At 42.9% G+C, this 72,089-nt stretch overlaps 1 protein-coding gene across 1 annotated transcript; it reads right to left on the reverse strand.

The window, feature by feature from the left end:
- Positions 1-18,682: 18,682 nt before the first annotated feature.
- Positions 18,683-39,099, reverse strand: GCM1 (glial cells missing transcription factor 1). Its single transcript, XM_040473773.1, has 6 exons — positions 38,999-39,099; positions 35,563-35,777; positions 23,722-23,974; positions 22,568-22,680; positions 21,463-21,591; positions 18,683-19,702 (listed from the first exon to the last, which is right to left on the reverse strand). Exons 2-6 carry the CDS (start codon positions 35,635-35,637, stop codon positions 18,965-18,967), a joined length of 1,308 nt encoding a protein of 435 aa, XP_040329707.1. The 5' UTR covers positions 35,638-35,777; positions 38,999-39,099; the 3' UTR covers positions 18,683-18,964.
- Positions 39,100-72,089: the final 32,990 nt, after the last annotated feature.

Here is a 72,089-nt window from a genome sequence, read left to right on the forward strand (position 1 = left end):
CATCTCAAAGTCCTTCATTTAATCACATTAGCACCGTTGATTGGCCATGTAACGTTTTGTCACAGGTCCTGGCTATCAGGGCATCGTTCTGCCTACCACAGCTGTGCAAACTGCCTGGCCTACGTCAGCATCATTCAGACTTGGTGATCCATTCTGAGGGGTCTGCGTGCAGATGATGAGCTCAGTGTTTTCAGAAGGCAGTGTCACCAGGCCACTATCACCCTCAGCACAGTACCAGCTGTTTAGCGCCCACGATTATTACACGACAGCATGTAGTCTACCGAAGACTCCAGCCCTGATCTCCTAGGAGGAGGGTCTAAAGCTAGATCAAGTCCCATCTTCTCCTTCCTCTCTAGTCTCCTGTTGGCAAACACCAGGCAGAGAGGGTGTGCCAGTGCTCTAGCCACATCCACCCAGGTCTCCCCGACCCCCCCCCCCCCCCCCGCCGCTGTTCTCTGCTCAGCACAAGACACCCAGGGCTGTGAACAGGCTTAGGAAAATGTGGGTAACAGTGAGCAAACACACAGTAGCTCACTGAACCCTCACAACCACCTTGCCGCCTCCCTTTCCTACGGGTGAGGAACCGGAGGCAGCGATGTTTAGTCACTTGCCAGTAAGTGGGAGCAATGGGATTCACAGCTAGGCAGTCTGGCTCCGAATCTATGCCTGGGCCCCTAGGCTATGGTGCGGCCCCCATCAGGAGACCATCATGCTCTGTGGGGAACAAGAGGGCTTTCACACCTAGATGTGATTTGCACTTTTAAAAAGCACAGTGGGGGACACCTGGATGGCTCTGTCTGTCATGCATCTGACTTCAGCTCAGGTTACAATCTCACTGTTTATGAGTTTGAGCCCTGTGCTGACAGCTCAGAGCCCGGAGCCTGTTTCAGAGTCTGTGTCTCCCTCTCTCACTGCCCCTCCCTTAGCTCGCACTCGGTCTCTCTCTCTTTCTCTCTCTCTCAAAAACAAACATTAAAAAATTTTTTAAAAAGCACTCTTTAAAAAAGAGGGGTACCTGGGTGGCTCAGTCAGTTAAGCCTCCAACTTCGGCTCACATCAAAATCTCATGGTTTGTGAGTTCAAGCCCCACATCAGGCTCTGTGCTGACAGCCTGGAACCTGTTTTGGATTCTCTTCCTCCCTCTCTCTCTAACCCACCCCAGTTCACGCACATTCTCTCTCTCTCAAAAATAAACATTTTTTAAAAAGCAGAGGATGGGGCGCCTGGGTGGCGCAGTCGGTTAAGCGTCCGACTTCAACCAGGTCACGATCTCAGGGTCCGGGAGTTCGAGCCCCGCGTCAGGCTCTGGGCTGATGGCTGATGGCTCAGAGCCTGGAGCCTGTTTCTGATTCTGTGTCTCCCTCTCTCTCTCTGCCCCTCCCCCGTTCATGCTCTGTCTCTGTCCCAAAAATAAATAAACGTTGAAAAAAAAAATTAAAAAGGAAAAAAAAAGCAGAGGAGCGCCTGGGTGGCACAGTCGGTTGAGCATCTGACTCTTGATTTCAGCTCAGGTAATGATCTCACAGTTCGTGGGTTTGAGCCCCGTGTCAAACCTCAGTGCCGACAGCTCAGAGCCTGGAGCCGGCTTCGGATTCTGTGTCTCCTTCTCTCTCTGCCCCTCCCCCTTCCCCCCCTCTCAAAAATGAATAAACGTTAAAAATAAAAAAATTTTTTAAGCTAAAAACAGAGAGGAGCACCCTGTGCAACACGGAGGCACGCACCCGACCAACGGGGGTGGATTCAGGCTGGGAGTCGGAAGGTAAAGTATGTTCAGGTTCTTCTGTTTACTGGCTGAGTGGCTTTAGGCAAACAACCAACCGTCTCTGAGACTCAACCTCCTCACCCACAGAATGGAGGTGACACAGGGGTGTGGCAGAGATGAGGGATGTGAAATGAGCTGGAAGACGTTATTACAGTTTGAGCGTGGGCTTCACACTTGTTGGCAATGGATTTGGGACAGAGACTTTGCCAGCTGTCACATCACACCAGGCAGCACCTATTCTTGTGCCATAGAAAGCCAGGTCTTTCTTTTCATTCATGGCTACTGCCTAGGTTCTTGCTTGGACCTCTGCAGCTATCTCTAGTGGACACCCTGCCTCCCTTTCTTCCCCATCTAAATGCCACCCCGATTAGTCTCACTGAGGCTACACCCCTGTTGTTAACTCCCTTCTATGAAGGCAACCTTCTATGGCCTGGGTCTGGGGGTACCACAGATGAGCCGAGCCGGGTGGACCGGGTGTGCAGACACGCTAGCTGGACCCTAGGCAGCTTGTTAAAAAGGGACTTGGCTACTCAGCTCCTGTGGATTATCTCCATGAGGCCACATCTTCCTGTGTTTAATGAGAAGCTGGCAATCCCGGTATTATGTGAAATGGAGGTCTGTATTTTTAAAAGTTGGCCCAAATACACAAAGACACACACACACACACACACACACACACACGCTATGCAGTCCAAACAAAAGCCACCTGCAGGATAAATGGAATCAGCCAGGTTTTGACTTTGGTGTACAGGCTAAATCCAAAATAATGAACTTTGCATTCTAGGCTTAGAAAGATTCAACAATGACCTACTTTTCCAATCTTCTCTCCTGCTCTCCTGGGCCCTTGGCTAACCAAGAGCAGTTCTGGATCCCAGGACACCTGAGGCACCTTCCTGCACCACGCACCTTTGCTCTGCTGGCTCTGCAATGCCTTTCTCCCACTTCCTCCAGCTCTACTTCAAGAGTTCTACTCCTCCGGAGGCCTTCCCTGAATTACCCCCAGCCAAAGAATAATTGAGTAATCATATACAATCTACTTCCCCTGGGCCTTCAGGGCATTCTCAAAGTTTCCCTTCTGTTGTACTTTTCTCCCATATTGTGGCATGCACCACACATCAGAAGGCTTCAGAGAAAAGTTGTGATATTAAATTGTAAGCAATTTATGGGGTGCCTGGGTGACTCAGTCAGTTGAGCGTCTGACTCTTGGTTTCGGCTCAGGTCATGATCTCACAGTTTCGTGGGTTTGAGCCCCACATTGGGCTCTGCGAGCCTGCTTGGGATTCTCTCTCTCTCTCTCTCTCTCTCTCTGCCCCTCCCCCACTTGTGCTGTATCTGTTTCTCTCAAAATAAATAGATAAACTTTAAGAAAAAGAACTGTAAGCAACTCCTGTGCAGAGTCCCTTCCCCAGTCCCAGCCTGCCCCCACTAAGCCCTGGGATATTCCTTGTAGGTACTGGATGACTGTCAAGGCTTCTTGAAAGCTCCAGCTTTAAGGGATTAAGCTGAGTTTATCCTGGCCTAGCTCAACTCAGACCTGGAAGACTGCCTGATTGACTCACCAGTTTTACGCTGAATCCTTGGACGTGCTGCCCGTGTTGCAAAACTCCCCCTTCTCCTTGTAGCCCCTCCACAGGGCTCCACTCTTCCCCTGGCATGCCCTGCATCTCTTAGCTGCATCCTTGGTCACTTGAGATCTTGGGCCAGGGACTCTTAATGAGCAAAGCAGCCTCCCGCACCCTGGAGGAGCTGACCCAGGTGCTAGCCCTGCTGACTTGCATCAGGGGATGCATCACCTGGGAATGGGAGGAGATGCCCTGAAGGAGCAGCGCCTGGATTTGACTAATCCAAATTAGTACTGATATTACCTGCCTAAAAACTCTGGAGCCCAGAGGGGCCTTATAGACTTGAAGAGGAGGAGGACACCTGAGTGGCTCAGTAGGTTGAGCATCTGACTCTTGATTTCGGCTCAGGTCATGATCTCACTGTCCATGGGTTTGAGCCTCATGTTGGGCTCTGCACTGACAGTGCAGAGTCTGCTTGGGATTCTCTCTCTCTCTCTCCCCCTTCCCCAGTCTCTCTCTCTCTCTCTCTCTCTCTCTCTCTCTCAAAAAAAAAAAAAAAAGTTAAAAGATCAAAGGATGTAACTGAGCCCCAGAGAAGTGTGGCTTGCCCAAGGCCAAGACAGAGTGTGCCCTGGATAGGATCAAAGACGCCCAACTCCAACCTTAAGGACTTTTCTCCACTGAGCCATAGATTTGCCACTATCATTCTTCTGATAAAAACGCAGGGGAGAGATTGCAGGGCCACATTTTTCAAAAACCCCATTTTGCAGCCAAGCAAAGATGGGTTTCTGATTTGCCTTATCCTTCCTGCCTTTGTGAATGTATCACTTGGGAAATCAGCACTTGCTGCCCCTGCAGGATCCCGACTTTGGTGCAATTTCCTTACCAGAAGGAATAGGAGAGGTGTGCATCCACACATGTCAACCTCCTGCGAAATGTGTCACGGGGGCGGGGGGGGGGGGCCCGGGGGGCAGGGAGACAAATGAGAAAACTGTCACAGGCACTTTGCTGTGATGTGTCTTGATCTGCTTTCCATCGTACCTTTTCCCACATTTCCCTTGGAGCATTCAAATGCGGAGGAGCTACCATTTAAATGACAAAAAGGTTTTTACACTTGACGCCATTTTTTTTCAAAATAAGAGATTATACTGTTTTGTTCTCATGCCCGCCCCAGAAACCTCTGCATCAATGTACAGAGATCTATCTAGTGATGTTAAGACAAGATTATTGTCTTTTCTTTACAGGCAAGGATATTGAGGCCCAAAGTAGCTCAAAATCAGTCACCTAGGATTTTGTAGTCAAATCAGTGGGCCAGGTGCTGTGCTGGGTTCTCGAAATACAATGGTGGGCAAGACGGATACGGTCCTCACCCTCAGATTGCTTTCAGCCTAGCAGGAGAGAGAACTGTCAATAATTTATATGAAACTGAATGTGAACAGAATACACCACCTCCAAATATTCCACTTTGGCATAAGAATTGTTTTGAGCTGAAGACTACGGAGAAACAGACTGCAGAAAAAGTTCTCTCCCCTCCCCCACTTGCCTAAAAGCAGGGAATGGATTTCCCATTGTGAAGGTAACCTCTTCCCTCTCTTGTACTGGGAAGGGCAGAAGCACTGAATCACTGGAGAGGACTCTAGACTCCTCAGCTTCAAGATGGCCCAGGGAGGAAATGACATAACAAAACTTACTGAACCCTCATCAGCCATTAGTTTCCTCATACATGTATCTTCCCACAGTTTACCAGCCCCAGAAGCTCAAAATCCATTTTTAAAATGTCTTGTCACTTCTCTACACATTTATTGTCCTTTGTAGAAGCCTCTGGGTCTGACCACGTCTTTGGGGTTTCGTTTCATGTCTAAGAGGCCCTCCACATGCATGTGAAATAAACCTTTTAATCCTGTTCATCTGTCCTCTGACAGTTTAATTTCCAGGGCCTCAGTCACAGCCCAAGAGGATAGAGGAGAAGGTGTCCCTCACTCCAACATATTCGGACACTTAGTCCCGTGTCCATGATGTGGACCCCACAGTCCCAAGTCAGCAGTGAAGATCTCCCGGGTCAGCTCAATCCTCAATCTTTATCTGCTCCTTTCACCTGACCTTGTCACTGCCGTGGCTGCTTCCCTAAAACACATGCTGTATTTTGAGGTGAGTCTGGAGATCTTAATCTTCATGGCCGGTATTTCATGAGTTCCCCAGAGGTATCTTTCAGGGTCGGTAGCCCAGAGCCAGCTGCCTATGGCTCATCTCTGTTGTGATGATGTGGCTTAGCCAAAACCAGAAGCCAAAGAGAAAGCATCAAGGAGTTTCTTTGCTTATAATACACTTAGGCATCCAAACCACGGCAGGCTTTGATGGTTTCTGAGAAATGTCCAGCATTTCTAAGGAAGCTGTCATTTAAAGTCAGCCTCATGACCTCTGCTCATCCAAGCACATTTCCACATCCAAAGCCCAGAATTCTTTACGTCTCTATCCCACGGTTAAGCTGTGACAGCTTTCACTACCATGAAACCAGTAAAATCCAGCAGAAGCCAACTACTCTGAGACAGGCTGATGGATGCGGAATAACAACTGATATACAAAGGTGTGCATGTGTGTATGTGTATGTGTGTGTTGTTGGGGTGTGGGGACACCCCAATTTGGAATAAGTATTGCATAGGGGGCTATGCCAGTAAGTGTCACTGGATGTTGTGAGTGCCTAGCCACAGCCCGAGTCCCTAAGCACTGTGTGACAGGCATAAACCAGGAATACTTTAGGGTCACCTGCTTGGGTGTCAGAGGTGGGTGGTCACTTTAACAGTCTGTCCTGAAGTCTGCCCCCTCTGCTACGTGGCAGTCCATCTTCCTCCTGCTTCTTGAGCCAAGGAACTCTTGGGGTAGGTCAGCTCAGTGAGAATGAACTTGGACCCTTCCATGACAGGGATGCTGGTATGTTCAGATACAGCCGAGAGGCTTGAAGAAGGTGGGGAGGGAGGCTTATTAGACGCAAGGCTGCAGGGAAGAAGGGTGGGGGTCCTTGGGGACAAATCACGACTGCTAACGATTAGGGGGGATTAGGGCAGTAAGGCCAGACTCAGCACCAAGTCCTGGGTCCTGGGGAAACTATGGTCAGAGGGCAGCACCCACCACCTACCATCCTTGCCACCGACTGGCCTTCCAGCCCAGCATGCACGACCCCAGTGGGATGCCCCTGGGAGTTGCGCGTGAGGAGAGAGTTGCGCGTGAGGAGAGAAAGCCAGAGTGGGCGTGAGGCTGGTGAATCGATGCTCCGCACCGTGAAGGGGTCAGAGGTTGAGGGCAGGTTGCATCCTGGTGCTGCTGCCAGGCACTCACAGGCCGGCGAAGGATGGCAGAGATGCGGACAAAGGCCCTGGTGGCAGAGCAGCCTGGGAAACGGGTCAGCGTGAACGGGCCAAGAAGCACGGAGCAGACCAGAAGCCAGAAGAAGGTGCCGGGAGCTGCCAACCGTGGCCAGCCTGTCCTGCAGGTGCCCCCCAGCCCCCCACCTTAGCAGGTGGGGCGGACTTCAGGACAGACTGCCACCCGCGGTGAGCAGAAGGCCTACCTGGGTTATGCCTGTCACACAGTGTTAGGGACTCCCAGAACACGTGAAGAAAGGAATTTCACCCTGGATTGCACTTCCGGTGGGAACCCATACAGACTGCAAGCTGTAGAGAATGGAGTTTGCCCAGACTCTTAATGCCTAGGTGCTATTATTGCAAAAAGAGCCACTGCTTTAATGACAGGTTTTCTGGGAGATTAAAAAAAAAAAAAGATAACAAGAAACGCTATTATGTAACATATCTACATAATTAGATGCATCCCGATTTCATAAATATTAGAATATGGTAAAAAAACAAACAAACCACACAACTCTTTATAGAATTGAGGTGACTCTGTCATATTAACATGGTGACATTTATACTCACAGGCCAGAGAAGGGCATGTGTTCAGGTGACTGATACAAGGGTGTCAGGCAAGCCAGAACCCTGATGTGTTGTTTGTGGAACCGCATTCACAATTTGGGAAGGGCTGGTTTGTTCAGGGCCTTGTGACCACCTCTCCCATGGACCTTCAGCAAAGCTCCTTGGCTCTCTGAGCCTGAACAATCCAGTTGAGGAGTATCAGGAACCTCTAGGAATATTACCCACATGCCTCTCTTTTCTTGGGAAAGTTTCATTTAAGCTACATTTATAGTGAATCTGAGCTCATTAGTTAAAGGCATCATGTGGCATAGTCTTTTCTGAGTTTGAAAAAGTCTTCAAGGAAGTAAACATTCATAATTTCTGTTTCACTGAGACGATTTTTTTGGTCAGAATTAGGTTGGCTCATCTTTTTCTCTTTCAAATGAGTTACTTGGGGCTTGTTGAACATGTAGACTTTTCCTGGTGTGGCGTTTCCTGAAGGATGGGGAGTGAATTTTCCCTTCTTAAGCCTTCCCCTGCAAGCCCTCTGCTCAGTGGCAACTGCTGGGAGTGCCCTCTCCCTTACCCCATTAGCCATTTCCCCTCCTTCCCCAGGTTTTGAGCACTGCAGAGCTTTGTGAGACCAAGGCAAACACTGTGGGTGGTTGAGAGCACAGGTTCAGGAGCAGAACTGCCTGGGTTCAAATCCTGACTCCCCCAAGTGATAAACTAAGTGCCCCTGGAAAAGTTACTGCTCTCAGAGCCAGGGCTTGTCACTTCCGAGAGTCATGGTGATAGCACCCACATCATAGTGTGGCTGTGTATCTTAAATGGGTAAATGAATATGTAGCACTTCAAACAGAAGCTGGCACAGAGAAGGTGCTCAGTAAATGTGAACCACTAACTATAAAACAAGCAGGGCCAAAATGATCGAATATAGATTAAGGTGGACTCACACAGCACCCACCAGTCCTAGAGTGTTTTCCCATCATCCCGCCAAAGTACACTTCCCACCATTCAAGTCAGGCCTGGGCCAAATCATTGTCTCACAAAGGCCCTGCTAGAATGTAGACATTAAATCGTATGAGGGTAACTTATTCAGATCCTTTAGCAGAAAGAGTGGTTTCCACAGAGGTGAAGCTTTGTGAGAAGGTTCTTGTTTCTTCTTTTTTTAAAGTAGGCTCTATGCCCAGCATGGAGCCCAATGCAGGGCTTGAACTCACGAACCTGAGAGCAAGACCTGGGTTGAGACCAAGAGTCAGGCGCTCAACCAACTGAACCACCCAGGTGCCCCCAAAATATGAGGCTTGCTTCCTTTTGTTTTTTTTTTAAGATACATGATTTTTTTTTTTTCCTGCGAGGCTTCACGCCCAACATGGAGCCCGGTGCAGGGTTGAACTCACAACTCTGAGATCAAGACCTGAGGTGAGATCAAGAGTTGGATGCTTAACTGACTAAGCCACCCAGGCACCACGAAAAGGTGCTTGAACACTAGAAGACATACTCAGATTGGATCCAAAGGAATGGATGAAAGTTTGGTGCTTATGAAAAGGGGACTTGGAAGTGAATGTAAAAATAATACACTCACATGGTTCAAAACACCCAGAGGAATAAAGGTACACAGGAAAAAGGCTACCTCCCATCAAAGTGTTGATTTCACATTTATATACTGCAATACAATTACCACCAACACCTCCATCATGTCACATACTTATTCCTTTTTTGTGATGAAAACATTTATGATCTAGTCTCTTAGCAACTTTCAAGTATATGATGCAGTACATAAGATCCCCAAACTGATTCACGTTTTTTGTTTTTTCATTTTTGTTTTTGTTTGTTTGTTTGGAACTTACCTTCTAACTGCAAATTTGTCCCCTTTGACCAACCTCTTCCCAATCCACCCCCACCCCCCAAGGCTCATGCTCTTAACTAACCCTTACTCTGTACTATAAGTTACTTAACATCTTGGAGCTCAGTTTTCTTCCTTGTGAAATGAAGACAGTTAACCACTTTCTACGTCATCGTTTTGAGGATTAAGGTAATGTGTAGAAAGCATTTGGCACAGTGAGTATTTGACCTCCTTTCTCCAGGCTTTATGAAAAATTTCCACATCTCAGAATGGAGTTTCAACAGCTCATGCACTTCTGTTCCTCCAGGGGATGTTCTCCATCTCCCTTATAACCAGAGCAAAACCAAATAGGTCCCAAGAGGTGAGAAAAGGACAGTCCCGGGAAGATCTGCTGAGTGTGGAAGAGCCCCAGCTAGATATAGGAAGCTAGATATGAGCTATGTGCTCTGCTCCTGCTGTGTGCACAAGAGAACCTGCTACCATGAAATTACACAGGAGCGTGAAGAAGCACGGGCTCCCAGACCTTTATATCTCACCCTGCACCAGCGCAAAGAACCCTGGGTCTCCTGCTTACTGTGCAATTATTGTTTTGTATTTTATAACAAAAGAAACATGAGGTCTCTGTGTCAGATTAAAAAAGAAGAGAAAGCCTCTCTAAGGCTTAGCTGAGGATGCTTTGATTTCCAAAATACTGTTTTCTTAGCAGGGCAAAAAATAGCTAAGGAAAGAAACATGTAGGATATATTTCTTCTCTCTTGGCCAAGGCAAAACCGTCGTGGACAGGGCCTCCATGTAAATATTTGCAGGAGAGAAGAGACCACTGAAATCACCCAGGGCCAGAGGCTTTCTCCTCTTCTCAGAAAACACCACCTCAATTCTGAGGGAGGGATTCTGGTCAGAAGCAACACAATTATTCTGTTTTGAACATCATAATGAAGTGTGGGAGTTGGTTCTGGTTTTAAAATTCATCCTATCTTTTTTTCCTCAGTCACCACACGTGATTATTCATCTCCCCCAACCATCCCCTCACCCCACTTTTAAAGGGTCTTCCTGTCTCACTCACCCTCATCCGTGAGTTTCAAAGGACCCACTTGGCCCCCAAGACAGTCACTTCCACCCTCCAATAAAGCCCTGATGTCCGGGGGCAGTTTAACTTTGACCCCTACTGGTACGGGCTCATTGACAAAAGAAAAGCAATGGCCTTTAAGGCACCTTCTGGAGTCAAGGCCACTTACAGGCTGCCCTTACTCCCATTCATTCCACTGATCAGCCCAGGGGTCTTCTCACCTGCCTCTCTGGGCTCACTACTCTCCATTGGTCTGGTTCCTGATTAAATCTTATGTATGAAGACCCAGGAAAGCACTCCCTAAATGGAGGGCCACTCAGAACCAGCTAGTATATTTGTCACTAGGAAGATGCAGAGTAGAAGCACAGCTGTTAGCGCTCATGTCATAAACACAAATATTATTAATCACACACAATGAATGGAACCCAATCAAAAGTATTTGTGACAGGGGCACCTGGGTGGCTCAGTTGATAAAGCTTCTGACTTCGGCTCAGGTCATGATCTCATGGCCCGTGAGTCCAAGACCCACATCGGGCTCTGCACTGACAGCTCGGAGCCTGGAGCCTGCTTTGGATCCTGTGTCTCCTTCTCTCTCTGCTGCTCTCCCCACTCACGCTTTGTCTCTCCCTCTCTCTCTCAAAGAGTAAATAAACATTTAAAAAAATTAAATCCTCTTCTTATTCTTCTGTTTCTTAGTTTACCTAGTCTGGATACCCATAGATTTCCCAGAATGAATTTAACTCAGGGGCATGGCCATTCCTCTTCTTCCCCTCTACCTTCCTTTTCATGATTTTTCTGTCATATGTTGTTATTGAATTATTCTTCAGTGCTTCTAGTAGATACTTGGAAGCTTTGAAATAACACATTAAACCATTATTTATTATCCCATCAATGTTGGTCAGCATCTGGTGACTCCCTTCCACACAAGGATATAAGGGACCCTATCTCAATTTCCTTCCACGTTTCCCCCTTTGCCATCTGTCAACTACACCTTTAACTCTGCAAAAGTTATGTTCTGTGCTGTAATTTTTATGAGGTCTTCTGTATTCTATCTGTGGTTGATTTTAAAAGTTATTTTGTTTTTAATCCCTAGGATACACGTTTGGATGAACACCCGCTAGGAGAAGGCCTGACAGGTAGCAGCTGATCTGTAGAAAGTCTTTCTAGTGTTGGTCCCATTTTTGGAGCTCCCACCTTCCCCATTCCTACTTTCCAGCTCTGTGACCTGAAGCCCGCAGCCTCTCCAGAGCCCCACCTCTATTCCACTGTTACACCTCCTCACTACATGGGTCTGTGTACCCTCCATCTACTTCCCATCTCCCAGAAATGTGTTGACCTTTCTTATACCCTTATGATCTCCCTTATGTTCTCTTGGCTTGTAAGTGTGCTCCTTTGTACTTCATTATGGACATTGAGGAACATCTCAAGAAGAGGTGACAAAGGCATAAATTTGGTCTGCCACCCTGAACTCAACGATAAATGACTTTGTTTTTATACAAAATAAAGGTGGTAGAATTAGTTCCTACTCTGGACACTTTGTTCTTATTATATGTTTATCAAAGTCAGAATTATAGTCTTGATCATTGGGTTTGATCAGCTGTTGACATTTCTTTATATTTGAGCCATTCTAAGTCATTGCTAGAAACCTGGTGTTACTCCAGGTGACAGGCTATTTATGAATAGATGAAGCATGACAAAGTAAATTTTAGTGCTAGAGTAATTGCTAATATCTGTTTCCACTTTATTTGCCGTTTATATTTTTCTATTTGTATTTTATCTTGACCTCAATAGATTTGGATTCCCTTGATCAAGTATTACATCTTCTAACTTTCTCTAGGCCCAAGTATGGTTCTTGCAAGTAGTCAATGCTTAGTAAACATAGGCGATGCGATGTTGCCTGGCAGAGTGGCCGGCATGAGTACCATGACCAGGGCAAGTAATGAGTAGGTGACAATGACAATCTGTTGGCTACAATACCCAACTAAAAGAAGTTTCAAAAAGAGAACCAGAAAAAGAAAGAAAATAAAATTATGATCCTTTTAAATATAAGAACATGACCCAGAACTGAATTCAGTAAGAACCTGGTGCTTATATAAAGACCCACATTGAAGCTCATTAGCATGAAATCTCAGATAATCAGAAATAACAAAAAATATCTTAAAAGCTTCTAAAAAGGGGGGCACCTGGGTGGCTCAGTCAGTTAAGCATCCAACTCTTGACTTTGCCTCAAGTCATGATGTCACAGTCATGAGATCGAGCCCCATATCAGGTTCCACACTAAGCATGAAGCCTACTTAAGATTCTCTCTCTCTCTCTCTCTCTCTCTCTCAAAAATAAAATAAAAAATTTTTAAAGCTTCTAAAAAGAAAAAGTAGGCCACATTCAAAGGACCAGAAATCAAACAACATCCCACTATTCTCAATAGCAAAACGGAAGGCTAGAAAATGATGGAATACTTTCAAATTGTTTAGTGAAAATACTTCCAACTTAGACTTCTTCTTCTTCTTCTTCTTCTTCTTCTTCTTCTTCTTCTTCTTCTTCTTCTTCTTCTCTTCTAATTTTGAGAGAGAGAGGGAGGGAGAGAATCCCAAGCAGGCTCCGTGCTGTCAGTGCAGAGCCTGACTCGGGGCTCGATCTCACAAAGTGCAAGATCATGACCTGAGCTAAAATCAAGAGTCAGATGCTTTATAGACTGAGCCATCCAGGTGCCCCACAACCTAGACTTCTATTCTCAGCTAAAGCCTCAGTCAAATATGTGAATAGAATTAAGACATTTTCAAATATCCAAGAGTTCAAAAACTATCTCTCATCCATCTTTTCATAGGAAACTAGTGGGGTGTGTGCTCCACCAAATGAGGAACTATACCAATGAGAAAGATGTGGAATCCCACAAAAAGGAGAAGAAAGTCCAAAGAAGATGGTGAAGAGAAACAGCAGGACAGGAGAGCATCAGGATTATTGCAGTCTGTCCACAGTTGAGGAGAGATGGAAGGTTCCAGGATTGCCTTTCAGAAAAATATGAGGGGGTGCCTGGGTGGCTCACTTGGTTGAGCATCTGACTCTCGATTTCAGCTCAAGTCAGGATCTCATAGTTGGTGAGTTCGAGCCCTGTGTCGGGCTTTGCAACCAATAGCGTGGAGCCTGCTTGGTATTCTGTCTCTCCCGCTCTCTGCTTCTTCCCCACTTGCACCTCTCTCTCTCAAGAATAAATGAACTTGAGGGGCGCCTGGGTGGCGCAGTCGGTTAAGCGTCCGACTTCAGCCAGGTCACGATCTCACGGTCCGTGAGTTTGAGCCCCGCGTCAGGCTCTGGGCTGATGGCTCGGAGCCTGGAGCCTGTTTCCGATTCTGTGTCTCCCTCTCTCTCTGCCCCTCCCCCGTTCATGCTCTGTCCCTGTCTGTCCCATAAATAAATAAAAAAAATTGAAAAAAAAATTAAAAAAAAAAAAAAAGAATAAATGAACTTGAAAAAAAAATTAAAAATATGAGTTACTATAAAGAGAAGGGCTTGGGGTGCCTGAGTGGCTTAGTTGTTTGAGTGTCCAACTCTTGATTTGGGTTCAGGTCATGATCTCACATTTCATGGGTTCAAGCCCAGCATCAGGCTCCATGCTGGCAGTGTGGAGCCTGCTTGTATTCTCTCTCTCTGCCCCTCCCCTGCTCACTCTCTCTCTCAAAATAAATAAATAAACTTAAAAAAAAAGAAAACAACTTGTATAGCTTGGACAGTGTTTGAGGATAAATTATTGCTATATAGAAAACTAAGCAATAAAAGGAGACAATTATTAACTCTGGGATAAACAATCTGTTGTCTAAGAAGGGAAAGGTAATTATAGTACACCAAATGGTCTACCTGTAACCATAGTCATAAATGCAGAAATTCTGAATATTCATTTAACCAAAGATAATAATTAAAATTTGATTCAACAAATGGTGCTGAAACCATTTTACATCCATGTGCAAAATAAAATGAAGCTCAGTGCTTACCTCATACCATATAACTAGAAATGGAGCAATGACCTAGATTTAAGAGCTGAAAAATAAAATTGCTAAGAGAAAATCTTGGTGGTCTTGTATTTGATAAGACACAATAACTGGAGAAAAAACATGCAAGACATATCCAATTATAGACTTTTATCGAAAAGATATAAAGGAAATATCTAGGGCACCTGGGTGGCTCAGTAGTTAAGCATCTGACTTCAACTCAGGTCATGATCTCACAGTTCGTGAGTTCGAGTTCCACATCAGGTAAGCTTGTGCCCCACTTTGGGTAAAACGCAAGCCCCACGTGAGCCCCACTTCTATCTCTTTCTCTGCCCCTCATGGGATTCTCCTTCTCTCTCTCCAAAAAAAAAAAAAAAATCAAACTTATATCTGATAAGAGACTTATAACCAGAATATATAACTCTTACAATTTTTTTATTGGGAAATCAACCCAATAAAAAAGTGGACAGGGGCACCTGGGTGGCTCAGTCAGTTAAGCGTCTGACTTCAGCTCAGGTCATGATCTCACGGTCCATGAGTTCCATCCCCATGTCAGGCTCTGTGCTGACAGCTTGGAGCCTGGAGTCTCTTCAGTTCTGTGTCTCCCTCTCTCTCTCTGCCCCTCCCCCCACTTGTTCCCACACTCTTTCTCTCTCTCAAAAATAAATAAACATTAAAAAAAAAGTGGACAAGGGGCGCCTGGGTGGCGCAGTCGGTTGGGCGGCCCACTTCAGCCAGGTCACCATCTCGCGGTCCGTGAGTTCAAGCCCCGCGTCAGGCTCTGGGCTGATGGCTCGGAGCCTGGAGCCTGTTTCCGATTCTGTGTCTCCCTCTCTCTCTGCCCCTCCCCCGTTCATGCTCTGTCTCTCTCTGTCCCAAAAATAAATAAACGTTGGAAAAAAAAAAAAAGTGGACAAAAGTTTTGAATAGACACTTTATCAAAGAGGATATACAAATGGCAAATAAGCATACAAAAAGAAGTTCAACATCATACATCATCAGGGAAAATGCAAATTAAGACCACACTGAAATAGCACTACCTACCTATTAGAATGGCTAAAATTTAAAAGACTGGGTCAAGAAGCAACGGGAACTCATGTACATTACTGGTGAGAATGCAAAATGATATAGTCATTTTATAAAAACAGTTTGGCAGTTTCTGCTAAAGTTAAACATGCACAGGAGATAAAATGAAACTATATATTTGCAAGTTGCTAAGAGAGTAGATCTTATAACTTCTTATCACAAGAAAAAAACTTGTAACCCTGTGTGATGATGGATGCTGACTTATGGTGGGGATCATTTCACAATATATACAAATACCAAATCATTATGTCGTGTAGCTAAAACTGATATGGTAGGGTCAATTATATCCCAGTTAAAAAAAAAAAAAGTTAAACCCACACACTAATCTACTCCATCCCTGCTCAGAGGTGGAACAATAAGAATACGAATTCTCCCTTTGAAAAACAAGGAAAATCAGAACATTCAAGGTACATTAAAGTGCATTTTAAGTCTATTGTTTTTATTTGGTGATTATGCTCTAAAGAAAAGAAACCCCCTTCTCTGCAAAGCAATGAAAACATGCTGGGTAAACTTTTGTTTGGCAAATAGTAAGAGAGATTCTTGTGTCTTCAGACACTTGTTGCACAAGTGACCTTTAAACTTAGCTCAAACTCTCAGATCCAGTGGTTGTATATACTCAAGGACCACGCAGGATGAAGAGATACAAAATCCTGGAAATCTCAGAGAGGAGCTGAATTTCATTCACACTACTTTCTCAAAGAATTTTGAGCCAAAATTTTTAGCAAGCAGACACCTTATTTTAGAGCATGGGAAAAAGACATTTGGGGTGAAATAAAAATAAATTGAGGAGCACCTGGCTGGCTTACCATGTGGCTCTTTATCTTAGGGTCAAGTTTGAGCCCCACGTTGGGTGTAGAGATTTCTTAAATAAAAAAACTTAAAATAAATGAGGGGCACCTGTGTGGTTCAGTCGGTTAAACGTCTGACTCTTGATCTCAACTCAGGTCATGATCTCGCAGTTCGTAGTTTCGAGACCCGCATCAGGCTTTGTGCTGATGGTGCAGAGCCTGTTTGGGATTCTGTCTCTCCTTTTCTCACCTGCTTGTGCCCCTCACCTGCTTGTGCTCTCTCTCTCTTTCTCAAAATAAATAAATAAAATAAAAAAAAAAACCTTTTAAAAAATAAAACTTCCAAAAAGAAAAAATAAATAAATGTAATGTAACAGTGAAGATAACCAGCTACAACTACACACAACAATCTGATTCTTACGGACACAATGTTGAGCAGAATATATGCTAACCAGGTGACGGCTAGATTTGTGTGTGCTTGTGATTTATTGAGCTGTAGACTATGATTTGTGCACTCTTCTGTACGTATGTTATATTTCAATACTTTTTTTTTACAGTCTCCCATATGATTCTATTTGTTAAGTTCCCCCCAAAAGACAAAACCAAACCGTTCTTTAATAGTCATGCAAAGGCAGTAAAAATATAAAAAGTCATTCCAGCAATTACCTTCAGGATGCAGGAAGGGGTTTAAGATCAGGAGTGGGTGAGATTGGGGCTGCAACCAGGGGACCTTGATTTACTGAACTAGCAGAAAGTTCTATTTCTTGACCTGGATAGTGCTTGTATAAGAATTTGCTTTAGAACTCTGCTAAACTGAACATGCAAGTTTTATGCACTTGGACAAAAAAATAAAGTAGATTCAACCCAATCTAAATGTCTACTAATAGGGGACTATTTAAATTAACTATAATACAGTCATGTAATGTATTCTGTACCATTAAAAATGAGGCAACTGTGGTCCTATGTGCTTATAAGGATCTGATGTCCAGATTGTGTCCCCAAATGACAAAAGACATGCTAGCAATGAACCTGGTATGATTCTCTCTGTCACTCTCTCTGTCTCTCTGTCTCTGTCTCTCTGTCTCTGTCTCTCTCTCTCTCTATATATATATATCTGGAAGAACAGACAAGAAATGAGTCAATATTCCCTTAAGGAGGAGACCGGGAACCAAATTTTGTATTATGTCCATTGGTTATCATTCAAATAGCAATGCAAATTAATTTTGGAAAATATTTGTTTATTGCACAGTTCTTTCCAGATTCTATGTCCAGGCTCATCTTTCACTATAAAATACTTTAGCAAAGAAGAGGAACTGGCATCCAGATACAGGGGGCCAACCATGGCCATGTTAATTACATAAGGACTTTTCTAAGAAAGCATTTCTCAAGCACGTATCATGAACTTGGCACTGGTTAGGCCCTATAAAAACAAAGGTAAATAAGACAAAATCTAAGCCTTCACGGAAGGGGAAGGCAGTGGGGAAAGAAGAGCAAGAGGCCATTTGGCCCCATGGGGATTTTTCTTCCTGTGGCTGTTTAGTCTTGCTGCTCATGGTCTTAGATGCAATTAGTTCATACTCCTTGTCTTGACAAGTCTTAGAAATCAACCAGAAAACACATATTTCATGAACGAATCCCACAATACTAGACAAAGCATTAAATACCTCAGTGGTAGAATCTTCATCTTTCTACACCTCCGAAGCTCTTTTACCCTTAATCTCTGTTGCTTCATCCTCAGTTTTCAAGAAGGCATATGTGAGTTCCTAGGTAGGTGGGCTTTTCACATCTCTGCTGTTTGATAGGATTCAAGGACAATGAAAATGTAACAGTTAAGGCAGCAGAGGTGCTGAGAACCCCACATAATGTGGGGGGAGAAAAAAAAGCAGAGGCCATTTCCTTCCACAGACGGGACGAGTTCCTCACTAAGCATGGGAAGACTGGAATGGAGGAGGACCCAAATTCCTTGTGTGAAGAAGGAAGTTGTGCCTTCTGCTTGTTGTCATAATTTCAATTTATGTGTGGTTATGTTTTTGAAAACTCTTTCCCAAATAAATTCTTTCAGCAATTTACTAAAACAGTTATTTTGAATGGTTGTAAAAAATCTGGGTCACCTTTTTCTTTTCTTCCAGTTTTATTGAGATACAATTAACATATAACATTGTATAGGTTTAAGATGTACAACATAATGACCCGATATATGTATTACCGCCAAATTTTCACCACAAGAAGCTTACTTAATATCCATTGCTTCACATAGTTACAAATATTGTTTCCCTTGTGATAAGAACATTTAAGATCCACTCTCTTAGCAGCTTTCCAATATACAACGATACGGTACTATTAACCAGAGTCATCATGTTGTACATTACATCCCCAGAACTTAGTTTATCTGAAAACTGGAAGTTTGTATCCTTTGATCTCCTTCACTGAATTTTACCCCCCACCTCTCATCCCCCACCTCTGGCAACCACCAATCTGATCTGTTTCTAGGAGTCTGCATTTATTTTTTTATATTCCACGTGTAAGTGAGACCATACAGTATTTGTCTTTTTCTGTCTGACTGATTTCACTTAGCATAATGCCCTCAAGGTCCATCCATGTCGTCCCAAATGGTAGGAGTTCCTCGCTTTTGTGTGGCTGAATAATAGTCCATTGAGTGTGTGTGTGTGTGTGTGTGTGTATACACCATATTTTCTTTATCCATTCATCTGTTGATGGACACTTAGGTTGTTTCTGTACTTTGGTTATTGTGAATAATGTTGCAGTGAACATGGGAGTGCAGGTGCCTCTTTGAGATAAGGAGATAAGGATTTCAGTTCCTGTGGATACACACCTACAAGGAAAATAGGTGGATCGCATGGTAGTTCTACTTTTAGTTTTCTGAGGAACCTCTGTAACTGTTTTCCACAGCGTCTGCACTAAATTACGTTCCTGCTAGTAGTGTCCAAGGATTTCTATTTGGATCATCTTAAAGGACAGAGGTTTAGAAGCATCTCATTGTTGTAGTGATCCAAACCCATGCCCCTCATTTCTTCATTAAAATCCCACTCGCTGCTCTTGCCTGTCAATGAATATTGATGGTGGGGGTGGGGGGTATAGGTGAGGAGAAAGGGGTCTTCCTGACGTGAGTGGCATGTGGTGGAAGGGTAGCAGCTGTTAAAATCCACATGCACCTTCTCTTCGTAAAGATCACCCCCTGGATTTGGCCATAGTGGGTGACAGCTACTTTCGGCTGCAGGTGGTTCCACGGGAATCTGCTGGGAAAAGGGTTCTGAAGAGTTCTGAGAAGGGGAGAAATCATAAGGCCAGCTGGTCAAAGCAAAAGGATAATTGGGACAACGATTGTCATTAAGAGAATTTCTCCCCAAAGCAGTGTTTTTATTCCACGTTTGCCGATCATCGTAGTCAGAGAAGACTCCAGAAACAGGATGAAGCAGGTCCCCACTATTATAAATCCAACTACTGGACAATTTGCATTTCTCATAGAGTTTAGTGGGGCCCAAGGTAGAAGCAGTGTCTACCAGATCAGTGGTTCCCCCCAAACAATAACTCTTGGAGAAGAATAAGGAATCATTCAGTGACTTCTGCTGGGGAGTGTTAGCTATTAAACGTCCACCGTAACTACCAGGCAATTGGATGCCTTCCTGGATAGACCAAGTTAAAGGTAAACTTCCCCAACTTTGTGTTTCACCTGGAAGAGACTAGAAAGGAAAGTGAAAAGCTCACATTAATAAGTTAAGCAAATTGACACAACTACCACAGGCACCCAGAGTTACTCCACACAAATCAGTGCTCCGTCCGATTTTCCTCATTCCTCACATACTTGAAGCACAAATGCACAGGGGAGTCTTACCACAACTACTTAAAGCCTGAAAGAAGCTTCTTCCATTTCCATTCTAAAGCCTACTAACCAGTAAGAGTCGAATTACTCTTACTCCTTTTACTCTGAGGAGAGTGAGTGTGTTTAAAATGTTTCATCCTCAGGGCGCCTGAGTGGCTCAGTTGGTTAAGTGTTCAACTTCAGCTCAGGTCATGATCTCACAGTTTGTGAGCTCGAACCCCATGTTGGTCTCTGTGCTGAGGGCTGAGAGGCTGGAGCCTGCTTGGGATTCTGTGTCTCCCTCTCTCTCTGCCCCTCCCCCGCTCACACTCTCTTCTCTTGCTCTCAAAAATAAACATTGAAAAAAAAATCATAAAAAAATAAAATGTTTCATCCTCAAGCACAAATCTGATATTCTAACTGCCTTTGTGAGGAACTTGCAAGAGACTATTTAAGAAGAATCAAGTCATGGCTTCAAAGATTTATATTATACTCAGTATAACTCTCAGGGGATCTCTCTCTCTCTCTCTGTCTCTCTCTCTCTCTCACACACACACACACACACACACACACACACACACACACACATCACTTCCCTCCTTGACTTCCCTGTATTTTAGTGCTGTTTCCAGTCTGAGAGACTAGGGTTATTTATTTTTTTCCTTCAAGATTTTTCTCTGAACTCATGGGAATTTTGTTGAATCATAAATAGGACCTGTAGAATATATAAGTAGTAAATTTATTTTTTATAAATGAAGGAAGTGTACTACCTTCCAGTAAGTCACAGGAAAAGAATCTAGTTGAGAATTAAGTTATCCTTTTGTTTATGTAACAAGAGGGTAGAGGTGGAGAGACCATGACCAGCCAGAGTGACTGGGAGGAAATGTCCTTCAACCTGTCCCATGGCTTGGAGAAGGGACGAGGGACCAGCCATTTGGTTTCAAGGACTCACATTTCCCTACAGACTCAAATGACAATTTTTCCTATGTGAGACACATTTACAACCTCTAGGGATGGACTGACTCCATCTCTGTTCTCATGAAAAGAAATGTAGAGCCCTGAGCAGTAGTAAAATACAGGAATTAGCACCACTGTGAGGCAGACATACCCACAAACCTATGGTATGATGCCCACAGACCCACAGACTTCACTTCACAGTTTGGCTTTCCCACCCCAACCCTCCAGATGGCCATTATTTTCAGAAAAGTGGGTTTTTCATCTTGAGACAATGTGCTGAGGAAATATTCTATTTAGGGGAAGAATGGAAATTTGGGGGAAAAATTCTAAACACAAGGCTAATTATTTTGTGGAGATCATTTTAGGTTCCTTTTTGATAGAACCAAAAGATAAAGTGCCGAATATAGGTTAAGTACTAATCCAAATCTCTTTTGTCAATTGTAGTGGGGACGATGATTCTAAAAATATATGGAATTTAATGAACATTTGAGAACATACCACAAAGATGGTAGAAATTAAGAGGAAACCCCCAGATTCCATTTGTTTGGTGGATGCTAGCTTGTAGATGAGCTGGATAGTATGATTTTGACTTCATTGGTAGGTGGGAAGGGACCAGGGACATCTATTGCTCCCACCACATGGGTGGTGAGTTGTACGTTTTGAACAAATAAGGGGACATGTTACCTTTGTCTCTGGGCTCCCCTTCAGCTTTAAGGAGACAGAGGAGGATGCCATCTGTGCCCTCTTCATTGCTCTTCTTGCCTCAGCTTCCAACTTGGTTTCTGGCTTGGGATGATCGTGTTCTCCCTTTGACTTAGAGGAGACAGGGAGGTAAAATAAATAACAAGACTGTACTTCACGGTATATAAAGGCTTATCCTGTGCCCTGCCACCTGACGGGGCGTTGTTGCCATTGATGACTGTCATGAGACTGATGAGACCTCTTAAACCCACCATGTGCTTTCCTGCCTGCCTTTGGTCATGGTGCCCCTTCCTCCCATGGTGCCTCTTGCACACCTGGCCAAGTCATATCCACAATGATCACAAGGGCCACTTTCTAAGTGCTTCCTATGGTACGTAGAGGATGCGGTCACAAACACATGATCTCATTTTACCTTCAAGCACATTAGTATTACCACCATTATTACTGTCCCCCGCTCACAGAGTAGGAAACTGAAGCATGGAGAAACTATACCAGCCAGGCAACCTCCTTAGCAAGTGGGGAGCCAGCTCTAGGACCTTCAGGAATTCTGTGAGCTGGCTGTTAAAAATGGCTGGTGACACCCTAGCAAATCAGGACATTCTCTTTCTGCAGGGACACTGATCCTGACACCCAGGCAGTCTGCCATCAGAGGCCACGCTCTATCCTGTTTACACCACCGCCCCCCGTAAAGTCCTTCTTAACATCCACATTTTATGTAAAACTGTGGGTTTAGGGGAGCAAAGTAACATGTTTAGGTTTACAGAGTCGGTTAGAGGTCAGAGCTGGTATTCGACCTCGGGTCTGTTGAAGCCGACTGCATGCCCCTGCACTGCGCTAGCCCAAGCGTGATAGGAGTACTGACAGCTGCCTCCCCCAAGAAGCCCGAGGCAGAGTCAGCTGGCTCCCTGGTACATGGTGCGTCTGCTGAGGTATGGGTACAGACATCTGCTTGCCCAGCGTGGGCCTCAGGCTTGGTACAGGCTCTCGTCCACCCATCCACCTCCTGTACGAAACTTCTCCCTGTGCTCTGTACACATTTCTTGAATGAAAGAGAAATGGCATCTCCTCACTCTAAATTCAGTCCAACCTGGAAAAATATGAAGCGTCCATCGTGCCTCCAGAAGTTGGTGACCGGGAAGCCCCCATGGCCTCGGCAAGGAATCAGCTTGAGAGGCCCATCACAGTTGGGACAGCGTTTCCCTGTAAGAGAGCAGAGGAGGAAGGCCATGTCAACTGACTCCTGAGTCTGTGCGACTCTAGCAGTGCAGGCCTGATTCCAGGATGGCAGAGAATATAGGTGGGCACAGCTTTATGAGCTTTCATCCCCTCCTGGGCATTACCCCTGACCCTAGGAGGCCTGGCCATTGAAGTGTCCCAGCCCAGGTCTCACACAGGGGGAAAAGGAAGCAGTTTCTTCCACAGCAGGGTATTTCACAGATCAGGGGAGAGCTCTTTGAGCAGAAAATCCCTCCCTACTTATTTACTGATACTTGAAATTCTTGGTAGAGAAGAGGAAAGAATTCTTTCACTTCATAATTAGAATTAAGGGTCAAGGAGCAAAGTCACAGGAGAGAAAGAGCACAGCCACGAAATTTTCATTAAAGTGTAAATGACTGATAGCAGATCCTTTCCTGAGAGCAAGTTTTAAAGACAAATTACAAGGACAGAACATGAGGTAACTTGGGGGCTGGAGTGGGCAAGACACAGGGAATGCTGAACGTATCTGCTTCAAAATCCCAGGAACACGATAAAGGAAAACCAAGCAAACGTGATTATGGCATGGATCTAAAGGACGTGGAATGGAGTCTCATCTCAAACTCAGCCCTGCCGCTCCCACTCCAGATCAAAGCATTCACTGAGTTCATCTTCGGCCCCTTTCCCCAAGACGGCAAGTGTGGCGAACAACTTTCACCTAAACTTTCTGTGGGTGCATGATGAACTCACGTCCGCCCCTGAAGTGACACGTCTGCTTTGTAACAGAGGCCTGGAGTCAGGTGCCTTGACCCAGGGGAGCAGTTTTACTGGTGGGTGCTCTGGGCACGGCAGATCCGTGGGGCAGATACTGGGGGTTGAGGAGGCTGGTCGGCTCTCCATAATGTGTTCTACATAAGGAACAACCTTGGTCTCCACACACTCCACACCCCTCGGGATGTGCTGGGATGTGCCGGGATGTGCTGGCCTCTGGGGAGGAGCCTCCTAGTGGACGTCAGCTTCCTCACTGTGCCAGGGGACCCTACTCACTCTGCTGCTTCTGCCGGGCTTTGTCGCAGATGGCCGGTCTCAGGTAGATCTTGCGCCCCTCCTCGGCGGAGCAGTCACGGCTGCACACCACCACGCCCAGGCAGGACTTCTTGAGGATGCGCGAGTTGTGGTTGTTGGTGTTGCGCATGGCCCAGCTGCTCAGGTGCCGCTGCGCATTCCTGTCCTCTGAGCTGTAGATGTGCTTCTCGTAGGAATCTGGCCACTCCTGGAACCAGTCGGTCTTTTTCACGTTCTGACAGAAACACAAACAATGTTGCTGTATTTTAAGCAAGAAAACACAACTGTTCATAGATGCGAAGATGGTTTGGCACCGAGAGCTGCCGAGAGACCTTTGGCAAAGACCAACCAGGGTTTCGTTCTGACGGCAGGATCTGGGCACAGCGCAGCGGCAGGAACAGAAGATGCTGTGTCTACAGAAGACTTGCTCCCCGGACCAAAATGAATTGTAATTTCGGAAGTGGGAAGTCTCCTGGCTTCCCCTGAATTCTACCCCACTGATGTTTCTCTAGAACTTGGTGATAAGACTTAACTGACCATTTCCCACTAAGAATTTTTGAGGGTGAGGGGTGTCTGGGTGGTTCAGTTGGCTAAGCATCTGACTCTGGCTCAGGTCATAATCTCATGGTTTGTGAGTTCGAGCCCTGTGTCGGGCTCTGTGCTGACAGCTCGGAGCCTGGAGCACAGAGCCTGCTTCAGATTCTGTGTCTCCTTCTCTCTCTGTCCCTCTCCTGCTTGTGCTCTCTCTCAAAAATAAATAAATAAACATTAAAAACAAAGAATTTTTGAGGGTGAAGTAATATTTTTGTGCTCTTACACAATCACAGTGGAAAACATCGTGGCAGGGTAGTGAGATAATGTCTCATACCACACTGTAGATACCTTATTGGGAATGCTAAGGGTTTAGGCAAAGGCACCAGAGATAAGCATTGGGAAAACTGAGGAGGCCTGGTTAGGGAGGGTTCTGAGAGCTGCTGTCTCTCCTGGGGAGATTTTCTTCCTTTTTCTCTACTAGCATATCCATGGGCCTCAAACAAGGCAGAGGAATAAGGAAGAGTTTACTTTGGCTGGAAACTTCTGTTTATTGCCCAGCCACTGGCAGTATTTCCGATACATGAACATCTAAGCTCTCCTCAAAAAGGTCAGAGAGACATTACAGTCAATCTTTATAGCATATGTTGTTGGGCTTTCTCTGCTTCTGTTTCTTCATCTGCAGAAGGATAATGAGACCTGCCTACCTCAAGAGTGGTTCCGAGAAGATGATAATATATAAAAATACTAAGCACAGCACCAACCATGGATTACACTCCAAATAAATGTGAGTCACTGATGCTGAGCCTCACATTCCTTTGGCCCTTTGGTGCATAGATCCTGCATTTGACAGATCCCTCCTAGTTCTTAAGAATGACAATCAAAACATAAAAGACTCTTAAAAACTGAGAATAAACTGAGGGTTGATGGGGGGTGGGAGGGAGGGGAGGGTAGGTGATGGGTATTGAGGAGGGCACCTGTTGGGATGAGCACTGGGTATTGTATGAAAACCAATTTGACAATAAATTTAATATTAAAAAAAAAGAATGACAATCATTAAGTAGTCTCTATACTCAAGCTTAGATTGTGTCCATCCCCATAGCCCTCAGAGACCTGGCATGATATAAGACTTTTCATCAAGAAGATTCTAAAAGCTCAGAGAGAAGATTCTATAAGGTTCACAAGAAGACAGGGTGCTTCTCCTTTGATTTCCCAACAAGACAGCACAAAATAGACTGAGAAAAAAGCATTTTAGAAGGAAAAAAGTGAACATCAACATTAGAATGGAAGGGCAGCATGGGAAAGTTGGTGTTTACTGAGTTAGATCTCAAGTTTAGAACATGCCAAAGAACTTCGTAACACAACACCCTGGGCAAGTGACTTTGTCTCTGAAGCCTCATTTTGCTCTTCTCTAAAATGGAGACAGTGAGGGGTGCCTGGGTGGCTCAGTTGGTTGAGTGTCCAACTCTTGATCTCGGCTCAGATCACGATCTCACGGTTCGTGCTGTCAGTGCAGAACCTGCTTGGGGCTTTCTCTCTGTCCCTCTCTCTCCCTGCTCCTCCCCCACTTGGTCTCTTTCAAAATAAATAAATAAATAAACTCTTTGGACAGTGATAAAACATTCTTCAAAAAATACTGCGAAGAGCAGATGTGTTGTAAACTGTAAGTTTCCTAAAATGACAGTTGCCATTTGAATGGAATGTCGTGGGAATGGACAGGAATCTGAGGAAACATAAATGAGAGGTTTCATGTACATGAGGTGTAGTGCTAGTTAACAGTTAAGAGCTGGGGTCTGCAACCTAGGGTCCATGGGTCAAATCCAGCCCACTATCTGTTTTTGTAAATAAAGTTTTATTAGAACACGGCCATGTTCATCCATTTAAGTGTTGTCTGTGGATACTTTCACACTACCACGGTAGAGTCAAGTAGTCATAGCCGAGACTGTCTGGCCCATTACAGGATGTTTCCTAATTCCTGGTTAAGACCTGTGAGGCAGGGGCGCCTGGGTGGCTCAGTCGGTTAAGTGTCCAACTTCAGCTCAGGTCATGATTTCACGGTTCGTGGGTTTGAGCCCTGAGTTGGGCTCTGTGCTGACAGCTTGGAGCCTGGAGCCTGTTATGGATTCTGTGTCTCCTTCTCTCTCTGCCCCTCCCCTGCTCACGCTGTCTCTGTCTCTCAAAAATAAATAAATGTAGAAAAAAAATTAAAAAAAAAAAAAAAGACCTGTGAGGCAGACAGCCTTGTGAAGTCTTAACAAAGTTCCTTGTCCTCTCCGTGCCTCCACGTCCTGCTCTGTAAAACAGAGGGAACAGGAGTACCCACCTCATAGGGATGTTATGAGATTGAATGAGTTACCATACACAAAGCATTTGAAACAGTGCCTGGAGCATAGCAAGTTCTGTATCAATTTTAGCTGTTACTTTACTAGATCTGAGGCCACAAGCAGTGTTGCTGTAAGAGCCACTGACTTTCAGGAGAGAGAAGACCCACAGAGATGTCACTTCATGCTTTCAACTTTGCCAAGCCAAATGCAAGATGGGCATCCAAGCCCCTATAAAGCAAAAGCTTTAGTGGCACAACTTCTTCCACAGCCTTCTTTCTCAGAACGGCACAGGTGAGCCCTTCCTGTGCCACACTGTACCTGTCGTGTGGGAACAGGAAGCTGTGCAAAGAGAAGGCAGTGTGGTGTTCAGAGAGTCCCCTCTGCTCCACAACAGAGCTTCCAGAAAACACTCATGCCCAGGCTAAGGTGCAGAATGGACTGTGGGCTTTTTCCAGGTCTTTCCTCCCCTCCCCCAATTCTCTGGTAATTCTGAGCTAAGTAAGTTTCACCTCAGGCAGCCCCACTCCAGCTTGTTCTACCCCCCACCCCTTCTCTTCCTTCTAACCCAAGGCTCTAAACAATGCCCTCTTGTTTTCTGTGGTCACAGTAATACCACAGAACACATAGTATTTATCTTCTGAAGTAATAAAAATTCTGGTTAAAACATTAAAATGTGAGGGCACCTGGGTGGCTCAGAGTGTTTGACTCTTGCTTTCAGCTCAGGTCATGATCTCACAGTTTGTGGGATGGAGCCCCAAGTTGGGCTCTGCACTATCAGCTCGGAACCTGCTTGGGATTCTTTCTCTCTCTCTCTCTCTCTCTCTCTCTCTCTCTCAGAAATGAACTTTTAAAAAAACATTCAGATGTGGATCTTTAACAATTTGGACTATAAAGATCTACTGGTGAATTTAAATTACTCAAACACAAAGCACAACAGTCAGGGTAGCAGAGAAAAGGGCAAAGCAAACTTGTAGAAAAATGGAGATTTTCATTTTAAAGGTGAGTGGCCCCTGCAGGCTGGTCAGCACCATAAACCCCACAAACCAGGAGGGGAACTTATACGTACAAGTGTCTCAGATGTTCAGAGGAAGAAATGATCTCCACTGTATTTCCCCCCAGGTCAGTTTAATGTATCTCTCTTGGAAGCTTCCTCTTTGACTTATGGATTATTTAGAAATATATTGCTTAGTTTCCATGTATTTGCAGATTTTCCTATTTCCTTTTGCTATTAATTTCTAGTTTGATTCCTTTGTAGCTGGAGAACACTGTGTGTTTTCAATTATTTTGACATTGTTGAGGTTTTAGAGCTTACGGTATTTTCTACATTTGACTGTCTTTTTTTTTTAACACTTTTTTTTAAGTTTATTTATTTTGAGAGAGAGAGAGAGAGAGAGAGAGCGAGAGCGCATGAGAGCAGGGGAGAAACAGAGAGAGATGGGGACAAAGAATCTCAAGCTGGCCCTGCGCTTGTCAGCTCAGGGGCCCAACACAGGGCTTAAACTTGAGAACTGGAAGATGATGACTTAAGCCAAAATCAAGAGTTGAACTCTCCACTGATTGAGCCACTCAGCGGCCCCATCTTTTCATTTTTTAAGGTTTTTTGTTTTGTTTTGTTTTTTGTAATCTCTACACTCAATGTGGTGCTCAAACCCATGACCTAGAGATCAAGAGTCACAGGCTCTTCTGACTGAGCCAGCCAGGTGCCTCTACATTTGACTATCTTTTAAGCTTTTTTTTTTCCCCCTGATAGCCTCTCCACTGACAGCCTACTTTTCCAGTTTCATCAGTAATGCAGTAATAATTCTGACAATGTATGGACTTGAAGAAATTACTAGGAGTAAATGTATTCGTATCAAGCTACTCTCTATGCCCAGTCTTTTGAGTCGGATGCTTAGTGGACGTGGAAATTAAGACAAAACCCAGATTCCAATAATTCAAAGGAACTCAGGTGTCAAATGAATGATAGTGATCTCTGAAAGCCTTGTAAATTTAAGGCACCAGACAGGTAAAATTTAAAAAGAAAGAATAATCATTTCTTAATCTTGTTTAGCAAATCTCCATAAAATATTTTCTTCTTTTCAAGAGATCTGTTTATTTTAATTTGTAACTTTTCATGAGTAACTCTTTGTTTTTCCTCTTGGTTAAGAAGTTTATAATTTAAAGGGAATACTCTTAAGGTTTCCAACATGTAAATCTAAGTAATTTATATTTTATAATCTCATGGGTAACATCACTGGGGGTTTAACTAACATTTCTATGACTTCTCTAATTTTTTTACTAAGAGATCTAATCCTCTCACTAAAAATCTTTGCAACTCCATGGAATTCTGGAGCACCCATCCTTCCTCTTTCTGCTTAGTTTAACTACTTAAAGTTCTAAGAGGGTCCCTTAAGAATTAAATATATACTATGATCTAAAACTAATAAAATGAAAACCAAAATTCTGAAATAAGGCATCAAGACACCTACATTATCATGTTGTTATTTACATTAAAATAGATTTCACTTAGAATATAATCCACTCTCGGGGCGCCTGGGTGGCGCAGTCGGTTAAGCGTCCGACTTCAGCCAGGTCACGATCTCGCGGTCCGTGAGTTCGAGCCCCGCGTCGGGCTCTGGGCTGATGGCTCAGAGCCTGGAGCCTGTTTCCGATTCTGTGTCTCCCTCTCTCTCTGCCCCTCCCCCGTTCATGCTCTGTCTCTCTCTGTCCCAAAAATAATAAACGTTGAAAAAAAAAAAAAAGAATATAATCCACTCTCATATAAAGCAATTATCTGCAGATTTTCTTTAATGCTAAGAATAGCTTAATTCTTTTTTTAAAGTTTATTTAATTTTGAGAGAGCATGCACAAACTAGCATATGCAAGTGGGAAGGGGCAGAGAGAGGGAGAGAGAGAATCTTAAGCAGGCTCTATGCACAGCATGGAGCCCGAACTGGGGCTCGGTCTCACAACCATAAGATCATGACCTCAGGTGAAATCAAGAGTCAGATGCTCAACCGATTGAGCCACCCAGCCTCCTCATAGCTTAATTCTTTATAATTAATGTTTCCAAATAAAACGGGGATAGCAAACAGATATGCCTTTAAGCAAATCAGATAAGAGTGAAAAAATTAGATGTTATTTATGGAACACAGGGGAAAAAAAATTTGACCAGCATTTTGATTTACATACAACTTTTCAGGAACTTAGCTCTTCTGGCCAACTGGAAACCAAACTTCAAGTGTTATGAAAGGAAGAAATTCAACTCAACAAAATGTTTTCGAGTTAGCTCACAAATAACTTCTTAGGCTAACACTGCAATTTCCTACCTTCGTTAAAGGGACAAAACTCAAAACAAAAATTTCCTTCTTTGCTTGGACAACACTAAGGTGGGCCAGAGTACCCCACTTTCCATATTCTTCATCACCTACCTCTCTCTTCTCTTCTTCCTTCCGTTTTCTACTCTACCTGACTAAGCAAGGGACCTTCTGGAAGGCACCCAGAGAAGAGTTTCTCCTACCACAGAGGCAGTAATGTTGCTATCCCCATCACACCAGAAGCACGGGATGGCAGAATTGGCTCCAGCAGTGGGGATTCGATGACCAAGGGGGCCCAGCATAGATCAAGGAGAACACCAGCAAGGAGGACAAAGTCACAGGTGGCCCTGTCAGACCAACAATGCCTGATCATGCAGGCAGATAATAATTGACAAGAGATCCAGAATCTGGTTTACCTGTTAGCTTCTTTAGCACCAAGACACATTTGATTACGATTACTGGCTCATTGTGATTACACTAAGCCACATGAATTCACTGAAAGAGCTCAAAGGTTCACCTTTGCTTACGAGCTTAAGGCAAAGACAACGTTGCTGGCTAAAATCATGGTCCGGGAATTAACTAACTGAAGACATGGCTTTTTTTGTGGTTGACTCACTAGGTTTTAGGTTGGCCTGTATTTATGTTTAGCCTATGTATATTTTTAAAAATCTTTTCTCTATGAAAGAATGTACTTAAACCTTGCAATTTTGTGAGTCAATGACTTTGTGTGGCTTTGGCCATGGATTTTTTTTTTTTTAACGTTTATTTATTTTTGAGACAGAGAGAGATAGAGCATGAACAGGGTGGGTCAGAGAGAGAGGGAGACACAGAATCTGAAACAGGTTCCAGGCTGAGCTGTCAGCACAGAGCCCCATGCGGGGCTCGAACCCACGAACTGCGACATTGTGACCTGAGCTGATGTTGGACGCTTAGCCGACTGAGCCACCCAGGCGCCCCGGATTTTTTTTGTAAAGTAAGCTCTAACATGCATCCCAATGTTTACAGCAGCACTATCAATAATAGCTAAATTATGGAAAGAGCCTAAATGTCCATCAACTGATGAATGGATATATATATGTATATGTACATATATACATATGTACATATGTATACATATATACGTATGTATACATATATGTACATATGTATATATGTACATATGTATATATGTACATATACATATATATATTATGAAATCTTGCCATTTGCAACAACATGGATGGAACTGGAGGGTATTATGCTAAGTGAAATAAGACAAATATCCTATGCTTTCACTCATGTGGAATTTAAGAAACACAACAGATGAACATGGGGAAGGGAAGGAAAAATAAGATAAAAACAGAGAGGGAGGGAAACCATAAGAGACCCTTAAATGCAGAGAACAAACTGAGGGTTGATGGGGGGGAGAGGACAATGGGTGATAGGCATTGAGGAGGGCACTTGGGATGAGCACTGGGTGTTGTATGTAAGCAATGAATCATGGAAATCTACTCATGAAACCAAGAGCACATTGTATACACTGTACGTTAGGTAACTTGACAATAAATTATATTTAGGAAAAAAAAAGACCCAAGTGAAAAGTTATGAATGAAAAAAAATAGAAAAAGTAAAGTAAGCTCTATACCCAATGTGGGGATTGAACACACTACCCTGATATCGAAATCTGCATGCTTTACCAATTGAGCCAGCCAGGCACCCTTGGTCACAGGTTTAATCTGAACACTGCCCCTGCATAGGAACAAAATGATTCAGGGTTTGTCTGCTGTGGTGCCACTGGAACACCCTGTATTTGTGCTCACAGAAACTGGCACCCTGCTGAAGTGGCTACTACTTAGGAAGCAAAAGAAGTGATTCCCTTCCCAATTTTCAACCAACAAAAAGAAAAAAAGAACTCTCCTAGGTATTCAAGGCTGTCAAGTGTTAGAGTCGTATTAATGAGATTGTGCCACTTTCCAGGAATTTGTAATTAACATTTTTAATGAAGGTAAGACTAAACCAACACCAGACATTTGCTGCTTGGACCAAGCAAACCCTAAAGCAATTATATTTGAAATTTTAAAATGAAAAATGTAATTTAAGGAGAAATAAAACAGGAAGGCAAAATTGGTATATCACATTACCCTGGAATAGAGACATTTTATCAATGATGCTTTTGAGTAAGTTGAGTGCCTGCCGTTCTGGGTTGGGTCCCTGGGGGCTGGAGTAAGGAGAAATGGTATAAAAATAACCACAAGTTAGAGGAGCGACCAGAAACAAGTGAAATGAAGACTGATAAAGACATACATGCAGCTGAAAGAAGGAAGCACACATGAAACAAATAGAGGGGAGAGATGACTTAGCAAGGGCAAGTGGACTCTGAGCCCTGGATCTGATCATGATCCTGTCCCGCCCCAAAAGCCTAGTGGCTGCCCACTTCCTAGAAAACAATGGAATCCTCTTAGGATAGCCTGCTTCCAAGCCACCTTTCCTGCCAGTAACTTCCCAAACATCCTGGCCGAACGCCTATGCACAAGCTCCCTCAACTGTAGAGGCTGAATAGCCTTCAGACATTGGTGACCTGCTCTACCTTGACTGTCCTGTTTGCTTCCTTCCCCTGCCCGAATCCTTTTACATTTTACAGCTTCTCCAAGAAAGCCCTTTGCCAGAATCTCTACCTTGCTTCCCATGCCCAAGGGGCCCTGAATTACAGACTTCCTGTTTCAAGTACCTCCAGCATTTTTCTGTATGACTTAGGTTCTCCGTTCAGGCACGGACCTTGTTACATTTGCCCAGATGATCATGAGCCCTTCCATGAAAGTTAACATAGCTTAATGGCCTCTGTATCCCTGGAGCCTGCTGTAGTGTCTGGCACATTCTAGTCATTTGGAAATGTTAGATGTCCTAATGAGGACGTCACCATTCACTGTTGCCAAAATTTAATCCACATATCTTGACATAACTGAGATGTACAAGGGGACATGGAATTTAGGGTAACAGAAGATGCAATTAACATTCAGGTGACCATCCCGAAACTTGAAGCATGTGAGTAGATTAGCAGGAAAGAAATTGGTCTACAAGTTATAGGAATTTGCCTACACACTGCAGAAGTAATCATTCTGGCAAGAACACAAAATTATGAAAACTAAATTCTAAATTCCTTGTATGAATGTGACAGAGAATGACACTGGGGAAATCTATAACAATGACCAGCAATTGCATTTGATCCTTTAAACCACATTTTTTTGTGCCCAAACAGGTGACATGAGGAACATTACTCGCTGGCAGGGCTCCACGGCCAAAAACAAGTCAGGGCCAAAGTGCCTAACACAGCCTCCCCTTGGGAGCACTGCCATTGCATGGATGGAAGTCTTCAAGTCTGCAGCGAAGAAATCTGTTTAACTTTGTTGAATCTAGTGTTTCTGTTTTCTCTTTCTTTATATAGCCACAAAAATACCTCATCACTTATACTCTATAGAACATACTTTGGGAAACACTGTTCTAAAGACTTTAGAGACTGAGGCAAGGTATATAAGGAATTACTATTTTCCTTTTACGGAGCAGGTAACTGAGACTTGAGAAAATCGATTTGTTTAGAGTCCCACAGATTCTAAGCAGTGGAGCCATTCGCTAATGAATTCCACATTTGTTATTTGCTGGCATGTTAACATGCCAGGCATTGTGTTAGCACTGGGCCTCCAGTTCTAGAGGGCAGGCTGCCTTCCTAACCTCAGGTCACAGAATCCTAGACCATTAGAACTGAAAGCTTCTACAAGAGACTAGTGAGTGCAACTGCCTCATTTTCAGAAGGGGAAAGGGAGTCTCAGTAAAGGTAAACAACTCCCTAAGGCTTTACAGGTTAAAAAAAGAGGCAGAACTGGAATCCCAAGCCAGGCATTTGTCTCCATACCCTGGTTTACACAATGTAACCGCTCAGCCTCCAGATATGCTCACAAAATATACAACTTAATCTGCTTGGAAATCTTTTTATTTTTCACTTCGGCTGGTTCTTGATAGGATTCCAGAGCCAGCACATACCCACATTGGGATGGTGTTGTTTCTGCTTAGAAAATATTAAGAGATTTTGCACTTTTAATCATTTCCCTGGCATATTTACAAGGGCACTTGAGGGTCACGGAGTTATTTCCATGAGTAATCAAACTTTTTGATTAACTATAAATGATACATTTTCAAAAGTGAATTTGTATTTTTGCTGTGAATTTCTGAATTTAATGTGTTGAGTAGCTGAGACTGTTTTTGTTTTGGGAAATTCGTGGGGGAAAATGAACTTTCATGAGCCCTGAATTTCCCTCCAGAGAAGTGGTTCTTCCTTTTGTCTACAGATCTGATGAATCATATGGATCTTCTGTCCCAGAAAAAAAAAGTGCATGTTAGTATACAGTGTTCCCTCCCATTTCAGAGGGTTCTCCAGCCCCATTAAAACCCCTGCTCTAGGATGTGACACTGTAAATTTTGTATGTATCTGCTTACTTCCACTCTTGATATTTAGGACACGCACCTTCTACTTGTGAACTACAATCAAGAAATCAAGAAAAGGACTAGGCATCAATATAGGTCCCTGAACCAGGAATAACTAAAATGTACTTTCAAGTTTCCCCGAAAACAGCTACAACAATCATAAACCATTAAGAGAAACCATAAGGAAAAATCCTTACAATAGGTACTTATGTGATTTAGCTGTGGTTTATTTAACTATCCTTAGATGAGTGGAAAGTAGGGTACACTTTGTGTCTTCCAGCTCCTTCAAGACCTACCAAGAGGTAATGGAGAGGGGAATTTAAGGAGAAAACAGAAACAAAAGAAAATCTTCAGTAGAGTGAAATTTGGAGTGATGTGGAAGTCTTTATTAGAACGAAATCTGGAATGGTTATAAATCAAGACTATGGAACCTCATTTTTTTCTCCTCCACTTGGGATAATCCAAATTTCTTGTTCCCTGGAATCAGGAAGACTAGCTTGACCTTTTTATTACAAGGTACTGCTGGTCTCTAGTCAACCTTCCCAACACCCTTTCCAACAACCTCCAAGGAAAGCATCCTTCAAATGCCAGAAAGGGCATCAGTTTTAAACAATTAATGTTTTCCACCAAATTAAGAATTAAAAAGTCAAGTGCCAAAAATGAAGGTAGAGAAAATATGAAATGAAAGTCACTCTGTCGCTGGAAAACACCCAGCATGTATGTACCATGTATTACTCCACGAAAGTTCTAGAAGAGCTGCTAAATCCCATGAAAGCACTATCATTTGGACGTTCCAGTTACAGATTTAATTTAAAATCATTACTATAGCAAATAAGGTTGTATGAGAACTTGTGTACTCTGCAGAGTCAATCTACGGGCAAATACTTTATCACAGATTTTATTCTACTAGCTAGCTAAGTTGGGGCAACATCAGCCAAGCCAACTTTGAAAGAGAAAGGAAGTTGCATTTTCTTTGTTTCAGTCTATAACTATTGTGTGTGTATGTGTGTGGGGGGAACCTGATAAGTCAAAACCCACTCAAATTATAGGTCATGGCTTCCCCTCTTAAAATTCCTCAATTGGATGCCCAGCTGAAGCTTTCAGGAGAGGAATTTCCCCAGCTTGGACTCTCACCAATTTCCTTCTAGGTCTTAGCAAGTCAAGAGTCCAGCTTTATAGCCACGTGCTGAAGGCAGATTCTTATAACAAGTACATACCTGTGGCAGCTTCATATCATTAATATCCCAGCTTAACATCTCTTTTTCCTCGGAATCAAAGTCCTCAGGCTCCATGATAGTCAGATCACCCACGGGTTTCTGTCTATCCAACTTCCCGCAGAAGTGGTTGAGATTTTGCTTTCAAAGGCGCTTCGTAGACTTGATCAGTCCACTCTTTATTCAAGCAGCTTAGATCTGGAGACTGATTCCTGACACTAAAAAATAAATGATAGTAACACTGACCGTTAGAAATAAAAATCAGTGCTTGCCTGCTAGAAAAACCTGTTTCACTGACATTTTTTCAAGCACCAGCATACAAATAAAAACAATGTAGAAGCCATTAGTATCTTGTTGAAATAAAGCTTGACCATGGGGAATCAGAAGCACCATGATTATCGTTTTCACCTCAGGCGTGGGCTTCCTTTCTCACAGCTAGACGTCTCCAGCTTGGGAAAGCCTGAGTAGCAACCATTGTCATCTGCAGCCAATAACTAGAACCTTTTCCCCCATATTCCCTGGGGCAGGAGGAAGAACTGGCTTGGGGTTATTTTCATGGATACACTTTTGTACATTAGCTAACATGTGGTTCAAGTTACAAGTGGGAAACATCACAACCAAAGGTATCTAGAAGTATTTTTTAAATCTAAATTGCCACAGAGATTATTTTTCCTCTCCTCAATAAATCCAGTGTGCACTTTGTATCTTCAAATATTATCAATGGATATCCTCATCAGATTCCTCTAAAGCCTTGGCATTAAAGACATTTTAGACCTGATAATTCTTTGCTGTGGGGGGTTATCCTGTGCATTGTAGAATGTTTAATAGCAGGGGCACCTGGATGACTCAGTGGGTTAAGCTTGTGACTCTTGATTTCGGCTCTGGTCATCATGATGTCATGGTTTGTGAGATAAAGCCCTGAGTCAGGCTCTGCGCTGACAGTATGGAGCCTGCTTGGGATTTTCTGTCTGTCTTTCTCTGTCCCTCCCCCGCTCATGCTCTCTCCTCTCCCTCTCTCTCTCTTTCTCAAAAATAAACAAACATTAAAAAAGAAAAAAAGAATGTTTAGCAGCATCCTCGGTCTATGACCATTAAGTGTTAGTAGCAACTCATCCCATTGTTGTGACAACCAAAAATGTCTCCAGACATTGCCAAATGTCCCCTGGGTGGCAAAACTGTTTGAGAACTATTGCTTAAAAATAATGTTTCTACTATAACTCAAAGCACTCTTCAAGACTTTCCGATAGCAATCTCCTGCTTCCCTCCCCCCTCCAAGAAAATTCTATCTCACTTTACTTTGATTAAATTATTTATGTAAATGATAGACATTCAAAAATGTTTGTGCAAACTGCATTTCTTCCCCCCCCCCCCATTAGAAATACTGCTCTAGTTTCTAATTGGTTAAAGAGGATTTACAAAAAAAGAAAAGAAAAGAAAGGAAGGAAAGAAGGAAGGAAGGTAAAAAAAGAAAGAAAGAGGAAGGAAGGAAAGAAGGAAGGAAGAAAAGAAAGGAAGGGAGTTCTACTCTGAGGAAAAATTAATCATTTTGCAGATGAAATATGCTTATTAGAACACTAAGTGAAACATGTTTACAAGTGTGACACATCCACTGCTGGTGCCCTTGTAAAAGCAAGGGACATAATGATGTTACATAAAACAACTTAATAGTAAACTTGAACTAAAAGTTTAATAGTCTCCACCTTAGGAAGTTCATGACCTCTGTTCCTTAGTTAGGTACCTTTATTTAACTATATAACCCGGGGGACAAAACAGAAGAGACTCATAAATATGGAGAACAAACTGAGGGTTACTGGAGGGGTTGTGGGAGGGGGGGATGGGCTACATGGGTAAGGGGCACTAAGGAATCTACTCCTGAAATCATTGTTTCATTATATGCTAACTAATTTGGATGTAAATTAAAAAATAAAACTAAATTTAAAAAAAGAACTAAAAAAACCAAAACCAAAACAAGCAAACAAAAACTATATAACCCTAATACTTGTCAATCACTGAGATACGCTGAGGGAAAGTATCTGGATAGAGAAGACTGTTGACCTGAACATGTAACCATTACATAACAAGCTAATAGGGGTCTCTTCTCTCCCTATCCCACCTACCACACTCACCTATAACCTAGTGGTCAAAGGCTCAAAGAGCATGTAGTCCATCACCTTCGTTTTATTTTATTTTGTTTTTAATTTTTTTTAACGTTTATTTATTTTTGAGACAGAGAGAGACAGAGCATGAACAGGGGAGGGGCAGAGAGAGAAGAAGACACAGAATCTGAAACAGGCTCCAGGCTCTGAGCGGTCAGCACAGAGCCCGACGCGGGGCTTGAACTCACGGACTGTGAGATCATGACCTGAGCCGAAGTCGGACGCTTAACCGACCAAGCCACCCAGGCGCCCCGATCACCTTCATTTTAAACGCTGCTTTGTAAGGTTAAATCCCCAGAGTTTTAAATCAAATTCTATGTTTGGGGAATAAACATTGAGTTACCGAAGAAATGCTGACACAGACAGACTTGAATTCAGAAGATTTAAATAACAAGTCTGTGAGACACAAAGATCAAGTGTAAATGTGATGGCAACAGTTTTATGTGCTTATCTCTTTAAACTTCAACAACAGTAACTCAGATTGTCTAAAATTTGTTATAGCTAATTGGAATAGATTGATCTTAAAAAAAAAAAAACACCTTGAATGACAAGATTCGTATCTCAAAAATTCTAAAGCATTGTTGCATTTTCAGCCTATGCGACATAGACATAATTCTTTTGTTTTTAAATTAAGGGGAGGGTAGAGGCACCTGGGTGGATCAGTTAGTTAAGCACCTGACTCTTGGTTTAGGCTCAGGTCATGATCTCACGGTTCATGAGTTTGAGCCCCAAGTCAGGCTCTATGCTGACAGTCTGCTTAGGATTCTCTCTCTCCCTCCCTCTGCCCCTTCCCTTCTCTCTCTCTTTCTCTCTCTCTTGATCTCTCCCTCTCTCTCTTTGCCCCTTCCTTTCTCTCTCTCACTTTCTCTCAAAATAAATAAATAAATTAACACACACACACACACACAAATAAATTAAGGGGAGGGGAATAACAAATCTTGCTGCATGAAAGCTACATTGCTCTTTTGATTTTCTCAGATATAAATTTTTGCCAAATGAACAAACATTAATTTACTATTTCCCTGAAAGTTAAGAACAAAACATAGTAAAGACTGCAACCTTTCAAAAATAAACAACTCAACTCAGTTTTCCTCCAAAGAAAATAAATCGTAAAGACTTCCTTTTTTTTCCTTTTTTAAAACAAGTTGGGCCAATGTGTATTCAGATTTCATCATTTCTACAGAGGACCAAAGGAAGTAAAACAAATGAAATTCAGTAGGAATGGGGTGCCTATGGTCCCATTCCTTACATTCGTCTCTCCGCAGGATTTGTGGCTTCCTTACCTTCTGACTTCTTCTGGAGATGCAGCCAACACTGTCATAAAAATCTCATCTCTGGTTCAGGTCCCAGCAGCTTCTGGTCATTTTCTAAGCAGGAGCTGCTGTTCCCTAATCCAGGTCAAGGTACGCTATGCTAATGAGCTCTGGCAGCAGTCCAATCAAAATCCAGATGCTCTCAACGTCATCAGATAGGGAAGAGAGATCCAGGGAGTTACTTAACTAGTCCAATTGTCCCCAGTCCAATTGTGATGGATATCCTATAATTCACCCCTAAACTCTTCCCTCCTTTATGTTAAAAGGGGATTTTAACTGAAATGGGCATTGAAAAGAGCCTCATGAAGAAGTACAGGTGTTTTCCTGCTCATAATTTCATAGGTTGGGCCCAAAGCAGATGGATTAACAGTAGATTCTAATTCTCCTACCACTTACCCCTGCCTGTGTATGAGAGAGAACAGACAGACAGAGGTAGGAAAATATCATGCAAATGGAACTTACTGGGATAGATATTAGATTGCAAACATTCCTAAGCCAGAAATGCTAAAATGTTATTTTATACGTACCAATGATGCCCCCGCTAATTCTGAGTGTTCCAATCCTCTCAAATCATACCATTCTTGGTGCAACTCAGTGGCTCAGTCGGTTGAGCATCTGACTTTTGGTTTCAGCTCAGGTCATGATCTCACAGTTTGTGAGATCGAGCCCCACCTTGGGCTCCATGTTGTCAGTGCGGAGCCTGCTTGGGATTCTCTCTCGCTCTGCCCCTCCCCCACTAGTGCTTTCTCTCAAAATAAATAAATAAAAACTTTAAAAAAATAATACCATTCTCCCTTCTAGAGATGTCCTCAGCCATCTGGACAGAGCCTAAGTCAGTTCAGCCCACCTGCTATGTCCCAGGCTGTCTGCAAGGCTCAGGGAGAATTAAAGCCATGAAGAAGTTTAATAGTGGAGGGGCACCTGGGTGGCTCAGTAGGTTGGGCGTGAGACTTCAGCTCAGGTCCTGATCTCATGGTTCCTTTAGCTCAAGCCCCACGTTGGCCTTGGTACTGTCAGCTCAGATCCTGCTTCGGACAATCTGTCCCCCTCTCTCCATGACCCTTTCCTGCTCACACTCTCTCTCAAAAATGAATAAACATTAAAAAAAAGTTTAATGGAGGAAAAGATGAATAATAACACTAAATAAGCCAAAGATAACATATGGTATAGAGGCAGTCTAGAAAGAAGATCAAAGGGGAAGGTATGACACTGGAGGGAAAGCAATCTGGGGAAACTTCTTCCACCATTGTGATGCCTGATCAGCCTTTTGAAGGACAAACAGATATTTGTCAAGGCATCAAAGAATGGAAAAGTATGTTCCAGGTAGTGGCAATACTGTGGGCAAAGGTAAAGTGGTGTGGAAAGTGCAGTGTGCTCAGAATTAGAAGTAGGTGCCTGTCAGGAAGGTCCTGGCCATGTAAGACAGACTGCGGAGGAAGGGATGAGCAGGCCAGAGGGCAAAATCCTTGGGAAGACGCTTGGCAATCTTTGGCAATGTTGAGAAGATTTCTCACTAGTCTTTCAGGTCATGAATGAATTTCTCTTCTGTCTGGAGGTTGGGACCCTGAAACATTTTCTAGTGCTTTATCTTACTAATTTGATCTGCTTTTTGCAGTCCCTCCTTGGTCAGGGAGTTCTTTCAACATCCCCAAATATGCTGTAGCAGGACAAAGCCTACTGCTGTGCCAGCTGGCAAGACAGAAAGGTCTATATGGTTCAGTTCCAGAATCACAAAGCAGGGCCAAGAATGGCTTTTAGACCCAAGAGGAAATAAATTGGTAACTGGCACACCGATCATGATAATCTACTCCCTTAGGTCTTCTGCCATCCGTGTCTAAATCCTATCCATCCCTTAGGAACCTCCCAAAATGCCACCTCCTTATGGATCTTCCCATATTATTCTAGAACGCATGGTTTCTCATTTCTATGGTGTTCCAGAACTCTTAACTGAATGACATGCTGTGTTAGATCACTTATAACTAACATCTTTTTCTAATTATAAAATAAAGTCATAATCTTTTTTTAAAAAATCATGTTCTCATCTCCTAGATATCCCCACTGTTAATATTTTGGTCATGTCCTTTCAGACTTTTATTTTCTCCTACATACATCACCAAACATAGATATTACTTTGCAGAATTATAAGAGTATATGTACATACTATTCTGTGAACTCTTCATGAGTTTTAGTCCTGGCCCCCCAGCTAAGCTGCTAGTTTCTTTACGGAGAAGTTGGTATCTTCCACTTCCTGTCTCCTCACACAATGACCTGCTAGAACCCCATTTCAACATCACATCTATCCTCCTCCCAATAACCAACCCTCCTCCGACACAGGAAGGAACCGAGGAGCTGTCTCCACACTCTGATTGGGCTGTGACCTAATGTCCCAGATTGGTAACAGCACTTCTACTTTCTTAAGGCCAATGTCCTACCTTTTTAGCCAGATTCTCCTAAATGGATCTCTGTCATTGTTATTAATGACAACAATAATCATCGCTGCTTTCCTTGATGGAACTCTTACAATGTTGGCAGGTGCCATGCTAAAAACTTGATCCTTACAGCACCCCTATGTGGTAGATGCTATACTCATTATACCCCCTTAACAGGGGAGTTAATCAAAACTTACACAAATGGTATCTCACAAGCATGGAGGTGGCAGAGGTGGGGCAGAACTTAGATGAACCCGCTGGCCATGGTCCTACATGAACCATCCAGTGCTGTTCAGAGTCTGGAGTCTTTGTCTCTGTTCCCATATACTCAGAGCTCCACATCGCTCTTTTCAGTCTCTGTCTCCTCCCAGAACACAGGAATCCTGCTCTAAAAGTCAGGTGCCCAGAGGCCCTATTGCGTGGTGACTGATCACAACCACAGAAGCTTGGATTTCTCAGTACCTCTGTCTTGCGTTCCTGGTCACTCTAGGGCCTGCCTCTTGAGGTCATTCTGGTTTCTTTCATTGGTGGGGTGCTTTAGGCATTTTTTAAGGATAGTTCTTCTCTGTATAGGACTGTCCCATAAAAATACTGTTTCCCTAGACACTAAAGTCCAGAAACACATCCAAGTCACAATGTCAACCATAACCTCCTACCCCTATATTTCCAAATGTTTAAAAAGGGCCAGGGAGAGAGCGGTATTGTACTGCTTCTGCTTTAGGACAAGTATGCCAGACCCTCAAAGTAGGCCCTCAAGGTCTAGTTGCTTGCCTAGACTACCACCTGTGGTTTCCAATTCATAGCCTTCAGACACCTTGCTGTACTAGATGAATGAACTTTTCCAGTATCTGCAACTCTGTCGATCCTCCCAGTGCCTACCTTATCTCAATAGAAGTTCCAGGCCCTAGCTCCACCCATTGTCTGGTCCCTCTACCATGAACTAAGCCATCTATTTAACCCTTGTTGTATGTCCAGCATTGTTCTAAACATTGAATCCTCACAATGGCCTCATGAAATACAGTATTATTAAGCTACATTAGTCTGAGAAACTGAGACACAGAGGGGTTAAGTAACTCAATCTCTACAATATCATGAAGTAGCCAATCTCTTGGCATCAGTAATCTGATCTTGGTCAAAGGAGAAATATCAACTAGAAAACTATGATGTTAGAAGGCATTCCCTTCATGGTAGAGTAAATCTCTTTGACACACAAGCCCTTTCTGGTATCAACTATCCCTTGCCTCCTTACCTCACCATTTTTTTAGGAAACTGCTCTTCCCCCAAAGGTTGTCCATCAGAGTTTTCTGTTCCTTCCAGCACGGGACCCAGTCTGACCTACACTATCCTTCCCTAGAATTTCCCAAGTCAGAGGTGGAGAGATTGCTCTTTCATTTCAGATGCCAAATTGTAAGCCTGGCTTCAGAGCTGTATGGCTATATCTCTGCTGTCACATGGCAAAATCTGAGCAACGGGGGTGCCTCGGTGGCTCAGTTGGTTAAGCATGCACACACATGGGGGAGACTCTTGGTTTCCACTCAGGTCATGATCTCACAGTTCATGGGATCAAGCCCCACATCAGGCTCTGTGCTAACAGAGCAGAACCAGCTTGGGATTCTCTTTTCTCTCTGTGCAGAAGAAGACAGACAAAGGGAGAGCAAGGAATGTGACCTGCATTCAGGCAAGCCTGTGGCCAACTCCAATTCTCTTATTTGGAATTATAGGATCCACAAATACCACATACACTTTCACTCCTTTCAATGTAGATCTTCAATTTGCACCTGTTAAAGATCACCTCACGCATCTCCCATCTAGGTAAGCCTAAAGTTAGCTCAGATTTCAAAATAAATCATTCTCCTTTTATTTATCCTTTGAAAGGTGGGCACCCAAAGGAACTCATCAGATACCCCTTAAAGTCAGAAAAATGCTTCGTAATATCTCACCTGAGTCAAACGTGCAGGACACAAAGAATTGTCATCATCAGCCCAATTAGACACTAAACCAGCACATGCATTTTTTAAAAAAATGTTTACTTATTTATTCTGAGAGAGCGCGCACAAGCAGAAGAGGGACAAAGGAAAAACACACACAGAATCCAAAGCAGGCTGCAGGCTCTTAGCTGTCAGAGCCTTGACAGCTTGAACCCAGGAACTGCAAGATCATGACCTGAGCTGAAGTCGGACTCTTAACCAACTTAGTCACCCAGGAGCCCCCAGCACGTGTAGTTCTTAGAGCAGGTAATCACGGGACTTCTCAGAGCTTTGCAAAACTGAACTTTGGATGTTTTCTTCAGGGTTTCTCAAATTTTAAGTCATGTGTGGCTCTCATGTGGAGAACTCTCCAAGTTCTGTATAATATACTTCAGTTATAAAACCACCCTGCATCATCTTTAATTGGATTCTGAGCTGCATCTGTTGTGAGAAACAGGAGGCTGACTTAGTGTTCTCGTTTTCAGTCTCTGGGCAGACAAGACAGATTTGGTTAGACCATTGAGATCTCTAATTGGTGGTTCAGGTAGGGAAGCCCCTGGATGTCATGGTGTTCTCTGGAAACTATTACGAAATTTAAAAATATTTACTGTAGAAGCACCTAGGTGGCTGAGTTGGTTAGTGACTGACTTTGGCTCAGGTCATGTTCTCACGGTTCACAAGTTCAAGCCCTGCATCAGGCTCTGTGCTTGCAGCTCAGAGCCTGGAGTCTGCTTCAGATTCTAGGTCTCCCTCTCTCTGTCCCTCCTCTGCTCACACTCTGTCTCTCTCTCTCTCTCTCAAAAATATAAGCATTAAAAAATTTTAAAAAATATATTTACTTTAAGGGGTACCTAGCTGGCTTAGTCGGTTGAGCATGTGACTCGATCTCAGGGTTGTGAGTTCGAGCCCCACATTGGACACAACGCTTACTTAAAAAAAAAAAAGAAAAAGAAAGATAAAATATTCACTAAGACTTGAGAACTGTTTCACTTATAGAAACTATGACAGATAGATATGCATGTAATATCAATATCACAACCATGAACCCAAGTGTCAACCCCTTACAAAAGAAAAAAACAAAAAACAAACAAGCTTTCAAATTCATAACAGTGAACTGTTGGGACACCTGGGTGGCTCAGTCTTGGTTAAGCATCTGACTCTTGATTTTGGCTCAGGTCATGGTTTCACAGTTCATGAGACCAAGCCCCGTGTTGGGCTCTGGGCTGATGGTGTGGATGGAGCCTGCTTGGGATTCTCTCTCTCTCTCCCTCTCTGCAACTCTTTCCGGTGTGCACACGAGTGTGTGCTCTCTCTCTCAAAATAAATAAACATTAAAAAAATAATAGTGGGGGTGCCTGGGTGGCTCAGTCAGTTAAGCATTCAACTTCAGCTAAGGTCACGATCTCACGGTTTGTCAGTTCAAGCCCCACATCAGGCCTTCTTCTGTCAGTGAAGAGCCTGCTCTGGATCCTGTCTCCATCTGTCTCTGTCCCTTCCCATTCTCTCTCAAAAACAAATAAACATTAAAAAAAAATGGTGGATTGTTTCCAGTTTCCTATAATATTTTGTTGTCCTTTTGTACTAAAAAGCAAGAAATGGGATGTCCTACAGCTTGATAACAATGTGAGTAAAAGCAGAATTGAGAAAACTATTGTTTCTTGAGTAATTTTGCTAATTAGGAAATCAACACCAATTTTTTAAAATTTAAGAGTCACAGATTAAAAAAAAAAAGAATCATAGAATAGTTAAAGCAGGAATAGGATTTTGCCATTTCCAGGAAGGAGTGAGAGACCCAAACTGTATTTCATAAAAACTAAAATTTTTATGGTTGTTTTCATAAAAACATGGTTTTATGGTTATTTTTCATAAATGTCAACACAAAATATTATCTATGCTAAAATGTAACAAGTTGTTACTGTTATTTGAGATGAATTAATAAATATTTCAAACTGTTTTCTGTTCTGATATCTAATGTGGTAAATATGGGTAGATAGAACCACATAATCAAAAGTTGTTGAAGGTTCTTATTAATTTTGAAGAGTAAAAACAGACCCAAAAGTTTGACGACTGCTACTGTAAAGGACTAAGTCCTAAAATACTGAACCTTGGTCATCTGGAGGAGAGTGGTCTCTGGTGATATTCAGCACTCAGAGTGTAAACTGCCACATCTCTAGCCCATGGTGGGTTCCTATTTCAGGACTAGAAAGATGGCAGGAAGGGAGGGGGGCTGGGAGAGGGTAAGGAGAAAGAGCCGCTTTCAGTACAATGGCCCACTGACAACGATAAGACAAAACATCCCAGGAGGAGGGAGGTCCTGCCCACAGCGAGGCTCTTCTGCCCCCAGGGCTGGTTCCAACACACCCAGCACCCACCGCTTCTGCAGCCTGATGGTTCCTGCTCACCCGCAGTGGAGGGAAGGAGCGTGCCCTTTTGGAGATGCAGGACAGGGCAACTGGGGTATCCTTCTCTGGTAGGCCGTGGAGGGAGGCTCTAGCAGCTGCTGTCCCCAAACAGGGCAGAGCAGGAGAGGGAGAGTAGTGGACGAATCTGGTAACTCAAGAGACTCAGTGATGAGCACACACGAGAAAACACAATCCCAGAGAGAACTGTGCGGAGCTGGGATCCTGCAGGTGGGGCCAAAGGCCAGCACATGACAGTCTCAATTGATGCCACCCAAACCTCTGAAGCCTGGCAAAATCACAGCTTAGATATTTGTAATGAAAGAATACTGATGGTACACCTGAAACTAACGTAACATAGTGTGGTAATGACACCTTCATTAAAAAAATAAAAAATAAAAGAATACTGAGAAAAAACACAGCAAGAATGGTAACCAATAATGGGATTATTGGTAATGTTTATTTCCTTTTTCATATTTATCTGTAATTTTCTAAATTTTCCATAAGAGGGGTACCCGGCTGGCTCAGTCGAAGGTGCATGTGATTCTTAATCTCAGGGTTGTTATTTTGAGCCCCAGGTTGGGTGTAGAGATTACTAAAATAAATTTAAAAAAAACTTACAGAAAAAAATTTTCTGTAAGAAAAGTGCATCCTTTTCTATCATGATATATATATATATATATTTTTTTTTAATTTTTATTTTTTATTTTCAAGAGTGAGAGAGACAGAGCATGAGCAGGGGAGGGCAGACAGAAAGGGAGACACAGAATCCAAAGCAGGCTCCAGGCTCTGAGCTTGTCCACCCAGAGCCTGATGTGGGGCTCGAACTCATGAACTGTGAGATCACGACCTGAGCCGAAGGTGGATGCTCAACTGACTCAACCACCGAGGAGCCCCATGATATATATATATTTTTAAGTTGGTGATACAAGTAAAAATATCTACTATTTGTACAGTACTTTATGGCAGCAATGCTCAAATATTTTTACACTCTTAATAAATAATGGGAGGAGTGCCTGGTGGCTCAGTCGGTTAAATGTCTGACTTCGGCTCAGGTCATGATCTCACGATTCATGGGTTCAAGTCCCGTGCTGGGTTCTGTGTTGACAGCTCAGAGCCTGGAGCCTGTGTCTTTGGATTCTGTGTCTCCCTCTGTCTCTCTGTGCCTCCCCTGCTTACACTGTCTCTCTTTCAAAACTAAATAAACAATAAAAAATTTAAAAAAAAAAAGAAAGAATGGGAATCTCAAAAAGCTTTATGTAGTTACATCCATCAATATTTACCAGATTAGAAATCAGAGCTGAAACAAATTTGAAATATTTATTAATTGATGTAAAATAATAGTAATAACCCAGTACATTTTAACACAAATAGCACTTCTGTAAAAAATAACTGGGTCTTCAAAACAAAAATTCAAAGAATGAGTTACTGTAACATTTTTTGCCAATCTCTAATATCTAACCTAATAGAGAGCAGTGGTACATCTCATACCTGCTTCTGTGTTCCATCTATTACAGTGCATGTGAATGTCATGTAGGCTCTGGGAACCTCACTGAATATGTATAAGAGGTTTATAGTGAAGAAAAGTAAATAACATCTTAGTATATTCATGAAAACAGTTTTAACCTTGTAAACCTCCCGAAAGGGTCTGGGCGACCCCCAAGACTCTGTGGCCCACACTTACAAAAACACCATTTTCTTTATACTGTACAAAATACCTTCACAAACAAATCTCATTTGACTCACAAGAACTCTTGGAATTGGGCATGTTTTTAAACAGAGGAGGAATCTGAGAGTCAGAGAGGTCAACCAATTCATCCACCATCACATGGATTCCTGTCTCTAGAGTCTGAGTCTCGGACTCAATTCCAGATATCCATCACATCAACTCTGAGAAGCTTTTTAACCACCCGCTTTTTCCCAGAGCACTAGCCTGGGGGCACACTCAAAGATTTCTTTTTTACACAATAATTAGGATGGCTAATACATGAACTCTAGAATGTGCTTGAGAAACGAGATCCTGGGACTTATGGAAAACAGAGTATGACATAGCAGAAATAAGCCCAGGTCCTGGTGGGCAGGAGCCCCAAGTTCTGGACGCCAACTCCTTCACTTATTGTGTGACTTGAGACGAGGTTCTCTACCTCTCTAAGCACCAGGATTGCCTCATCTGCAAAATGGAATGATGATATCTTATTTGCCTGAAGGCATGGTCTGGACAAGCCGATTGCCCAAGGTCCCTGCTAGTGCTGTCATTTACCAAAAATTCCAGTCATTTGGAAGGTAGGAATACAAACAACTCAGCTGAAATGGACTCTCCTTTTGAAACTATAGTTCCTGTAATTCTTCCTCTTTCTCTAGAGTAATATTTGGAACTTGGTATTTATGGAAACGTATTTCAGTCACCTTTCTTATAATTTCTTCAGCCTTTATCCAGAAAACCTGGCCTTGAGAACAATTCATGGAAATCACTTAAAAAGTTGATATGTGGAGACCAAATGCAATGACAGGCCCCACAAGTGCAATGAATGCCTACTGTTGTGCTGCAGACATGTAAAATTCTAGAGAAGCATGCACACCTGATTTTTCTGGGAATGCTACTGGACTTACACATCTATCATGTACTTAAGCTGCTTTATGTTTCTTATTTTTTTAATTGTGGTAAAAAATAACATGAAATTTACTGTTTTAACAAATTTTTAAGGCTTATTTCTTTTTGAGAGAGAGAGAGAGAGAGAGAGATACAGCATGAGCAGGGGAGAGGCAGAGAGAGAGGGAGCCACAGAATCTGAAGCAGGCTCCAGGATCTGAGCTGTCAGCACAGAGCCTGACGTGGGGCTCGAACCTACAAACCATGAGATTATGACCTGAGCTGAAGTTGGCCACTTAACCAACTGAGCCACCCAGGCGCCCCAGGTTTAACTATTTTTCAAGTTTATTTATTTCGAGAGAGAGAAAGAGAGCACAAGTGGGAGGGGGGGTGGGCAGAGAGAGAGAGAGAGAAAGAGAGAGAGAGAATCCCAAGCAGGTTCCACAACCAGCACAAAGCCCAACTCAGGGCTCGATCCCACAAACTGTGAGATCATGACCTGAACTGAAATCTAAAGTTGGATGCCCAACTAACTGAGTCACCCAGGCACCCCATTAACCATTTTGAGGTACAGTTCAGTGGCACTAAATACATTCACACTGTTGTGCAACCACACCAACATCCATCTCTAAAACTCTACACCTTGCAAACCTGAAAATATACCCATTAAATAAGAACTCTCCTTTCTGCCCTGGCAACCACCATTCTACCTCTGTCTCTATAAATTTGACAACTCTAAGTACCTTATATCAGTGGAATCATACAGTATTTGTCCTTTTGTGACTGGCTTATTTCACTTCACATAATGTCCTCTGGGTTCAAGTTGTAGCAAGTGACAGAATTTCCTTCCTTTTTAAGGCTGAATCCTATCCTATTGTATGCATGCACCACATTGTGTTTATACATTTATCTAAAGATGGACATTTGGGTTATTCCCAGTACATTTAAGCTTTCCAAGCCTTTGCTTAAACTTGGGGTGCCTGGGTGGCTCCGTTGGGTAAGCGTCCGACTTCAGGTCATATCTCACGGTTTGTGAATTCGAGCCCCACATCTGACTCTGAGCTGATGGTGTGGAGCCTGCTTGGGATTCTATCTCCCTCTCTCCCACTGCCTCTCCCCAACTGTTGTCTCTCTCAAAATAAATAAATAAACTTTAAAGAATAAATAAAGATTGGAGAAACTCAACACAGATAAAAAAGAAAGGAAACTAGAGCAGAAGACATGGCTCAGAGAAGTAGCATGGAGTTCAGACTTGAGACGTAAATTCTAGTACTAAAACAAAAACCCAAAAAACAGATTTTTGTCTTTGTTGTTTTTCCCTCTTCTCTAAAGAACTGTTACTAAATTGTGTCATAAGATCATGGAATGTACTGCATTTAGTTTCACATTCCACAGAAAATGTAGCAAAATTCCATTAGCTTTATCTTTGAATATATCAATGTAGTGTACAATTAGGGAAACATTTTGATCTGAATGATCACACTTGATTTTACAAGAATCTTACAAGATAGTCAGGGTGAGTTATTTGTGCAATTTCATAGATGAAGAAGCTGAGAGTCTCAGCCATTAGCTCATCACCAGCAACATGGGGCAGGGGACACCATCGAGGTCTCACAAGAACTCCAGCTGTGTCCCTCACCCCTGTCAGCAGCTGTGAATGAGGATTTGAAGTCATGTCCTAAGTATGATTTCACTTCACCCTGAAGCAAAGAAACACAAGCTGGACAACATCTTAAGATCCTTTTTATCTTGGGGCACCTGGGTGGCTCAGTTGGTTAGGCATCTAACTGTGGCTCAAGCTGTGATCTTGGGGTTCATGAGTTCGAGCCCTGCATCAGGCTCCTTCGAGCCCACTTCAGATGCTCTGTCCTCCTCTCTCAGCCCCTCCCCTGCTGGGGTTCTCTCTGTCAAAAAAATAGGCACAAAAAAAAAAAAAAAAAAAAAGATCCTTCTAATCTGGTGATTTAATTTGACAGTTTTCCACGACAGTGAGCTCTTTATTTAAAATCTGATGTGTCTATGTGAAAGCACCTGCTAATGTATATATTTAGTTAATGAAATCATCTCAAGTTCTGTTAAAGACTCTGCAACAGTGAGAGAAAATCAGCAAAAAATGACAGGGGAGGGTAAGGTTGTACAGGTTGAGTAGGAGGAACATTACTCTTTGATCCTCATGCTTAGTTTAGAAAAAGTAGGTATAAAGTTGATTAAGTGTATGATGGCTGGATAAATTTGATGGTTGGCGCAAGTTAGGAGTGCTTAGAGCAAAGCTATGAAGTGGTCAGATTAACTGCCCATTGAGTGCCCCAGACTCCTTGCAAACCCATGGATTGTACCTTTCTCAGCTTTACCCAGGGACCTGGTGCCTTCAAGATGCCTGTCTACCCAGCCCTACCATACATACTGAGCCCCTTTTCTGGATAATGCCCCATCCTCTGCACTTTTTCCCATCTCCTCATCAAAACTTGCCTATTTGAAACTTCTAGCTAATAACGGCAGATTGTCTCTAGACATTTATTTCCCCTCCTTTCCCAGACCCATTGCTAGAGTAACTGTAAAGGAACTTTAAGTGATATTAGGGCAAAAATTAACAACCACAACAAACAGGCAAGGAGGCCACAGTAGAAGAGAGATTTCAATGATTTTTTGGAAAGACAAATTAGACATCAGGGGAACCAACTTAGGAAGGGGAGAATGCTCCAACTTAAATGGAGGTGGATGTGGACGAAAAAAGAAAGCCACTGGCTCACAGGCTGAGTGCCTGGTGACCCCAGGGACTGAGGTAGGACAGGCTTGAGTGAGGCAAAAGCACTGGTGGGAGGACTGAGCAGTTGGGTTGTTTTCCTTATTCTGCTCATGAGATAATAATGCCTCCCCAGCCAGCAGGAGAGCTGAGGTTTGTTCTCCTGGGAAACTGAACAACCGAGGGTTTGGATTTGGAGACATATGCCATCTGGGGACATAATAAGGTAAGGTGGAAATGAGAACCAGGCTGAAATTAGCTTAATTAAATGAGAGTCTACAAATTAACTGTGGGGACCTTAGCGTTTTTCCTGACCCTGCTGTCAGAAGATCAGCAATGGAGCCTATGCTTGGACACCACGCTGGCTGTAGGAAATAGAGGACCCTTCTTTTCTACAGAAATTGAGCAGTCTTAGAAAAATGAACTGCAAACAGTTTAGGGTTCTATAACAAAAAGGACAGCTCAATAACCAGTCCCCTAAAAGAGAATCCACCAGTCCACAAGTTTAACCTACACATATAAAGCTACACATCAGCTTTGAGAAAAGTGATCTCACTCTTAAATATGAACAAACAGTCAAGGGTGACTACAGATTTGGAAAAAGCCTGTAACATGAAAGAGATTTAAAACTAACCAACTAACCAAGCCTTGGAGGAAGGAGAGTACAGGAAGATGTTGAAGCCATGCCATTAAAGACCCTGAGGATGGGACAACCAAGATGTTATAGGAAAAAAAAAAAATTCAAAAAGCAAGAAAGGACTCTGGGAAATCATAAATACAATAGTCAAACTGAAAAAAATCATAAAAAGTTAGGAAATGGAAATCAGGGAAACCTACTAACAACCAGAAAGTTAAATCAAAAGTGAAAGAGCGGAGAAGATATTTACAAATGACATATCAGATGAAGGGTTAGTATCCAAAATCTATAAAGAACTTATCAAACTCAACACCCAAAAAACAAATAATCCAGTGAAGAGATGGGCAAAAGACATGAATTGACACTTCTCCAAAGAAGACATCCAGATGGCCAATCAACACATGAAAAAATGCTCAACATCACTCATTATCAGGGAAATACAAATCAAACCACAATGAGATACCACCTTACACCTGTCAGAATGGCTAACATTAACAACTCAGGCAACAACAGATGTTGGTGAGGATGCAGAGAACGAGGATCTCTTTTGCACTGTTGGTGGGAATGCAAACTGGTGCAGCCACTCTGGAAAACAGGTGGAGTTTCCTCAAAAAACTAAAAATAGAACTACCCTACGACCCAGCAATTGCACTACTAGGCATTTACCCATGGGATACAGGTGTGCTGTTTCAAAGGGACACGTGTACCCCATGTTTATAGCAGCACTATCAATAATAACTAAAGTATGGAAAGAGTGCAAATGTCCATTGATGGATGAATAGATAAAGAAGATGTGGTATATATATACAATGGAATATTACTCGGCAACTAAAAAGAATGAAATCTTGCCATTTGCAACTATGTGGATGGAACTGGAGGGTATTATGCTAAGTGAAATTAGTCAGAGAAAGACAAAAATCATATGACTTCACTCATATGAGGACTTTAAGAGACAAAACAGATGAATATAAGGGAAGGGAAACAAAAATAATATAAAAACAGGGAGGGGGACAAAACAGAAGAGACTCATAAATATGGAGAACAAAGTGAGGGTTACGGGAGGGGCTGTGGGAGGGGGGATGGGCTAAATGGGTAAGGGGCACTAAGGAATCTACTCCTGAAATCATTGTTGCACTATATGCTAACTAATTTGGATGTAAATTTAAAAAAATAAAAAATAAAACTTAAAAACAAAACCAACCAAACAACAACAACAAAAAAAAAAAATGAAAGAGAACAGGGGTGTCTGGGTGGCTCAGCCAGCTGAGCATCTGTCTTTGGCTCAGGTCATGATCTCATAATTAGTGGGTTCAAGCCCCATATCAGGCTTTGGGCTGACAGTACAGAGCCTGCTTAGGATTCTCTGATTCTCTGTCCCCCTCTGTCTCTACCCCTCCCCCGCTCATGAGTGTGCACATTCTCACACACACACACACACACACACTCTCTCTCTCTCTCTCTCTCTCTCTCTCAAAAAGAAAAAAATAAACATTAAAAAAAGTGAAAGAGAACAAAAGTAGGAAACAAGTTTAGAGGATCAGATTAGAAAATCCACCCAACTAAAATTGAAAGCTACCAAAAAGATAATTGAAAGAGGAAAATAACAAAGTGATACAAGAAATTTTCCCAGCCAGAATTGAAGGGCATGAGACTGCAGACTGAAAGTTGTACTGAATGCTCAACATGGTAAGTAAGACCTACCCTGACATATCACTGCAAAATCTCAGGACACTGGGAGTCAAGAGAAAGAATTCTTACACTTCCAGAGAGAAAACGCAGGCAAATCAGAATTTTACTGGATTGTTCAAAAGTACCAACTCTTCCAAACCAGCAGATGATGGAGTGATGATGCCTCCAAAATTCCAAGAGAAAAGTATCTTCAGCCCAGAATTCTAGAGTGAGCTATATCATTCAAATGTGAGGGAAGAATAAAAATGTTAAATATTCAAAGACTTTAAGATTTTGCTTCCTGTGCACTGGAAGCTACTGAAGGATATGCTTCCCAACCCCCCCCCCCCCACTCCCACACTCCCCCCCACCCCAATAGGGAAAATTGGATGAGAAAGGGTTCCAGGAGAGCAATGAAGAAAAGCCCATCAGGGCAGGTATCTAGAAGGCCATAATTATGAGCAGAGACCATAATCATGGACAGAGGATTCTGGGAAAGAGAATGTGATAGTTAAATTTTATTGTTTGTTTGGTGATGGTTAATTTTAATGCGTCAACTTGGTTAGTCCAAGATCCTGGATATTTGGTTAAAAACCAATCTAGATTTTGCTGAGAAAGTACTTTTTCGATAAGATTAATGTTTAAATCAATAGAGTTTGAGTCAAGCAAATTACCCTATATAGTATAGGTGGGTCTCATTCAATCCATTGTAGGCCTTAAGAGAAAAAAGAATGATGTCCTCTGAGCAAGAGGGAATTCTATATCTAGACTGCCTTCAGACTTGTGCTGCAATATCAACACTTCTCTAAGTCTGGCCTGCCAGGCTACCCTACAGATTTGGATTTGCCAGTCCCCAGAAATCATGTGAGCCGATTCCTAAAAATGAAATCTCTCTTTCCATATATATATCCATACATATATATATATATATATATATATGTATGGATATATATATGGATATATGGATATATTCTGTTTCTCTGGAACATGCTAACTAATACAGAGGTCTACAGGAAAAAACGAGAAACAGTGCCTTTGCGAGGATGGAAAATATTACCAGTTAGTGTGTGGCAAAGATTCAATAAAGTAAATTAATTCGGGGAACATGGAAAATGAGGCAAATAAAAAAATAAGATAATTATTAATTCCGGGAAAAACAAAGGATTGTACCTCAGCAATGAATAGTGGCTTGTCAAGGAAATGTAAATGCCTACGATTGACTAGCCAAAAATCTTTGTATATTTATCTGAGGAGAGGGAAACTAATCAGTAAAATCTAAAACTGATAAATTGAGAAACACAATATAAACATATTGTTCAGAAACATGGAGATGAATGCTAAGAAAAATTGCCAAAAAAAGGATACGGGTAATTTTCCATGAGTACAAGGGTAGGAGGTAAGAAAAGGCAGAACAGCTAGAGTTTTTCATCATAAACCTTTTTAACTATTTGAACTTATATTCAGTTATTATTTTTATAAAAATTAAAATTAACTGAAAAATGCTGGCCCACTTGCAGCTCCATTCCTTCTGGGTTCTGTTGCTCGGTAATTAATCTGATGTAGCCATAAAATAAAGCTTGATATGTTGTCTAATCCTGTCAGATAATTTATTTAATTTTTTTTTAAATTTTTTAATGTTTATTTATTTTTGAGAGAGACAGAGACAGAATGAGAGTGGATTGGGGCAGAGGGACAGGGAGGCACAGAATCTGAAGCAGGCTCCAGGGCTCCGAGCTGTCAGCACAGAGCCTGATGCAGGGCTCGAACTCACGAGCTGTGAGATCATGACCTGAGCCGAAGTTGGACACTCAACCAACTGAGCCACCCAGGCGCCCCAATTTATTTAATTTTTAAAGGGTTTCAGTGCTATTATACTAAAAAGACTAACTGTAAAAATTTTAAATCAAGACAGGCAATATGTGTGAAGAGTGGAGAATATTCAAGGCTTTTTAAACCAAACCACTGGGTGATGAGTATGTTATTTGAGACCTAGGGCATCATGGTGTCTTAGTGAACACCTAATTTTTTTTTTTTTACATTTATTTATTTTTGAGACACAGAGAGAGACAGAACACAAGTGGGGGAGGGGCAGAGAGAGAGGGAGACACAGAATCCGAAGCAGGCTCCAGGCTCTGAGCTGTCAGCACAGAGCCAGAGGCGGGGCTCAAACTCACAAACCATGAGACCATGACCTGAGCTGAAGTTGGAAGCTTAACCGACTGAGCCATCCAGGCGCCCCATCAGTAAACATCTAATATAAATTCTGATTGAAAAACCTTAAAATAAAACTTGGGACGACTGGGTGGCTCAGTTGGTTAACTGTCCCACTTAATTTCCCCTCAGGTCATGATCTCACAGTTCATGGGATGGAGCCCTGCATTGGGCGCTCTGCCCTGGCAGCAGGAAGCCTCCTTGCGATTCTCTCTCTACCTCTCTCTGCTGTTCCCCTGCCTGCATGCATGTATGTGCACTCTCTCTGTCTCTGAAAAATAAACAAACAAACAAGCAAACAAACAAAAAACAACTCATGCTCAAGACTATTCTGAGTGTAGTGCCTCATCTGCAAGGTAGTATGTGTGTGTTTGTGGCGGGTGGGAATGGTCACACTGCAGACCCTTGCAATCTAAAATATTTCCTCCATTGGTTTCCCATAGGACACTTGAAATTCAATGACTTTTTCATTTCCTTGGTTCTTGAGGGCTTTTTGATATTCAAAGTTGTCTGCTAAAATGGAAATCTTCCAAGGGAAGGAGAGCCCCTTAGCAGGAATTACTTTGCTTGCTACCGAGCATGAGAATGGAAAATTGAGGGGTGGGGAACGGCTGAGATGGTGGCCTCCCAGGACTAGCTTTTGGCCAGGTCTTTGTTTTTCCCAGTCACCAAATTAGGTCGGTGAGAAAACAGTAGAGGTGGGCCTGGTGTGTTTGCAGTAGCAGCAACAGGCCAGGAGGTAGCAGCCCTGTGTTATCTGGAGCCTCAGCCGGGGTTGCCGGAGGGAGCAGTGCGAGAGCAAATAGGGTCATCCCAGAGGCAGCTGAGCTGAAAGAGCAAGTTGATTCCATTGCCGCTGGAATGACAGTGAGCATTCAGGAAACAGTTCTTGGAACGAGTGATCTCTATGACCAATCATTAAGACTGCTCCCACGGCGCATGGGTGGCTCAGTCAGTTAAGCGGCCGATTTCGGCTCAGGTCATGATCTCATGGGTTCGTGAGTTTGAGCCCTGAGTCAGGCTCTGAGCTGTCAGCACAGAGCCTGGAGCCCGTTTCGGATTCTGTGTCTCCCTCTCTCTCTGCTCCTCCCCTGCTTGCACTCTGCCCCTCTCTGTCTCTCTCTCAAAAATAAATAAACATTAAAAAAAAAAAAAAGACCACTCCATTGAATACACCCTCAACGTTTGTAGGTCTGGGTCATTCCACTCTCCACTTACCCTAGTCCTGGCCCATAGCCACAGAACGTGGTCAAAGAAAACATACCACCGTGCTAACCGCTCTCAATTTAAACCCGTGTCCACAAATACCCAGAGGACCCTCAATCATCTTTTATGTCGCCGTGTGTTCACTCTCACACCCTCTCCTAGTCATCTATTCTATACTTTCAACTCACTCCGCACACCTCCAACGTCCCCACTCGGCCGGCCGATGGGCGTGCTTCCCACTTCACAGAGGAAATGAAGCAGCTGGAAGAGAGCTTCCCAGACACCCTCGCCAACAGCCACACCCTGATAGTTGGCTTTCCCGAGTGTTACTATAGAGGAACTGCCCAGGCTTTTAGGGGCAACCCTGCCTGTGCCTCCGATTGGAATCCTCTCTCATCTCTATGGGAACAGAACTCCAGCAATTTTCCATCTTTTTGTCCACATCATCAAGTTTCCTTCTCTCCTGTGTGACTCTCATGAACACACAAACCTGCTCTTATTTGTCTCAACATTATTTATAGTCTCTCTTTTAGCCCCAATTACCTATCAGCTTATGGCCTCATCTCTCTCCTTCCTTTTCCAGTAAAATTTTTGGAGTTTTCCACGCTTGAGGATACTGTCTCCAAAGCCTTCCCCACCTTTCTTCGTTAAACACACTGCTCTCAGGCTTTTGTTCAGACCATTCCTAAGAAACTCCTCCTGATCTGCACATCACCTAAATCCAACTTGGTCGACTCTGTCCTCGTCTTCACTTTACCTACAGAAAGCACTAGACACAGTTGGTGACTGACTTCTTGATGACACGTTCTTCATTGTCTCCTGCGTCACCATGATCTGACTTCTCTGCCTTTCTTAGTTTTTTTTTTTTTTTTATTTTTTGCTGATTTTTCCACCTTTTCTCCCCAGTCTCTTATTCTTAAACTCTGTCCTTGGACTTCTTTTTCTAAACATAATCCCACTCCCTTGGTGAGCTCCTCTAGCCTCCTAACTTTAAATACCATTTAGATGTTACAGTTCCCAAATATACACCTCGAGCTCAGACTTCTTCCCGGAGCACCATACTTTACACATCCAATTGACTACTCATTATCCACATGACCATTCAATTGACACCCAAATTGATACCCTGATATTCCACTGTTCTGTCCATGGTCTTTCTATCTCAGTTAATGGCAGCCTGTTCTTCCAGTTTCTCAGACCAAAATCTTCAGACATCTTTGACTCCTTCCTTTTTCTCATATCCCATGACTATTCCTGCAGGAAATCCTACAGGCTCTACCTTCAAATATATCCAGATTCCACCCTGGGCTAAGCCACCATCATCCCTCCCAGAATTAGTGCACAGCCTCCTGACTGATCTCCCTGCTTCCACATGTGAGTTTCTGCAATTTCATCTCAATATAGCAGCCAGACTGATCCTTTTATAAAAGGCCAGATCATGTCTTTCCTCTGCTCTAAACTCTCCATGGTCTCTCCATTTTAATCAGAATAAAAGTAAGGTCCTTAGAAAGGTATATAGGACTCTAGACCAGCACTGTCTAATAGAAGAAATATGATAGGAGAAGGGTGCCTGGGTGGCTCAGTCGGTTGAGCACAACGATTCTTGATTTCAGCCCAGGTCAGGATCTCATTGTCATGAGATCAAGCCCCATGTCGGGTTATGAGCTGAGCGTGGAGCCTGCTTGGGATTCTCTCTCAAAATAAATAAATATTAAAATAAACATATATAATAAATATATAAAATAATATATATAATATAAAATATATATTACAACATATAGAAAATATATAATCTATAAATGTAATCTATATTATAAAATATATAACATATATATAAATAATAATATATCTATAATATATTAAATATATATATAAAATAGGTGCCACATGTGGCATTTTAAATTTTCAAGTAGTCATAATAAAAAAGTAAAAGGAAACAGGTGAAATGAATTTTAGTAGTATATATTTTTCCAAGTTTTTTAAGGGGTATCTGGGTGGCTCCGTTGGTTAAGTGTCGGACTGCCGCTCAGGTCATGATTTCACTGTGAGTTCGGGCCCCAAACGGAGCTCTCTGCTGTCAGCATACAGCCTGCTTGGGATCCTCTACCTCCCTCTCTCTCTGCCCCTCCCCCGCCCAACCCCTGCTGGGAGGGAGACAGAGGATCCCAAGCAGGCTCCATGCTGTCAGTTCAGAGCCCAAGTCAGGGCACTGTTCAAGTCATGAACGGTGAGATCATGACCTGAGCTGAGATCAAGAGTGGGATGCTCAACTGACTGAGCTGCCTAGGTGCCCCAATTTTAATAGTACATTTTATTTAGTGTGGTATCTCTAAGACATCATTATTTCAACATGGACCCCATATAAAAATTGAGAAATTTTACACTCTCATTTTCATTCAATGTCTTTGACGTGTGGCACGCCCTTTAATCATACAGCACATCTCAGTTTGGACCAGGCACATTTCAAGAGCTCAGGAGCTACGCATGGTTAGAGGCCACCGTGCTGGATGGTGCAGCTCGAGCCCACATCTCTTGTTGGGGCCTCCTGCTTCCCCTCACCTGGCTCATTCAGCTCCTGCCCGCTGGACAGGCTTCACCTCAGGGCTTTTGCACAGCCCATTCCCTCTGCTCTCCCTCCTCTTTCCCCTGACAACCTCACAGATGCCTTTTTCACCTCCTTGTCTTCCCTTACGTGGCCATCCCACTTAAACTGAAACCAGCACACTTCTCATTTGACACTTCCAATTCCTCTTACCTGCTTCAATGTCTTCCCCTAGTACCTATCACTTTCTAAAAGATCACATATTCATTAAGCATTCTCTATTTGCTCACAAGAGAAAAGCTCCACAAGGGCAGGTGTTGATTTTGTTCAGTGACATGTTCCCAGTACTTACAATAGCACCTGGTACATAGTAGGTGCTCAATAAATGCTTCCTTTTTTTTCTTTAAGTTTATTTATTTATTTTGAGAGAGAGAGAGAGAGAGAGAGAGAGAGAGAGAGAGAGAGAAGGGCCAGAGAGAGAGAGTCCCAAGCAGACTCTGCACCACCAGCTCGGAGCCTGACATGGAGCTAGAACCCATGAACCATGAAATCATGACCTGAACCAAAACCAAGAGCCAGACGCCCAACCTACTGAGCCACCCAGAAGCCCCTCAATAAATGCTTCATGACTGAATGAATCAAGGAGAGCATAACTTTATCTTCCCACAAAGGTTCTGGTGGCTTGGAGCCGGCAACTCACATGATGCACAACCAGCACACAATCATCTTGGGGTGACTGAAACGGGAGCTCTTTCATCTGTCAGCAGTTGTTGTGAGAAAAGGCAAGGATAGGTCTGATGCAGCAAGCACTGAGTGTCCACTGTGTGCACGGCTGTGTGGAATGGCAACACAACGATCATAAGGACGATCACAGGGCAATCATAAGGACGTGGCCCCATGTCCTACAGGCAGGCCTGGATTTCCCCCGGGGCAGCTCCAGAGGCCAGAGCCAGTGCCAAGGTGGGGCAAATTGATACAGACTAATTTCACTTTTTTGGAAAGAATCTTTTAATAATTAGCACCATTCAAAATGAACAAGACTGTCTTAAGAGATCTAATTATGGTCCCCAATTTAGAAGTCACTATTGCTGAGATGTGGGCTATACTGGGGGCTGAACTAAAGTCACCTTTACCATTCTAAGATACTTGAGCCTAAATGTTGGTGGAGTAGAAATAATATGGGTTTTTTTTTTTTTAAGTGAACTCTGCACCCAATGTGGGGCTCAAACTCACAACCCCAAGATCAAGAGTCTCATTCTCTACTGACACAGCCAGCCAGGTGCCCCAATAATATGGGTTTTGACATCTGATAGTCTGGTTTGAAGTCCTTATTCCACTGTTTACCTGCTGCTGTTTGCACATTGTTACATTTTTTTCAGGATGTTATCTGAAATCTCCAGGGATTTGTTTCCAGGTAACACATACAAAACTGTCTTCCACAGGAGTCGACATGTAGTGGAAAGCAAACGACTCTTTTACCTTTACTTGGAAAATTCTCTCCTAGGTTCCAGAGTTTCCAAAAATATTAAAGACCACCCCCCCGCCTTTAATTCTCATGTTATTTCTAAAAACCTGCTCCCACCAATGACTGCTCCCTAGGTCTTTTCCTAAGGGCAACAGCAACAGTCACAACTTTTAACTGTGAAGTGCTATCTCATTTGATCTTTGCAAAAGGTGTGGAGGTGTTGACCAGAATTAGTCTCATTATTCAGATGAGGAAATTGAGGCTCAGGGATGTTAATTAACTTGCCCAAGGCCACATATCTGGCTAATAGTCAAAAACAACTTAGGAGGGGCACCTGGGTGGCTCAGTCCATTAAGCATCAGACTCTTGGTTTCGGCCTAGGTCATGATCTCTGGGTTCGAGGATTCCAGCCCTGCCAATGCAGAGCCTGCTTGGGATTTTCTCTCTCCCCCTCTCTTTGCCCCTCCCCCGCTTGTGGTGCCTCTCTCTCTCTCTCTCTCTCTCTTTCTTTCCAAATAAATAAACTTAAAAAAGATATAACCTAGGAAATTCCAGAGAATTTCTTTCACTATTCTGTATTCATTCATTCACTCAACAAGTATTTATTGATCCATCAGTGCCAAGAGCTGTGCTAGGACTGAGGATGCGCTCTGCACAAACCCCTTCTCTGCTTTCTGTGCCTTAGTCTCTGGACTTAGGTTGGGGGTTTTTAAGCATCACCTGTTCCCGTTCACTTAAGGCTTGGGCATCCCTTCTAGGCCCCAGTAACGGTCTCTGCAAGTGCTGCTGGTTTGCTGCTTTTCTACTGAAGCAGCAGTTTCCTCCTGAACTTAGTCTATCAATACTGTGCAAATAAGCCAGTAATTTTCCATTTCTGACTGGACAACAAGGTGAAGCTTGCTTCTCCTTAAGCAGCGGCCGCACATCTTGGCCAACATCTTGCAGAACGCGGACTGTAGTTTGAGAACCTGGCACCTCTAAAGGCCCCTTTATGTCTTCCTTGACTTCTAGTTTGTTTCCAAATGACAGTTACAACTTGTACCTACTATTTGGTGGGCGGGGGGCGGTGAGTGCATACTGAAGCAGTACAGAGACATTAATTAGCAAAAAAATGTTAGCTTGCCCCTCCTTCTTCTCAAAGGTCTGACCTGACACCTCTGTTCAGGTCACAGACCCCGCCCATGCTGGCTCCCTCCTTAGGTCAACCCCTCCTTAGGTCAACCTGGAGGGGCTGGCCACAGGTGTCGGTGCAAATTTTAAGGGCGCAAGGACTTCCTCTTTCCGTTCAGTATGATTTTACTCACTTGTTCCAGTCAAAAAACAAAACAAAACAAAACAAAATCCTTAAACTCTTTTCTAAATTACTTTCATTTTAGAAGTAACCAGAAGATTATGAAAGCTTAAAAAGAACCAACTGCAATTTACCCAACCCCAGTTTATGTAATATTGTAACATAATGTTTAGAGTCCATATTTAAAACCTCTCTGGGTGTCTGGCTGGCTCAGTCAGAAGAGCATGCAACTCCTGATCTTGGGGTTGTGAGTTCGAGCCCCTTGTTGGGTGTAGAGATTACTTAAAAATAGAATCTTAAAAAAATTTAAAAATAAAAATAAAACCTATCATATTCAGGTAGGTCAAATGGATGAGTTGTGCTGATTTCATTATTTCTTGTCATAGGGGAGGGGAGGGATATTGAACTAATGCTCCTAAATTTCTTAGCATAACAGTCAAGGACCTCCCTGACCTAGTTCTAAATGGCCTTTCTGTGTCAACCTAGACTCGAACACTGATTCATCTTTATCTCACGTCCTGACATGGTGCTGGCTGGATACAAGGGAAGCATGCAATTATTCCAGCCCTCTTCCGGCATTATCAATATGCTACCTATGCATATGATCCCTCTGAAGAACGGTGAGTTCCTTGAATTCCTTACCAAGGATCTTGTCCTCTACCCAATGTTACTCACTCATCCCTATGGCTGAACCCTAAACCTTAAACCTTGTCACCAGTAGCTGCAACTGCTCATAATCTCAAGGTCAAGCGTTCAATTCTACCTCCCGGCTTCCTGGTGGCCCTCTCCAACATTCTTCCCCCAGACTAGAACCTCCAATCCATTGATGCCCCAACACGTAACACTGCCTTGACTGCTTCATGTTCTTCCTCCCTCTTAATCATGCGACATACTTATACTAAAACATTATTTGTTGTTTAGCTGAAATTCAAACGTAACTGGGCATCCTGTTGGTTTATTTGCTAGACCTCACAACCCTACGACTATCATGGTAGGGTCCCCTCCCTAAGGAAAGAAAGAAAAACAAAAACAAAAACCTCAAGGCAACCTGGTTATACACATACGTGACATCCCTCACAACCTTGTAACATGAGACCATTTAATCAGACTACATGTTTGTATGTAATCATACATGGGAGACAAAGAAGTGGAAAATATGTAAAAAACTATGCCACGTGGCATTCAGGGCTCAGTTCTTCAGTGCGAACCCAACTGAGCGGTGCCAGCAGGAATAAAGTTGCTTCCTGGAAAGAAAAGTCTCGGTGTCACGACTCTCTGTGCGAGAATCCTGCTACACTATCACTCTCCTGTGTAAACGCAACTTCTCAGGCCTCCTGCCTTGAAACTCCCTTGGCAAAACCACAGCTGCGAAAGCCCAACTTTCTGACACCTCTGTGTCCCCACCTGTGTGGCCGACTGTGGCTGGAGAAAAACACAATCCCACTGAACAGATCTCCCTTCAGATTCATGACTACAAACCTCAAAGGGGGCCTTCATGTTGCATGGAGAATCATTCTACTAACTAGGTTCCTGGTGAAGTCACATTCTGTATTTATGCCCTTTGTTCTCTCCTCAAAACTCTACTTTCTCCTCTTTCTCAGGGCCCTACCAAACAGAAGATCGAAGCACTCAGGAGAATTCCCAGATTCTCCTCACCCCACTTATATCCCAGTTTATTTGTATCCATCTGTGTTAACTTTCCTGTCTGTCACCCAGATTGGGAGTCAGCAAACCATGGCCTGGGGGCCATTCAGTACATCATGCCAGCTAAGGATGGTTGCTGGTTTTTAAATAATTGGGGTGGGGGTGGGGAATCACAAGAATCCATTTTGCAACATGTGAAAATCATCTGAGATTAAAATTTCAGTGAGCCCAAATGAAGTCTGACTGGAACATGGCCATGCCCATTCGTTTGTATATCGTGTATATTGGCTCTGCAACACAGCCGAATAGTTGCAACAGAGATTGTATATCCGCACATACTAAAATATTTACTTGTCTGGCCCTTTGTAGAAAAGTTTGCTGACCCCTCATCTATCTGTGCTCCAATCCAAAGCCACCTAATCCCATCCCTCTTCCCTACTCAGGAATATTGCCCTGCTAATTCCACCCAACCCTGCCTCATCAATTTTTCCCAGTCTGCTAAATCACTCCCGTGAGCATACCAAAAAGCTGTCGTTTCTCCAATCTTAAAAACAAAACCAAAAAACCTCCCCAAAAACAAAAAGATCAAACCAAAAAATACTTCTTTCTGGCCTCCTTCTGCCCCTACTAATTAACTGCTCTCATTTACAGCAAAAATCCCCAATTATCTGCACCTGAGGGCCACACGCCTTCTTCCCCACGTCTCACTTATACTTCGCCCTTCACTCACCCCCGAAGACCGCACCGCACGCACCTCGGTGCCACGGCCACGGTGAGGCTGCACCAGGGGCCAGTTCTCACCCCATCTTACCTGGTGGGGGGCAGCAGGACACAGTGGATCACTCTCGTGGCCCCAAAGCTCCTTTTCACTAGGCTTCAGAGACACCACACCCTCTAGATTTTTTTTCCCACCTCCTGAGCGCTTCCTCATTATCTCTTTTCCTTGTTCCTCTTCTCCCCTTATCACCAGAGGCCCCAAGACCTCTGTCCCTACCCCTGCTCTCTGGCGCGCAGGCTCCTGCAGGCTCTTACGCTAATGTTTCCAAATGCACACCCCCTGCCCTGAGGTCCGAGCTTCATTACCCAGCTGCCCACCGGCCTGGCCAGGCCAGCTTCTAACAGACAGCAACATCAACTTGGCAGTCCCCGCGTCAGCCCGGGGCTGACACCCGCGTTCCTCTCCATCCTCTCCATCCGCGGCCTGTGTTCCCGCTTCCGGTGACAGGCAAGCCCGCCCTTCCTTCCAGGCCTCAATCCTTGCAATCGCTTTGACCGCTCTTCCCTTCTGTGCCACCTAGAATCCGTCAGGAAAGTCCGTTGGCTCTACCTTTACAATTTGTCCAGCGGCTCACCATTTCTCACTTTACCTCCCCTCACTTTAATCTCACCGAGATTAAAGCAAACTCCCCTGGCAGCGCTCCCTCCTTCCGCCCTTGCGTTTTTAAAGGGAAGTCCTATCAAGCCCTCCAGTGGCTCCCCATTTCACTCGGAGCAAAAGCCAAAGCGGATTAATGGCCTCCAAAGCTCTACTTGATCTAGAGCGCTGCCTCCCGACCCCTCACCTCTCTGACCCCATCTCATCTGTCCCTAACTCAGCACAATACACCAGCCTGCTCATTGCTTCTGGGACAAGACAAGGCTGCTCCCCTTGGGGCTTTTGTGCTGGCTATTCCCTCTCTCTGCAATGCTTTTCCTTTCCCTACTTAGCAGCCTGGTAAACCTCTGTCACCGTCAAGTCTGCTCAGATGTCACCTTCTCAGTGTGACTTACCTTGACTGACCTCCTTACCCCTCAGACCCTGCTCTACTGTATGACATTGCTTTATTAACTTCTGACATATTGGGGTGCCTGGATGAGTCATACGGTTAACAACCGATTCTTGGTTTCCCCTCAGGTCATGATCTCATGGTGGGTGGGTTCCAGCCCCACGTTGGGCTCTGCCCTGACAGCGCAGAGCCCTCTTGGGATTCTGGCTCTCTGCCCCTCCCCCATGCGCTCTCTCAAAATAAACAGACTTTAAAAAAAAAAAACAAAACACAACTTCTGACTTATTTTCCTAGGTACCTACTTATTCTGCAATGTACTAGAACGTTAACTGCACGAAACAATACATTTTGGTCTGTTTTGTTCTCTTCAAGTATTTCATTCCAAGCCTGAAACCAACACACAACAAATACATGTCGAATGAATTGAATGTCTACTTACTACGTGATTTCACCTTCACGTTTTTACTCAAATTTTCAATAGCCTTAAGAGTTACGCGCTATCTCCAGTTTACCTTGTTAACTGAGCAAAGAGGCCATTAGACCGAAATGGCCCTCATTCGTTGGTGGCTTGCATAAGAAAACCAAAACCTAAGCCTGTAGTGCCTCAAGGTTAAGAAATCAAAACCTAAAGATAATCAGTCACAGCCAGTTAGGCCTTAAGCGGTAGCCAATCAAATAATTTCCTTTCCGGGCTTCACCCAAGCCTTTCCCCTGCCTCAGGTCAGCAGAGGGCTCCGAAGCACTTCCGGGGTGGGGCTGCCCGAATGGAATCGATTTTTGCTCACTGACTTCAAAACGGTAGTATACCTCAGTTTGTCTTTTAATGACCTGTCTGGATACCAATGTTCAAAAAGTTTAAGTAGCCTGCACAAATCACAAGTTATTGTTCGAAAGTGAAATTGAGAACTTCAGTTTTTTTTTTCACCCCACACACTGTATTTGTTGTTTCCAGCTCTCCAGCGTGGCTACCTGTTCCTATTCCTGAGGGTCAGGAGAATGCCAGTTTCACTCACACCCAAGATGCGCTCTTGGAGTCCACAAGGAAAGCAAATTTCTGCAAACCAAGGCAGGACTTCCCAAAATAAGAGCAAAGGAAAAGTTAGGAGTGGATCCTTGCTCATAATTATAATTCCATTTGTCCCTAAAATAATTCACACCTTTAAATAACATTAACTTCAAATTATTTAAATAGGTAGGATTCTTTAAAAAAATACATAAAGAAGTAAACATATAACAAACCACTTACTTTTTTTCAGGTTTAAAGGCTTCCTTGATGATGTTGTAGTTGAAGAGACTCGAGGTGAACTGAATGAGGCCTGGCGGGAGATCTGGGGCAAAGGGAAATGCTGGAGAATAAAAAAAATAGAATGAAGGGAGACAGAAAAAATACAGGGAAAAAAATGTTACCTAAATAATTTGGACAGATCACATTCCCTAGGCTACACCAGTGGCAGATGATCTCAGAGAACCTCTCTTTGTTTTAGAAAATCTAAAGACTGTTTAGAGCACACGATGTCTTTTGCTTTCGGGAGAACCAAATGCCACAGTCCAGATCTAGATTATCTTACCTAGAAGAGAAATTCAGGACCAAACCAGTAGAAAAGCTACTACCAACCCCAAACTCAAGCTCCTCCCACTTCCGCTCTGGAGTCTCAGATTTGCATCAGAAGCTTTGGAGGAGGGAGTCTGGGGAGTCTGGTAAACAGACTGCCCTGCTGTGCCCAAAGGTACACTCACCCCCTCCAATACGTGGGTATGGCTGGAATTGGCCCTAAGATTTGTAGGGACAGGGGAGGAAGACAGTTTTATATGTTACCATTAGTTCTCATTAAAACTGCAGAATCTCTACTAGTTAATAATTAAATACAAGAAACATCAATCCAGCAGTAGTAGTATTATGCATTTAAAAAAATCATATGCTGCAGATAACTAAGTAAGCATTGTTATTGTATTAATAATGCAATGTGAAAAAGGATAGATAGGACACTTTAGTGGGCCTGGAGAGCCCCTAGCTGTCTTTCTTCCTCATTGCTCCCAAGCTTACTTGTGTTAGACAGAAAAAACAATAGGCAAGCACATAATCAAATGGAATAGGAGGGTGCAGAGGTCAGGGCCATTTAGACTGAACTGCCCCTCCTACCTAAGATAATTGCATTTAAAGGGCTCCTTGAAATTGTTAAATACAGACCTTTTGAAAAAAGAATTGAAGTGATTCCCAAGGGAAAGTGCCTGGGTCTATTACTGACCTTTGGGACTCAAAACCAGTCCCTGATCAGGAATTGGGTGCAGATGAGTTGACTAACGCAACTCCTTCAACTCAGGTAAAGCTCCCCCGGAAGCCCCAGGATGCGTGATTCTGGTTTGTCTGCCCTGTTTTTTAAAATAAAAGTCAATGCGGGCACCTGGGTGACTCAGTTGGTTGAGCGTCCAACTTCAGTTCAGGTCGTGATATCATGGCTCGTGAGTTTGAGCCCCACATATGGCTTCCTGCTGTCAGCCCTGAGCCTGCTTCAGATCCTCTGTTCCCTTCTCTCTCTTCATCTCTCCCACTCATTCTCTCTTTCTCTCTCTAAAAAATAAACGTTTAAAAAAATGTTAAGTAAAACAGTTAAGTAAAATATTCACTAAGTACGATTAAGTATTTATTTAGTAAAATAAATGGGTAGTAACCTAAGAATTAGGTTTTGGCCCCCCTCTGTACTTGATGTGGGAAATATTGAGTCAGATCCCTTTGCAGATGTCTTTATTTTGACCCTCAATGGATCAATAGAATATGTTTGATTAAAATCTGTTCAAAATGTGCTAACCTAATCTAAGTTAAGAAGACAACTAAAATATAACTTTCCTGAGAGTCATGATTATAATTGGAAAACTTGGCTTTAGTTTTGAGCAATTAGTCTAAAAAATGATGTCATGGAGCCAGTTTGGAGTGAGCTCTAATGCGTTAAATAATATACATGCTCAGTTGCCTTTTTGCTAGACATTACATCAGACAACTGGAATTCAAATCCTGGCTACCCCATGTCACTGCTTACAGACCTTGGGCAAGTCACTTGACCTCTTTGCATTTCATCTGTAAGATGAAAGTGATAATACATCCCTGACTCATTGGTGAGAGTCAGGGCAGGTAGAATGACTGTATTAAATAACTCTATGGCCCTAAATCTCTGTACAAATGTTAGTTATTTTTAACATCAACTACTGTAATTGCTAAATGGTGAATATTGGCTAATAGCTACACAGGATTCTTCCTAATCCCCAGAAAGGACTTTTTGAATATATTCTGTATTGTTATATTTTATTATTCCCAGTAGATAGATAATAAGAAAAATTTACTAATATCTGTGAACTTCTATTTATGACCACCAGATAAAACAATTTACATAAAGCCTAAATGTCTTCATTGGAAGTAAGAATGAGAGACAAATCTTGGAATCAACCTCATTCTCCCCCAACAGGGGTTGATAAAATAAATTATGCCTCATCCATCCTATAGAATACTATTCAGCTTTCAAAAAATAAAATAGGGAAGCTCTTTAGGTAGTTATATAAAGCCTTCTGATATATCTTGTTAAGTTGGAAAAAAGCAAGATGCAGACCTGTATGTTTGTTATGCTATTATTTAGATTAAAAAGGCATTGGGAAGAGGGACAAACTGCTTGTAAAATTTATATGGAAACGCAAAGGGCCAAGTAGAGCCAAGGCAACCCTGAAGTAGAACAAAGATAAGGGATTTATTTTTAAAAAATTGTTTTAACTTTATTTATTTTGAGAGAGAACATGCAAGTGTGAGCCCGAGAGGGGCAGAAAGAGAGGGAGAGAGAGAGTCCCAAGCAGGCTCTGGGCTTTTGGTGTGAAGCCTGACAGGGGGCTTGATCCCATGAACAGTGAGATCATTGACCTGAGCCAAAATGAAGAGTAGGATTCTTTACCGACTGAGCCACCCAGACATCCCAAAGATAAAGGATTTAAACTATCAGACATCAAGACTTATTATGAAAAACAGTTGAATTCACTGAAACAGAGAGTAGAAAAGTAGTTGCCAGGGACTGGTGAGTGGGGGAAATAGGGAGACGCTGGTAAAAGGGTACAGACTTTCAAAGTAAGAGGAATATGGCCTGAGAATCAAATAGGTAACATGGTGACTTGAGTTGATAACATTGTTTGTATGATTGAAATCTGCTAAGAGAGTAGAACTTAAATGTTCTCAAGAAATTAAATAAATAAATAAGTAAATAAATAAGTGAAAAATGTGAGTATGTGAGGTGATGGATGTGTTATATAAATAAGCAAAACAATAGGCAGGCACTCACTGTACATTCTAAATATCTTACAATTGTATTTATCAATTATCCCTCAATAAACCCAGAGGAAAGAGATACTTACTGTGAAGCTCTAGTAGTTAAATCTGTGTGTTATTGGTGCAACAAAAGGTAAATAGACCAATAAAACAGAGTAGAGTCCAGAAACGCACACATGTGGGCAACTGATATACAACAAAGGTGTTACTGTAGTGTGGCAGAAAAAAGACAATCCTTTCAAAAAATGGTGCTAAGTTAACTGGATATTCGTATGGAAAAAGAAAAAATGAATCTTGACCCCTCGCTTACAAAAATCCACTCAGAAAAAAAAAATCACTTCGGAATGATTAGAGATCTGAAAACAAAACAACTGAGGTAACAGAAGAAACATAGATAAATATCTTCATGAGCTTGGGAAGTCAAAGAGTTTTAAAGCAGGAAACAAGAAGTGCTAGCTACAAAATAGTGAAATTTACAATAGGACTACATTAAAACTAAGGACTTTTGTTTAGCAGAGGATACCGTCAAGTGGGTAAAAAGGAGGCGGTGGAGAGGAAAAGCTGCTTGTAATATACGTAATAAACACACATAGCCAGAAATATAAAGAACTACTGATCGGTAAAAAATAAAATAAACAGACTGCTTTTTAAAATGGGCAAAGGGCCTAAATAAATACCTATTTACCAAGAGATGATCCAAATGACCAGCAAAGATATGAAAAGTTGTTCAGCTATTATTCTTTAGGAACATGTATGTGGAAACCATTCACAAGAATGGCGAAAATGCAAAAAATAGTCAATATCAAGTATCGTTGAGGACATAGAGCAACTGGAACTGCAAAATGCAGGTCCGTTTGTTAATATGTACACGAGCCAAATACACACATACTGTGACCCAGCAAATCTACTCCTAGGTATGCAACAGAAATGTTTATGTGCATTCATCAAAATACAAGAGCAATTACAGCAGCACTAGACATTATAGCCCCACACCCCTATGTCCACCGATAGCAGAATGGATACAGTGAGGTACATTATTTATACAATGGAATACTTTTCAGCAACAAAAATAAATCAACTACTACTCCGTATAACAACATGGATGAATCTCACAGACATAGTATTGAAGGAAAGATCTAGGTACATTGGAATACACACTGTATTATATAAAGTTCAATCTATGTTGTTAGAAATTAGGATAGTGTGGAGGGTGTGAGCTTGTGGCCTGGCCATGGACTTTGAGATTCTGGTAAAGTTTTCTTTCTTGATCTAGGATTACATGTGTTCATTCTGAGAAAAAAATATTGAGCTGATCACTTGTGATTTGTGCACTTTTTTTCTCTAGGCATATGTATGTACTTTATTTATTTAAAAAATTTTTTAATGTTTATTTATTTTTTTGAGAGAGAGAGCACAAGCTGGGGAGGGGCAGAGAGAGAGGGAGACACAGAACTCGAATCAGGCTCTAATCAGGCTCCAGGCTCCAAGTTGTCAGCACAGAGCCTGATGCGGGGCTCGAACTCACAGACCACAGGATCATAACCCAAGCTGAAGTCGGATGCCTAACTGAGCCACGCAGGTGCCCCTGTATGTACTTTAATAGAAGGTTTACACTTTGAAATGGGGTAAGTAAATATTCATATTCATATGCATTAAAATCCCTGGAAGAATACAAAAGAAACGTGTTTTAAGGAGGGGGTCCTGGGTAGATGGGGAGGGAAAATTTTCATTTTAATTTTTTCCTACTTTTTAAAAAGACTTTCTTTTCTTTTTTTTTTTTTTAATATGTTTATTTTTGAGAGAGAGATAGAGACAGAGAGACAGAGGAGTGGGGGAGGGGCAGAGGAAGAAGACACAGAATCTGAAGCAGACTGTGGGGGCTGAGCTGTCAGCACAGCGCCCCACACAGGGCTCGAACCCACAGACTGTGAGATCATGACCTGAGATGAAGTTGGATGCTTAACCGACTGAGCCATGCAGGTACCCCTCAAGGTTTTATTTTCAAGTAAACTTTGCACCCAGTATGGGACTTGAACTCACGACCTCGACATCAAGAATCACATGATCCACCCGCTGAGCCAGCCAAGTGTCCTTCCAACTTTTTTTGTTTTTTGCTCCACCTACTTTTTGAACCATTGGAATGGATCATTCATTCTGATATTTAAAAAATAAACATTAAAATAATAAAAATTTTAAATATGAA

This window comes from Herpailurus yagouaroundi, unplaced genomic scaffold (assembly GCF_014898765.1).
Source record: "Herpailurus yagouaroundi ecotype Mexico unplaced genomic scaffold, PumYag 139, whole genome shotgun sequence".
Lineage (NCBI taxonomy): Eukaryota > Metazoa > Chordata > Mammalia > Carnivora > Felidae > Herpailurus > Herpailurus yagouaroundi.

Coding starts and splice junctions, on each gene's coding strand:
- GCM1 (XM_040473773.1), bottom strand. CDS start 35,637: ATGGAGCCTGAGGACTTTGATTCCGAGGAAAAAGAGATGTTAAGCTGG. Junction 21,592..22,567: donor GACGCTTCATATTTTTCCAG/GTTGGACTGAAT, acceptor GTCTCCTCTAAG/TCAAAGGGAGAACACGATCA. Junction 19,703..21,462: donor AGGGGAGCCCAGAGACAAAG/GTAACATGTCCC, acceptor TTTCCTTTCTAG/TCTCTTCCAGGTGAAACACA.